The following is a 64,416-nucleotide window of genomic DNA, read 5'->3' as shown; positions in this document are numbered from 1 at the left end:
CCATGATATATAAAACATTTATACAATTCAACAATGGAAAACAAACAAATGGCCCAATTAACAAATGGGCAGCATATATGAATGGACAATTAACCAAAGACGATATCCAGAAGGCCAAAAGACATATGAAAAAAAGTTCATCATCACTCCTAGTAAGAGAGATACAGATTAAAACTACAATGAGATACCACCTCACACCCATGAGAATGGCACCTATCATAAAGATTCCCAGTAAGTGCGGGAGAGAACTGGAGAGGTTGTGGAGAGAAGAATTACACGATTGATTACACAATTGATGGGAATGTGAACTGGCGCAACCATTATAGAGAGCAAACTGGATTTACCTCAGAAAACCAAGACTGGAAATACTGTATAACCTGGTAAACCCTCCTTTGGGGACCTTCCTGGTGGTGCAAGGGTTTAAGATGCAGCACTCTGAGGCTATCCACAGCTGCTGCAGCCTGAGTTCAATCCCCGGCCAGGGAGCTACCCACATGGCGCAGCAGACCTCTCCTGTCTCACCCGCTGCTCCCCACAGCAATGTATTTCAGTCAGTGTGTCTGTTCTGCTCCCCACTCTGTCTCTGGTGAATCCTCTCACCCCCCCCCACACCTCTGGCCTGTACCCCAGTTCTTGCATGCATCAGTAAATACATCTTTGGGGGGGAAAAAACCCACCTTTGGGCATATATCCACAGAATATGAAACCATCAACAAAAAACACCATATGGCCCACAATGTTCATAGCAGTATTGTTTACAGTAGCTAGGAAGCAGCTAAATTCTCCTTCAGTGGACGAATAGATCAAGAAGATGTGGCACATGCACACCATGGAGTTTTATATAGCCATACGAAAGAATGAAATGCAGCCATTTTCACAAAATGGAGAAAATCAGAGAAAACTATGCGCAGCGAAGTAAGTCAGAACTATAAGAATATTGGACATTCACATAACAAACAATGTAAAATACCTTCAAGCAAATGTTACTAGACATCAACAAACACCCTGAGGTCTCTGCTGTTAAGAGGGAAGGAAGAGGAAAAGGAACAAGAGAACATAAGGGATGGTGGGGGGGCGAAAAACAGGAAAGAAATTCACTGATTACAAAAAATAATTCTACCTAAAATACTCTGTGAATTTTTTAAAAAGATTTATTTATTTATGCATACAAGAGCTGGGGTACAGGCCAGAGATGCAGGGGGTGGGGGGTGAGAGGATTCACCAAAGACAGAGTGGGGAGCAGAACAGGCAGATGTGCTGAAATACACTGCTGAGGGGAGCAGTGGGTGAGTCAGGAGAGGTCTGCTGTGCCATGTGGGTAGCTCCCTGGCCAGGGCTCGAACTCGTGCTGCAACAGCTGCAGATTGATTCATAGGCTGCGTCTTAACCCCTTGCGCCACAGGGAGGCCCTCTTTGTGAATTTTATGATCACAATAAATATGTCCTTTTACTTTCTGGTTGGTTTAATAAAAATAATAAAATAAAATATGCTTTCTAAAATATAAAATATAAAAACTTTAATGAAAAGAGACAGAAAACATCAGAGACGGCATAGAAAAAATTAAAACATTAAGCTATAAATAGAAACAAAAGCAAACATCACTTATCATAATAATGGTCTATGAGTCAGAGGCAAATAGTTGGGAAAGGTTCAAAGTATTTCAGTTATACACATATCCCCTCCTTCAGGAATTGATCCTTTACTTTTATTTGGAATTTGCATTAACTAAATGTTTTATAATTTATGATTTAATGTATTATTTAACAATGACATATTATAATCTAAAAAAAACAAGCATTAAGTGCTTAATAATTATTTCTTTGAATACATAAAGAATGGATCCTTTATTTTTACTTTGCATTTGTATTAATTGTATCTTCTCATCCAAGAGGTGAATTCTTCATAGATTTTTCTCAGTCCAGCTCCTCTATCTTATCAATAGTAGGAATTCCTTCCACTATTCACTGGGTCAGTCCCACAGGGAGGGTCTGTCCTGGACGGAAACTAAGAAGACGGTAGTGGACATTTGTTATCCTTTCAGTACATCTTGTTAATAATTATTTACCAACCCCTGCTGTTCACCAGTAAGTTCTCTCCATTTTTCATGTCCCTGTGGTGGTTTGAGTGGGCTGCTAGGACCAGCGACACCAAAGGCTGGTACAATCTAAAGAAAAAGGCTGGTGCCACATCCTGCTTGACATCCTCAGGGAGTGCCAGCTGGAGTCCTGCTCTCTTTCTCCCACTCTCAGGTCTTCCCTGGCACTACCACAGCCTCTGTGGGCTCAGGTTCATTCTGCCTGGACTTTCACTCTCCTTTTTGTTCCTGAGGCCCAGATCTGCGTCTCAGGCATACAACTGTGAACCTTATGGTCTCTACCACAAAGCAAGGTTTTAACAAATTAATCTCTGGGTGAGAAAAGACTTTACGGCGCAGTGGACAGAAACACAACTCAAACTGGTTCATATCACAATTTTACAAGGAGTGATCAGGCTTAAGGCAGAACTGGATCTGCAAGTTCAGATGATATCATCAAGACTTAATCTCGGGCCTCCCTGGTGGCACAAGGGGTTAAGACACAACCTATGAAGCTATCAGCAGCCACTACAGCACGAGTTCAATCCCCGGTCAGGGAGCTACACATGGCACAGCAGACCTCTCCTGTCTCACCTGCTGCTCCCCTCAGCAGTGTATTTCAGTCAATCCATCCGTTCTGTTCCCCACTCTGTCTCTGGTGACTCTTCTCACCCCCATACCTCTGGCTTGTACCCCAGTTCTTGTACGTATAAATAGCTTTTTTTAAAAAAATACTTAATCGCTCTGTAAGATAATCACAAAAAATAAATAAATATATATATAAGACTAAAAGTTAAAAAAGAAGAGACTTAGTCTCTCTCCATCTCTTAACAGTTCTTTCCTGTGTACTGATTCACTCTCCAACACCTCCCTCGTAGCGACAATATGCCGCCAACAACCTCAGCGCCCCAACAAAAACAGAATTTCTTTGCCCTCAAAATGCCAACAACAAAAATTAGTAACCAATTCTCATGGGACCGGCTTGGACCATAAGGTCATGGTTAAATCAAATACTGAGACCAGAAAGATGGAATGCGAATCAATAGGGCCTGTTGAGAGAGCACCCCGAAAAACAGGAAGGGAGTTGGTAAATAAATATTAACAAGAAGAACTGAAAGGATCATAAATGATCACCACCATCTTCTTAGTTTCCGTCCAGGAAGAACCCTCCCCTCCTCCCTGTGGGACTAACAGAAGCGAGAAGACCACCATGCCTCTGCTGCGTGCATCCGAGCTCACAGAACACTCTCACATCGTCCCGCTTCATTGTCACCACCAGTCACTAAATAGCATCACCCTTTGTACCCTTTGTACAGTTTAGGCAACAGAGATTTAGAGACTTAGAGACATTAGGGGCTTTGCTAAGTCACAAAGCAGGTAAGGTGGGGCCTCCCTGGTGGCGCAAGGGGTTAAGCATCACACTATGAAGCAATCCACAGCCTCAGCAGCACGAGTTCAATCCCCAGTCAGGGAGGTGACCCACATGGCGCAGCAGACCTCTCTCATCTCGCCCGCTGCTCCCCTCAGCAGTGTATTTTCGGTTCTGTCTCTGGTGAATCTTCTCTCCCTCCCTCCCCTGCATCTCTGGCCTGTACCCCAGCTCTTGTATGCATAAATAAATAAATCTTTAAAAAAAAAAAAGGCAGGGCCTCCCAGGTGGCGCAGTGGGTTGAGCACTGCGCTGTGAAGCTGTCCGCAGCCTCTGCAGCGCAGGTTCGATTCCCAGGTGGCCAGGGAGAAACCCACATGGTGCGGCAGACCTCTCCTGCCTCTCCCACTGCTCCCCTCAGCAGTGTCTTTGGTCCATCTGCCTGTTCTGATAAATTCTCTTACCCTCCTGTGCCTCTTACCTGTACCCCAGTTCTTGTATAAATAAATAAATCTTTTTTAAAAATTAAAGAAAAAAAAGCAGGTAAGGAGTCAGCAGAGGGCTATGGAGTGGTGCGCCTCTTACCTGTACCCCAGTTCTTGTATAAATAAATAAATCTTTAAAGAAATTAAAGAAAAAAAAGGCAGGTAAGGAGTCAGCAGAGGGCTATGGAGTGGTGCATGGGAGAAGAACACCACGACCCCAGACAGTTTCCTCTTTGCAGCTCCCCCACTTCTTCAACCACATCCTCCTCCACTTCGAGGGCAGCAGTCCTTCACCTCTCCCTCCCCCTTTGCCAGGGCCCCAGTCTCTCTCCCACATCTTCTTATCCTGCCAGTTTCTGCCACACCTCCTCCCCGACCTTTGCTCTGGCTCCTGGCTTGTTTTCCTCTGCACCCAGGAACCACTTTCACTCCCTGCCTGTCCTTCCCACCAGCCACAGCATGTGCACTGGCAAGTGTGCTCGCTTCCTGGGGCTCTGCCTCATCCCTCTGTCCCTGATCAGCATCATATCCAACGCCCTCCTGCTGGCGCCTAATGGGGAGACCACCTGGACAAATAATCTCAGCAAGCAAGTCTGGTACATGGCTGGCTTCATCGGCGGGGGCCTGATGGTGAGAAGGGAGTCCAGGGAGCATGGGCTGGGAGCTGGGCACTAATCTTTGGGCTTCTGAACAGGCGGGAAGAGAGAAAAGGATGGCTGCCCGGGAAGGGCTGGCAACATTGTGGTGGGGGTCCTTCTATCTGCTCCTCTTCTGTCTGTGCCCAAACACTGAGCACTCTGCAGTGGTCCTAGAGGAGCCTGAATCCTGAACTGTGTGACTGAGGGCCATGAAGAGGGGAGCCTCTACTCTAAACAGCTCCCCTTCTGAGAAGGCAGTATGTACCACTTCCCCCTCCCTGCCCCCACTTGGAGCAGAAGTTGGGAACACCTCACTACAAGGGTCAGGCAGGAGGAACAGCTGGCTGCGTAGGAAGTTATCAGGGCAGATAATAATGGGCATGGGAGTGGGAAGTAGAGTCAGGGAGCAAGATCACAGGTCAATCATTCTACTATTAGCTCAACCTTTCCACCCTGATGTCCATTCACTCTCAGCCCATATTTCTGGATGGATGCCCACTCTGCACCAGGCACAAAGGATAAACTCGGATGCTAGGCCAGTAAGGCAGAGAAGGTGCCCCCACTTGTCTGACTAGGATCTATCCAGAGAAGTGGGGAAGGGAAGGCACAGGTTTCCTGGACTTCTATTGGTGGTCACATCTCTTCCAACAATCCGCTCTTATTCTCTGGGGTCTTTTCTCGCTCTCTTTTTTTAAAGATTTATTTATTTATACATACAAGAACTGGGGTACAGGCCAGAGATGTGGGGGGTGAGAGGATTCACCAGAGACAGAGTGGGAAACAGAACAGCCAGATCAACTGAAATACACTGCTGAGGGGAGCAGCAGGAGAGTCAGGAGAGGTCTGCTGCGCCATGTGGGTAGCTCCCTAGCCAGGGATCGAACTCGGTCTGCAGTGGCTGCAGCAAGCTTCATAGGTTGTGTCTTAACCCCTTGCGCCACTAGGGAGGCCCTGGGGTCTTTTCTCTTAACCGTCCCCTTAACACCATGAATTCATGGCTGTGGGACCAGACTCTATCCCTCTGAGATCTCACACTCCTCCCAGGTTTACACAGTCACCCTATGCCACAAGGTACCTGTTCTCCAGCCTAAATGATCCTCATCTTTCCACAAATTTAACCAGCCTGCTGAAGGGAAAAAGCCCAAAGATGCCCTCCTAACATATTCATTGCCAGGTGCCTTCCTCCCCCAACTCCATGCCCTGCACGACTCTTAAGGCTTTTTCAAATATATTCACATAGCTACATGGGGGATCCAGGTGAGATCCCTGCTCTTGCTGAAGCTGTTATTCCTGCTAGGGAGACATACAGCCTCAAGGAAGCAAAGATGTAAACCCCACAAGAGCAAGGACAGTTTGCTGTGTTCCAGGCACTGAAATAATAGTCAGTGAATAAACAAAGTAAATGAATAAGCAAGATTATTCCAAATAGGAATAGGGTCCATCAAGTTAAGAAAGCAGGGTGTTGTCATAAAGAACTACCAGGGCAAGGTGGGGGGGCAATTTTTTGTAATGGTTTCAAAGAAGGCCTTGATGAGCTGACATATTTACTGAGATTCAATTGGCAAAAAGAAGGAATCAGCATTACAGATGGGGGATTGGCCAGAGCAGCTGAGGTTTAATGAGATGAGATCTGAGTAACTAATGGCCAGAGGCCCTTGAGAGGCCTCTAAATTTTGAGAGGAATCTAAATTTTATTATAAATACAACAAAAAACTATTGAAGGACTTTGTTACCTTTTTTCAGACCTCTCAAACTTTTTTTGAACTTTTTATTTAAATCATACAAATACCCAGATCCTTAGACTACAGTTCAGTGAATGTTTACAAAATGGATCCACCCATGCACGTAGAATTCAGTCTTGATGAGCAACTCTTTGAAAAGACACTAAGGGATTTCAGCAGAAAAAAAACCTGTTGAAAGTTAAATTTAATCCACAGGGCGCAATGTAGGATGGAATGAAGGATTTGTCCATAGAGCAAGAGATAAGAAAATCTAATAGGGAGGCTAACAACATCGTCCTCATGGGAGGTAATTAGGGACTGACTGTGGAATAAGAAAGGATTGACAAATTCAAAAACCACCAGAAGGAAAATCCCGAAGACTTGAGTTTTGACGGGGTATGGAGATTCAAGTTTTCCAGCCTGAATGACCTAGCTGGAAATTTCCACCTAGGGAGGTAAGAAAGTCAAAGTAAGAAATGTCAGTGAATAAAATGTGAGGACAGTATGAGGCTAACTGAATGTGAGCTAAAATCAAGATATTCAAGTGAACACATATTTCAGGCTGTTAGATTTCAATATGGAGGCATCAATTTAGGAAATGTCTATTGTTAGAGGGAGTAACTAATGGCCGGGAGGGAAAGGGCTCTTGAAGCACGCCACAGCAAGAAAGACAGATGAAGAGGACCAGGGCTGTCTCTTGGGGTTTTCTGATACTTCCCATCAGTTCATTTATTTACATTCTCCTTCCTGCACCATAATCCTCTCTCACCAGACATTCCAACACCATGATTCCTTCCTGCTGCTAAATAGATTTATACCGAGCATTTACTCTAACCAGTCTTGACACCAAGTCAACCTGCTATTTCATTAAATCCTGAGAACAGTCCTGCAGATCCATTTTAGGTCTTGCAGATCCATTTTACAGTGGACAAAAGTGAGACCCAGAGAGATAAATCAATTCATGGAATGTGGAGTGAGCATAGGGCGAGCTTTAAACCCACACCTCTGACTCGTGTTCAGGTGGGCACCTACTATGTGCCAAGATTTGTGAGGGATATAATGATAATGCGGCCCTACCCTTCTGGAGGCTATAATATGGTCAGAGATAAGTAGGCACATAAATAATGATGACTTAAAGTAGAGCAGGACAGCCCTCCAGGAAAGGTAGAGATAAGGCCTTCCTGTTGTCCAAAGGGCTGCGGGAATCCATGAAGGCAGGTTCCAGGCCGAGATAAGCACTGAAGCAAGTAAGGTCTTGAGAATGGGAGAGGCCTCCCTAGCTGTCTCACTGACCCTCCTTCCACAGGTATTCTGTCCAGGAATCGCAGCTGTTCGGGCAGGGGGCAAGGGATGTTGCGGTGCAGGCTGCTGTGGAAATCGCTGCAGGGTAAGACCCCAACTAAGAAGGGCACAGGGTTTGGTCTTTGAACCAGTTCTTCCAAGAGTCACACCTAGAAGCATGACCCCCTCTACATGAGCTACAAGAATTCCTCCGTGGAGGCCTTATTCTCTCAGCTCCACAAATCTGGCTTCAGTGGGTTTGGCCAAAAGGTACTAACCTCCAACAACTGCTGACTCTGAACATTACCCTAATTCCAAATCCCAGGGTTGTCAGGAAATGTATTTTCGCCAGGACTTGATTAGAGTTCGGTCATGGGGGTGCCACCGGGTGAGGGGAAACTAGGTGCGGTCTGCCCAAGAGTGGGGAAGGGGCGGCCCTACTCACCCGGCCTTCCACTCTGCATCCAGATGCTGCGCTCAGTCTTCTCCTCAGCATTTGGGATTCTTGGCGCGATCTACTGCCTCTCAGTGTCGGGAACAGCGCTCCGTATGGGACCACAATGCTTAACAGATGATGACAAATGGAAGTACCCCTTCGAAAACACTGAGTAAGGCTCAGTCTGTTTTCGCCCTGTCCACTTCCACTTCCCCTTCTCCCCTCCCACTCTCTACCTCTCCCACCAGTCTTTCCACCTGAACTGGAAAACCTGGGGGGATATGGGGGAGGGCTCTGCTTCCAGAGAGCTTCCTCCACGTGGGTCAAACCAAACCTGGCCAACCCTCCTCTGCGCATGCGCGTGGGGCAGAGCGGGCGGGCGCGGGTGAGGCCTCCGCTCACGTGATCCCGTCCCGTGCCCAGGGGCTCTTACTTGGTCAACCGTACTATGTGGAGTTGGTGCGTGAAGCCTCCCAATGTGGTCCATTGGAATGTGACGCTCTTCTCAATACTGGTGGCCGTCTCGTGCCTGGAGATCGTGCTTTGTGGCGTGCAGCTGGTGAACGCGGCCATCGGCGTCTTCTGTGGCGACTGCAGGAAGGAGGTAGGACGCCAAGAGCGGGAGTTGTGGAGGGGAGCTGCTTGCTCCTTGGCTGCGTCCTTACTTTGTCTTTTTTGCAGGACGCCCCTCATTGAGGCTGCACGGACCGCCCCCTCCTGGAAGCTCATTGCCCCCTCCCCCCCCTCCACTCTGGAATAAATTGGCTTGAGCTCTCTTCTGCTCTCACATGTGCTCTATGCGAAGAATGTCCCGAGGCCTCCAGGTACATCAGGCCTTAGGCCTTATGGGTTTGCCCGTCAACCCCCCCCCCCCCCGTTATTTTCTTAACAAAGAGTTTTTAGTGTGCGCTGGAGATACAGTGGTAAACAAGACAGGCAAGTTCTGTGCGCTCAAGGAATTTAACATTTCAGGTCACTTTTTAAAAGGAAAGTTCAATTGTTAAGTACTTTTAAAAAAAGTTGGTGAGGCCTCCCTGATGGCGCTGCGGTTGAGCGCTGGGCTGTGAAGCTGCCCGCAGCCTTTGCAGCGCCGGTTCGATCCCCGGCCACGGGCGAGGGTCCAACATGGCGCGCAGACCTCTCCTGCCGCACCCGCTGCTCCCCTGAGTAGTGTACTTTGACAGTCTGCCTGTTCTACTCTCCCCTCTGGCTCTGGTGAATTCTCTCACCCTCCCACGCTCTGACTGTACCCAATGCTTGTATAAATAAATAAATAAATCTTTCAGAAATAATAAAATTAAAAAATTAAAAACGTTGGTAAGGGGACAGATATTGACTGGTGGAGTGACATTTTAGAATAAGATAAAGAAAATCCGAGAAAGTGAACTTTGCACTGAAATCTGGTAAATGGGCTTACCATCTGGATACCTGGGTTGGGGGTGGGGGGTGGGGAGGAGAAACGTGTTGGTTCCTATCAGAGGGAGCAGCAAGGACAAAGATCCTAAAGGGGTATCCGTGTATAGAAAGCCACAGTTTGAGGTTTTGGGGTGAGGGAAGGGAGAGAAAACTGTAGCGAAGACACTTCAACTTCTTATAAGTCTAGAAAATAAAGCCTTAAGTGGTTTTTGCATTGTTACCTCCTAATTTGGTAGAAATTTGTTAATCTGAGGCCACTGGTGATTCAGAGAGGAAACAACCTGGGCTTTTTAAGGAGGCGCGCTCCATAAAGGAAGCCGGAACTTCCTTCACTTGTACGCAAAATCATGTTTTTCCAGACTATGGGTTCACGACTTTAAGTTGTCTGCGAGACCAACCTGAATTTGCTAGTTTAGGAGGAAGACAAGGAGACGCAGTTTCCCACCCCTGAAAGAACCGAGGCGAAAGTCAAGACGAGAAGCTTTAATAGCCGAAGGTGGACCAAGCGTGGGGTCAGGGAGCAGGGAGAGGTGTCAACTAGTGCAGCAGAATAAGCGCACGTCGTTAAGCGCGGTGTCGTCGCGGAGGCCTCTAGGCTGCTCGATTTTGGTCTGCAAGCCGCAAGCGCCTTTAGGGCACGGGTCACTCCACTCTCCAAAGTCTCCCCAGGTCTGGCCGGGTCCCTCCAGCTCCGTGCCGTCCGAGCAGCGGAAGCGCACATTGTTCGCTGCCGTGTTGTCTCCAGGGGTCACGGGTATCTCCACGCGGAGCGAGAAAGCCACAAGGAAACCGCCGCCAGGACACCACAGCGGCTCGCTCCACGCGCCCCACCTGCGAGGGAAGTGGAGACGCTCTGGCTCTGCTGGAGCCCCCTACCCTCCACCCACCCAATCCTTGGGTGCTACTTGACCCCCAGTGGGTTATCTCGTCACTGACTTCACTCCCCGGGAGCTAAACTGCCCCACAGCTGTGGAGCAACCTGCCTGCCAGGAAGAGGATTTGTGTAACATAGAGTATACGGCTTACCCCCACCCTAGGGGATCCTAGGTCCCTGCCCGCTACCTTCCAGATTCCGACTCCACCACGTGCGTGTTGCGCTCCGCGTTCCCCCGCGCGCAGTGCAGCCGGATCCCATTTAGCGCTGTGTCGTCACCAGGAATACCTTGGTTGGGCTCCACCTGGACCGCGAGGAAAGGCAGGGTGAGAACAAGTCGGAACACTGCCATCCTTGACTCGGTCCGCGGCATCTCCACCCGCTCCACAACCTAGTCCTGAGCCCCCACCTTGAGCGAGAACCCGCTGGCGAAGAATCCGTCAGGACACATCTCGGGCCAGGCCCAGTCGCCCCAAGGGCCCCCGTTGGTCACCTCGATGACCGACGTGTAGCCGCTTGGGCCACCTCTTGCAGATCCGCAGCATATCCACAGTAGCAGCAACAATTTAGCTCCTGCACGCGCCTCCATCCCGCAGCAGTCTGTGAGCTGGGTCCCTAACACAAGTTTATAACACCCCTGCCCCTTCGAGGGCTCCGATTACGGAAGGGCAACCTGGATTTAATGCAACCCAATACTAATCCGTTCCAGAAACCCCACAGACTCAATTCTTTGCTCAGGGAATCGGAGGCTCCCAGCGCCAGAAGAGGAGGGGCAGCTAGAGCAGAGAAAATAACCACCACCTACTGAAGTTTACTCGAGGCCAAGAATTGTGGTTAGGGCTATGCAAGCGTGTATTTAATCCTGACAACTTTAGAGGTGGGAATTGCCCTTTCTATTTTGCAGATGAGGGAACTAGGGCTTAGAAATGGCAAGCAACTTTGTCTAAAGTTTACAGTCAGCAATCCAGGAAACATTCCAACACTGTTGGGGTGGGGGGGGCGCTAGGAATGAAAGAGTTGATTCTGGGATCCTACTAGGGACAGGATTGGTCAGGTCATCCACAGGGATCACCAGGGTGTGAAAGAGACCAACGTGACAGAAAGGACAAGAATCCATTAAGTGTGGAAGTTAGGGTCTTCTTAGCTATGGGGGCCCTGACTCCTTGAGACTCTGTGGCATTCTTCCCTACCCAGAACCAAATGTAAACAGAGACAGGGACAATTGTAAGAGGTTTGGTTGACAAGGGACTGAGAACCAGAGATGCTGTTTTTTCCATTGCTTCCTGTATCCTTCCCTGGAATGTCTTTCCCACCTTGACCACCAGGTGGACTCCTAATTTGCAAAGAAAACAAAACAAAACTGGCTCAAACCTGTCAAGAGGCACCACCCCTAACTTGCCTGCCCCTCCTATACATTCCTTTTTTTTTTTAATTCAATGCATATCTATCCAGCAATAACATATTTTTATCCAGACAATATTCTAAGTGTTGTAAATAGAGGCGTAACCAAGAAAAATTAGGCCCTTGTCTTCGTCAGAGCTTACATTCCAGTGGGAGAGACAGATAAATTTTCCAATGGACTTGGAACTCTGTAAAGGCACTTTGGTCTTCTTGAGATCAGTATAGGGCTTGGCATGCGGAAGTAGTTAATAAAGGTTGGTTTGAACAACAAATGGGGAACCAATCTGGAGCTGAAAAAAATGAAACCACAAAAATGTAAAAGGAAAATCCTAATGATATAGTCAAGAGGTCATGCATCCATATCAAGACAAGGTCCCCTGGGGTTAGGATAGAGCATTTAGAAGCAAGTGTTCCTAGATCCCAGGTGCCCCACGCTTGAACTTAATGAAGATTTATGGAGCAATTGTGGTAAGCTTTTCCATTTAGTCTTTGCACATACATTATCATTTAATCCTCACTTGAGGCTTGCAAAGCACCTATTATTAGTCTCAATTTACAGTGGAGGCAACTCAAGTACACAGCTAACTTAGGGCTCACACAATTGCTCAGTGGGGGAGCTGGTTCTGACCCCAGCTTCTCTTTCCAATAACCTGGCCTTCTCTTACTACAACCTGGCCCAACCAGGAAGGAGAAATGCAGACATGTCATTCCCACCCAATCCCCCGAGTCCCCTTCATTCTGTCCCGCAGCACTGGGATGCTGCCTTCAGGGGCAAAGGGCACAGAGGAAGGGGCATTAATCAGTTAATTATTAACCCTTTGCGCTGGACACCGAGGACACCGCGAACTTCTCTCCCCTCCAGGAACCGGAGGGAAAAGGACTGGCTAGGGGCTGGTGAGGGGGCGGTGGTCCCTGCAGCAGCATGGGGGTCCCGCACCCTCCCTCCGTCCTGCGGCGCTGGTTCTGCCGTGCAATTCCTCTCGCTATCTTCGCGCTGCTGCTTCTTTATCTCAGTGCTGGGAGTCTCCGTGAGTGGCCCCTTCCCTCACCCACGCTGGTGGGAGCCCAAGGAGTCTAGACCTTTGGGACCAAAGCCCCTTGCTCGAGTTCTCACCACACCACTCACCCCTCCTCAGGTCCCTCCAGTTGCAGAACCGGGGAGCAGTACTGCCTCCCCGAGGAACTGCCATCTTTCCAGGTATGCGGGGGGGGGGGGGGGGGGGGACAGGGCTGGAACTCGGGGCTCCAAGTGGGACCCTGGAGAGGTGGGAGTGGAGCCAGGCTGAGGAACTAGTGAAGGGCAGGCACTTCTCTCCCCGCTAGCATTAGAAGCTGAAAGTACAGCAGAAGGCACACTAGCTATTGATAGATCGTAGAAACAATTTCTTTTTTTTTTTTTTAAAGATACACTTTTTTTTTCCAATTTTTTTTTAAGATTTATTTATTTATTTATTTATTTATTCATACAAGCACTGGGTACAGTCAGAAGCGCGGGAGGGTGAGAGAATTCACCAGAGTCAGAGCAGGATGCAGAACAGGCAGAAGGACCGAAGTACACTGCTGAGGGGAGCAGCGGGCGGGAGGAGAGGTCTGCGCGCCATGTGGGACCCTCCTCTGGTGGCCGGGGAGCAGCCGGGGATCGAACCGGCACTGCAGAGGCTGCGGGCAGCTTCGCAACCCAGCGCTCAACCGCTGCGCCACCGGGTAGGCCCAGAAACAATTTCTTGAGGCCCCTATTAGGTTGCTTAGCTAAGAAGACGAGGGATCCTGCTCCCTCTTTCCCCCTTATATTCCCAGGTTCAGCAACAGTCGGGTCCCCAGGATGCCCCGGGGCGGGAAAAGCCTCAGTGTCTGGGCCCCCAGGGAATGCTGGGGCGCATGATGAGGCCATTCCGTGCCAGTCTGAACCCTGAAGGGGATGTGGAGCTGTCGCAGTACTTGGCAGGATGGAGAGAGCTAATCAAGTGAGTGGTAGTCCTTCCCCCAATGCAGTCCCCACCTCCTTGTGACTCTACTGCCCTTTCAAATCGTCCCACTTTCCCACTACCAAACACACAGATTCCTAAATCCTCTCGGCTCCATCTTCACCTTCGCCACCAGCGAGGCCTTCTCCAAAGTGTCAGCCCTTGAGGCTCGGGTACACGGCCCGGACGCCTCCCACTACACATCGCTGGCGGCCATGGCGGAGTGGGAGCGGCGGGTGGGACTGCTGGAGCTGCCCGGGGTCGCCTCTCCACACCCGCCCAGGCCCTCGGGCTCACAAACGTTGCTCTTGCTGCACCGTGCTCTACGCTGGTCCCAGCTCTGCCTCCAGCGGGTGGCGACCGGGGCGCGCCGAGGCCCGGAAGCCGGCGTCCAGTGCAGCGACGCCTACGGCACGGCCCTGGCTCCGCACCACCCCTGGCTCGTGCGCCAGGCGGCGCGCGTGGCGTTCCTCGCCTTCCCGGGTCGCGCCCGCCTGCTCGAGCTGGCGTGTCCGGGAACCCGGGAGGCGGAGGCGCGGGCCGCGCTGGCGCGGGGTGCCGGCACCCTGGAAGAAGTGTACAACCGCACCCAGGGCTTGTTGGCTGCTCGCGGCCTGCTCCACCTGGCCTGAGCCAGGGCCGCCCCCGGACTCCAGGGAGCCCAGAAAGGGAGCGCCTGGGGGCGGGGCGGCTCCGCACCCGGGCCGGCCCTGGTCCCCGCCCCTTTCGTGACGTCACTGCCGTAGAGTCCCGCCCCGGCGCGAGCCCGGGTTTGAGACCCTCTCTCCACCCGCTGTTTTCATGAGGGGAGCTGTGAGGAATAAGGAGTGATTTTTTGGTCGTCGTCGACTTAGGCCGTTTCGCGAGATGACGGCAAGCGTTGGAGGGAAACAAAAAAAATGAATGTAGGAACATGTGTCATCCCTGTTCCTGGCAGCAAAGAGACTCACGCTTCCCCCGGCATCTCTCAGCCGCTCCTGTGGCTTCCTCTGCCGACTACATGCGAGTCTCCAGCCCAAACTTAAGCTCCAGTCCCCATAAAGCCAACTCTTTCTTGGACACCGCCGCAGACATCGGAAATATAACACATCCAGGGCCTCCCTGGTGGCGCAAGGGGTTAAGCACACTATGAAGCAATCTGCAGCCTCTGCAGTTCTATCCCCGGGCCGGCCAGGCAGCTACCCACATGGCGCAGCAGACCTCTCCTGACTCGCCTGCTGCTCCCCTCAGCAATGTACTTCAGTTAATCTGCCTGTTCTGTTCCCCACTCTGTCTCTGGTGAATCCTCGCACCACCACCCACTCTCTGCCCCACCCCGCATCTCTGGCCTGTACCCCAACTCTTGTATGCATAAATAAATAAATATTTTTTTAAAAAATAGAAAGCATAGACGTAAATCTTTGTGGTCTGGGATCAGGCATGATTTCCTGAATGACACTAAAATGGCTTCTTGAATATGACACAATCCAAGGAAAAACAGATAAATTAGATTCAATCAAAATTTAAAACTTTTTTGCTTGAAAGTAAAAAATGAAGTGAGAAAAACAATCCAGATAATGGGAGAAAATACTTGCAAATCACACCTCTGATAAAAGTCTAGTATCTAGAACCTAAAAAAAAATTATTATTATAATTCAACAAAAGAAAACCCAGTTTCAAAATGGGCAAAAGACTTGAATAAATATTTCTCCAAAGCAGATACACTAACAGTCATTAAGTATATCTATTTGTACATCAAATTAGTACATTAAATTTTTGCTCATTATTACTAATCATTAGGAAAATGCAAATCAAAACCACCGAATATCACTTCATATTCATTAGGATGACTAAAATAAAAAAGATGCACAGTAACAATTAATGAGGCTGTGGAGAAACTGGAATCCTCATACAAGCCTGGTGGGTATGTTAAATGCGACAGCTGCTGTGCAAACAGTTTTCAATTCCTCAAAATGTTAAATACAGAATTTCTGTATGACCCAGTAATCGCGTTCCCAGTATACACTCCCACGTATACAACTAAGAGAAATGAAAACAAAGTTTACACACGCTAATTCAGAGACTGTCGAGTTTATCTTCAAGGTTCCCTAAATTGCAACTCCGATCAAATATATCAGTCCTGCATAGTCCGACAGGAAACGTAGTCCTTGAAGACTTGCTTTTTTGGGTTGTTGACTTACTGATCTTACCTGCCTCGCTTCCATAAAGCCTTCCCGTCGCAAAGGATCCCTCCCACATTTTTCCTTCTGCCGTCAACCACGCCGTAGCACGACTAAAGAGAGTGACGGCGCACTTTACGACAATTGCTTTGCGGCAGCTGCGGCGGAGGAAGATGGCGGCCACCTTAGTAGCTGCTCGAGGAGCGGGGCCGGCACCAGCCTGGGGGCCGGAGGCCTTTTCCCCGGACTGGGAAAACCAGGAAGTCTCCACAGGGGTGAGGAAGGACTAAAGGTTCGGGAAATGTGCCGTCGGCTTGAGGCATTGGAAGGATGTGGCCTGAGTGGGCTTGGAGAACTGGCGGGGTGGGGGAGTGGGTGGTCGGGGCTGTGCTCCAGGCAGGGAGAGAGGTATCCTGGGGATGCTCAAGTGGTGCGATACTTTGGTATTGGGAGTCGGGAGGTAGGCTGAAGCGAGCACGTCTGGATTCTTGCGGGAGGAGGACTTAATGGGCAGGATGGACTGTTGGGGATTTGCAGATCGGATTCTGGTATCCTGCTGGGCGTTGAGGCCCTCATGACATTTGATAATGGTTCGTTGGTGCACGACTTTCGCATTTTAGGGATAGAGGGATCATTGATGTTTGTGTATGTTGGGAAATGTGGGAAGTCCCAGACTCCCCCCTCTCTTCTGTTTCTTAGACCACTATAATGGCCGTGCAGTTTGACGGGGGCGTGGTTCTAGGAGCCGACTCCAGAACAACCACTGGGTGAGCCAGAACAGATACGTGAAAGGTTTTCCCATCTTTCTCTTCCTTTCTCACCTGCCAGCCCTTCCTTACTCTCCACGGACCGCTTTGAGAAGGTGATTTCTCCCCTCCCTAGAGATAAGGATTTGCTGCAATTGCTAGCACTTCCCAGTCTCTAACCCTTTTTCTTGGAAGTTTGTTCCCCAGCCTCCTTTAGTGTGGATATGAACTGATACAAAATGCTGGCATTCCTATTCTTGAATCATGAGAAAGTGGATAGTTATGGGATGGGAGTGGGGGACAGATAGGGTGCTTTCCTCACTATTCTGTCATTCTGCAGGTCCTACATTGCCAATCGAGTGACTGACAAGCTGACCCCTATTCATGACCGTATTTTCTGCTGCCGCTCAGGCTCAGCAGCTGATACCCAGGCAGTAGCTGATGCAGTCACCTATCAGCTTGGTTTCCACAGGTGCTTGTGGGCAGGGGAGAAGCAAATATCAAGGGAATTGGGACCTGAGGAGCTAAATTACCTGACCACCTCATTCTAACACTGCCTTCCCCTTCACTCCCCTCATTCTTTAGCATTGAGCTGAATGAGCCTCCTCTGGTGCACACAGCAGCTAGCCTCTTTAAGGAGATGTGTTACCGATACCGGGAAGACTTGATGGCAGGAATCATCATTGCGGGCTGGGACCCCCAAGAAGGAGGGCAGGTCTGCTATACCTCAACCCCTATCCCCAGAGCACTGGAGCTGAGTCTTTGATCTTCTCCCCATCTCAGCCATTTTCTTTTTCTTTTATGTAGTCTTTACCTTACTCTTACTGTTAACTCTACCAGACCCATTTCCACAATGGATGATTGAATATACATGTGTTGCGTGGAAGGTACAACTGATGACTCTCTTCTTCCATCTTGCAGGTATACTCAGTACCCATGGGGGGCATGATGGTAAGGCAGTCTTTTGCCATTGGGGGCTCCGGGAGCTCCTATATCTATGGCTATGTCGATGCTACTTACCGGGAAGGTATGACCAAGGAAGAGTGTCTGCAATTCACTGCCAATGGTGAGAACTCAGGCTTCTGGGCCTGTGCACTTCAACTCCCAGACCCAAGCCAGGCCAACACTCTTTGTATCTCACACTGATTCCAGCATCTGACTCTGACCTCAACTTTATTCTTTATCCACAGCTCTTGCTTTGGCCATGGAGCGGGACGGCTCCAGTGGAGGTGTGATCCGCCTGGCAGCCATTGCAGAGTCAGGGGTAGAGCGGCAAGTACTTTTAGGAGACCAGATCCCCAAATTCACAATTGCCACTTTACCACCTCCCTGAATCCTGGTATTCTAGGATACAATAAGAGACACCCCAGACAGACCCAAAATTCAAATAAACATTTTGTCAAAGAGAAGCTGTGTACTTCAGAGTTTTTTTCTTGACCTCAAGCCTAAACTTCTTTGACCCACACCTATTTGCTCTGAGCTCCAAGGGAGTGGGAGAGAAGCCTTTGCCGAGATAGTGTGATAGCTTTCAAATCTTTCTCCTGACAACATTCCCCATGCACTTCCTTTCTTCTACTACATGTCCAACACCTTGTGACACCAGAGTGTGGTTGTTATGGGAACTACCAACAACAACCCATTCCCCTCCCTGTGTGAGCCTCAGGAATCCTCACTGAGACTAGGGTCACCTCCCTTCAGTCTGCCTTCTACCTGTTATGTGTGGCTATTGCCCTAAGTCTCCAAGGACCATTCTTTCAGACTCATGGCTCCCCACTCATGGTTTTCTTTTTAATTTTACTGATTTACAAAATGAAATTTTAGGGGTGTATCTTTACTTCCATATGTGTATAAGTCTCCCCCACGCACAACTAAAGTTCTAGTGCCCTTCCTGCTATCAGGTTGATACCTGATAGCCTTCCTTCTCGCTCCCCCTTCCCTCCTCTGGTCATCACTATATTTTTCAGAGTAAGATTTGTTTTGTGATTTGTTTGTTTGCTTTGATTATATTATACATATGAGAGAAATTATTCTTATTTCTGCTTAGTATAATCAAGTTCCATCCATGTTGTCACAGAAGGCAAGATTTTTTATTTTATTTTTTAAAGATATATTCACTTACACATACAAGAACTGGTGTACAGGCCAGAAGTGTGGGGGGTGAGAGGATCCACCAGAGACAAGCAGATTGGGGAACAGAAAGGCAGATCAACTGAAATAGACTGCTGAGGGGAGCAGCAGGCAAGACAGGAGAGGGCTGCTGCACCATGTGGGTATTTCCCTGGCCAGGGATCGAATTTGTGCTGCAGAGGCTGCAGATAGCTTCACAGTGCTGCGACATAACCCCTTCTGCCACCAGGGAGGCCCTCTTTTTTTTCTTTTTTAAAAGCTGAGGAATAAGTAGTCTACTGAGTGTGTGTGTGTGTCTACCTCAACTTTATGCAGTCATCCATCAATGGATATATTCACTTAGCTATGTGAATAATGCTGCTATGAGTATAAGGGTGTATAATTAAAAATTGTTTTCATATTCTTGGTGTAAATACCCAGGAGAGTTATTGATGGGTTATATGATATTTCCATTTTTAGATATTTAAGGAATCCTCATTCCTTTTTCCATAGAGGTTACCCCAATTTACATTCTGACCAACAGTGAAGTAAAATTTCTTTTTTGCTACACCCTCACCAGTACCTATTGTTTCTAATCTTTTTCATACATTCCTCACAAGTGTGAGATGATACTTCATTGTGGTTTTGATTTGCATTTCTCTGATAATAAGCAAATTTGAGCTTTTTTTTTAAAAATTATTTATTTATTTATACAAGCACTGGGTACAGTCAGAAGCGTGGGAGGGTGAGAGAATTCACCAGAGTCAAGTGGGGAACAGAACAGGCAGACTGAGGAAATACACTGCTGAGGGGAGCAGCGGGCGTGGCCGGAGACGTCTGTCGCGCCATGTGGGACCCTCGCCAGTGGCTGGGGATTGAACCGGCGCTGCAGAGGCTGTGGGCAGCTTCGCAGCCCAGTGCTCAACCGCTGCACCACCAGGGGAGGCCCAAATTTGAGCTTTTTTTATGTACCTTTTAGCCATCTGTATATCTTTTTCATCTCATCTTGTCAGGGACAACTGTGACTTCCATGGCTTTTGGGAGAAAGTTGGACATTTGTTTGCAAAAGAGTTTAAGATCCTTGTTGAGTGGGAGAGGGCAGCTGTTGCATGTACTGTAGGCCAGATCGAGAAGTCACCATTCCCCTGGGGTAAGTCTTTAGCCCTGTGGATGGGAGCCTGAGAGCAGACTTCAGTGTCTCTGGTGGGAAGGTCCTGGGTTGAGAAGAGCAAAGAGGTATCTCTCCTCCCAAACATATGTACCTCAAACTTAAAATATCCAAAGCAGAACTTTTGATTTTCCTGTAAAACTTGCTCTCCCTGTCCTCCCTATCTCCAGGCATCTCTGATTTCTCTGTCCCTTCAACTCCACATTCAATCTAACTTATTGTTCCTGAAAACTCTACAGAAATTTATCTAGAATCCTGCTTCTTGTCTTCTCCACACCCACTGACTTGATGCAAGCCACCATGTCCTCTTGCCTGGAGGACGCAACAACCCCTGGTGGTGCAGGCGGTTGAGTTCAGCACTGTGAAGCTTCCGCAGCCTCTGCAGCACAAGCTCAATCCAGCCCGCCAGGGAGAAACCCAAATGGCCAGCAGACCTCTCCTGTCTCACCCGCCGCTTCCTTCAGCAATGTATTTCAGTTGGTCTGCCTGTTCTGTTCCCCCACTCTCTCTATGGTGAATCCTCTCACCCTCCCGCACATCTGGCCTGTACCCCCGGTTCTTATATAAAAATAAATATTTTTTAAAAAAAAGAATTGGGGTACAGGCCAGAGGTTTGGGGGGGTGAGAGGATTCACCAGAGACAGAGAGGGGAGCACAACAGGCAGACTGACTGAAATACACTGCTGAGAGGAGCAGTGGGCAAGACAGGAGAGGTCTGCCACGCCATGTGGGTCACCTCCCTGGCTGGGGATTGAAATCGTGCTGTAGTGGCTGCTGATAGCTTCATAGTGCTGTGACTCAATCCCTTGTGCCACCAGGGAGGCCCTTTTGTGACTTTTTTAGAGAAACTTTAAGAGCAGTTTTGTTTTTTGTTTTTTGTGGTTTTTTTACATAGAAGAACTGGGATACAGGCCAGAAGTGCAGGGGGAGTGAGAGGATTTACCAGAGACAGAGTGGGGAGCAGAACCAGTGGATTGACTGAAAAACACTGTTGAGGGGAGCAGTGGGTAAGACAGGAGAGGTCTGCTGAGCCATGTGGGTTAGCTCCCTTGGCTGGGGATAGCACTGAGACTTAACCCCTAGGCGGCCAGGGAGGTCCTAAGAGCAATTTTAAGTTCACAATAAAATTAAGTGGAAGATAAGAGGTGTCCTCTATGCTCCCTGCCCACACATATGCACAGATTCCCATATTATCAACAGCCTGCACCAACGTGATACCTTTATCACAACCAGAGAACTTGAACCTATTTTGGCACACCATTCTCCAATTTTCACAGTTACTCCTTGTTCAGATCTCAGCTCAAATGTCACCTCATCGGATAGTCCTTTCCTGACCACCTGAAATTTAAGAAACGGCATCCTTCCCCACCCTGACCTCATTTTTCCCTCGTTTAATTTTACTTTCTTCATAGCAACACTTAGCACTCTCTGGTATTGTGCTTATTTGTTTATTATCTACCTCCTCCTACTGGAAAATGAGAGCAGGGAGAGAGCTCTTTCTGCTTGGTTCACAGATAAACCCTAGGTGCCAGGCAGGGCGTGGCCACTGGAAATGTATTGACTACATGTGCTCTCTAGCCCCCTCTGCTGTCCTGCCTAGCCCCTGGCCTCTCAAAACTGCTCTCAGCACACTCAACTCTGAAGGTGGATTTCAGCAGTCTCACCTCCTTCTAGCCAATCTGTGCTCTGCATTAGGTCAGCTGGCTCATAGTCAGCACTCCTGTCCCCACTCCCACCTGAGTTCCATGACCCTGCCCTAGTGCCCTCACTCCTACCTTCTACCCCACACCCCCCCCCATGCAACACACACACCTGCCAACTCTGAATCGATTTAATGAGAAAGTCATGAGGGATTTGGGAGAGCAGGACACTGGGGTCACTAAGAAGGGGGGGGAGGAAATTTGCCAAAGTTTCCTGGAAGTTCAGCCCTGGTTGTTCCTTTCAAATGGTGGAGTCATTGGCTGATGCTATGTCATGCAGCTGGTGGCGGAAGGAGAGTCGAGCTTTTCTGCTGAAGTAGGCACCAGTCTCTAAGGAGGATATCCCTCCTTCAGCCACAGTGGGGGATGTAGGTGGCCTGGGATCTGGATCTGGAGGGGCAGCTGGATCCAGACCTACAAGGAAGATTGGAGGAGACAGAGGGAGCTGTGGGTCAGGGCATCCCAGTGTTCCCAACTCACATTTGCCACCCCTCTCCCACCAGTGAGTGGAAAGAGGCCAGGGAAGAAGCCTGGGGACTGGGGTGTGGGGATGAGTGTCGATGGCACCAGCTGGGATTGAAAGATATGTTGAGAGAGCAGGGCTGACCTCAGGGGCACTCCATCTGTGCAGGTGCACAGGACTCCACACTCATACTTGTAACGCTCTGCTGTCACTATCTTGAAATTCTTAATAATTTTTGAACAAGAGAGTCCCACTTCTTCATTTTGCAATGAGCCCTGAAAGTATTTCCCCAGACTGGTGGGGGAAGTGATGGACCCATCTCCCACCCAGGGAGACAGATTATCTTTTTCCTTTCACTATTTTGAGTATATACCTTTCTTCCCAATGCAGTTTGTCTGTCTGGCCGCCCCCACTTTTTCCTCATTTGCCCCCCATACCTGCTCTTCTTCCAGTCCCCCGCTGTCTCCGGCACCCACACCATGGAAAACACCATGCCCCCTTCAGACCCATGTCAACAGTGGAGGAGACCAGGATGCTGCAAATGACCAGGAGGGCCCCTGGAGGAGGGGTGTGGTTTCCAAGCCCCTCCACTGTGGGCAAAACTACCACTTAGCCTCAGACCGCCTGGTGATTATAGGCGCCAGGGGATGGAAGGGGAAGAAGAGGGAGGAGGGGAGAGGTGGAAGGGATACCACATTCAAACACCTATCCCTTTGTGGCCCCTCAATTTTGGGGTTCTCTCTGAGCCCCATGGACAAGTGGGAGAAGACTGGGAAGAGTGGCAGAGGTCCTGGGACAGACAGATGCAGTGAAAATCATTATAGCAATACTGGACAACTCAGTGCCAGGTTGGACACTGCTGGAGATTCATTCAGTTTTTTTTTTAGAACAGAAATTTTAGTTGCAATTAATTATGGCATGCCACATAGATGCTAGGGACTTTTCCATGTTATCTCATTTAATCATGTCAGTGATCTTTTGAGTTAAGTGTTATTATCATTCAATTTTATAAGTGAGGAATCAGAGGAATTGAGATATGAGGTTACTTGCCCAAGGTCATACAGACAGTTATCAGCAGACCAGGAACTCTCCACCATCAGTCTGACCCAAGTCCACTCTGTTAGCCCTCACACTCAGCTTCCCAAACACATCCTTGACCAGGAATGGGGCTTGGAGTCCAGGCTCGGAACTTCAGGTCCAGAACAACCTAGCCGAACACTAAAAGTGCCCTGGAGTAAAGCTGTGCCAATGCTGTATCATTATCCCCTAAGGGTGCCATGACAAGGGAAAGGCTGGGAAGCATTGCTGACTATACTATACAGCTTGACTGAGATGTATTTGTTTTTTTAATTCACTTTATTGAAGTTGAAATTTACTTACAGTCTAATGCCTACATCTTAGTGCACAACTCCATGAGTTTTGACAAGTATATACATGATGTAATCAGCACCCCAGTTAAGCCATAGGACATTTCCAACTCTTGACTTCCTTTGTGTACCCCTTTACGATAGTTCCCCACCTCCTGCCACAGGCAAGTGCTGATCTGATTTCCATCATTAGAGACTGGTTTTGCCTGCTTTGGACTCTATATAAATAGAATCATATATTACTCTCTTTTGTCTGATGTCTTTCACTATAATGGCTTTAAAATTCACCCATGCTGTATGTATTTATAGTTTACTGGTTTTGTCTTTTATAAGTACAATAGATTTACTGAGATATAATTCACATATCATACAATCTACCCTTTAAGTATAAAATTCAGTGGCTTTTACTATATATTCACAACAATGTATAACCATCACAACTAATTTTACATTTCAGTCATCCTCAAAATAAACTCTATACCCATTAGCAGTTACTCCCCCTGCCCTCCTGTCCTCCTCTCCAATTACTGGCAACCACCAATCTACTTTCTGTCTCTATGCACATTTCATATAAATGGAATCATATAATACGTGGGTATTTGTGTCTGGCTTCTTTCACTTACTTAGTATAATGTTTTCAAGGTTCATGTTGCAGCATGATCAGTATTTCATTCCTTTTTATGGCTGAATAATAGTCTATTGTAAGGATACACCACATATTTTTATTCGTTCATGGATATTAAGGTTGATCTACTTTTTGGGCTCTTTGAATACTATTACAATGGACATTCATGAACACATTTTTTTGTGGATACATATATTTTCATTTCTCTTGGTTACATACCTAGGAATGGAATTGCTGGTGATAAAGTTACTCTACACTTAACGTTTTGAAGAGTTGTTTTCCAAGGTGGTATAACATTTTACTTTTTTTTAAAGATTTATTTACTTATGCATACAAGAGCTGGGGCACAGGCCAGAGACGCAGGGAGGGGGGGTGAGAGGATTCGCCAGAGACAGAGTGGGGAGCAGAACAGGCAGACTGACTGAAACACACTGCTGAGGGGAGCAGTGGCCGAGACAGGAGAGGTGTGCTGCGCCATGTGGGTTGCTCCCTGGCCAGCTGGGGGATAAAACTGCAGTGGCTGTGGTATGCTTCATAGTGCGGTGCTTAGCCCCTTGTGCCAGCAGGGAGGCCCCTCATTTTACGCTTTTATTACTAATGATTTATGTACCAACTATTTAAAATAAAAAACTTCAGTTTTCAAGAGGCACCATTATTTTAAAAATATATGTCAAATTCTGGGAGAAAATAATTTGCAGTAGACTCCTTTCCTCCACCATGGGGTTTTGTGTGCTTGCTTCTTCCTGGCCATTTCTTCTCACAAGACTTTTAGGATCAAGCAATTCCTGGTAAGAAACAAAAATAGAATCATCTCATTCCCAAATGAATTCAGATGAAAACTGGTAATAAAATCAGGTATAATTCCAAGAAGAGACCAAGCTGGGTCCCTAAGGAATCACACATAAGGTTGCACACATGTTTATACTGCATCAAGCTCAGTAGCATCTACCATATCACACTGAAAACATCACTGCTTTGGTGACATGTTTTCTCTTGGTACCTGTACCTCTACCTGGCTCGGTAATAAATATGTGAGTTCTTTGGGGGAAAAAAAATTGCAATATACATAGCTGATCAAAGATTTGCATTCAAAATATATAAAGAACTACTAAAATTTGACAATAAGACAAACAACATGATTATTTTTTCATTAGCAAAACACTAAGTCACTTTACAAAAGAAGATATAGAAATGGTCAATGAACACGTGAAACACATCAATACCATAAATCACCAGAGAAATGCAAATAAAAGCCACAATAAAGTGACTATTTTACAATTACTAGAATGGCTACTCTAAAAAAAAAAAATTGTTAACGTCAAATGTCGACGATGCTGTGGAACATCTAGACCTACACCATACACTGATTTTGGAAATACAAAATGGAACAATATCAGAAAACAGTTCGACAGTTCCCTATAAAGTTAATATGCACTTGGGCCTCCCCGGTGGCGCATCGGTTGAGAGTTGTGTTGCGAAGCTGCCCACAGCCTCTGCAGCACCAGTTCGATTCCCGACCGCCGGGCGAGGGTCCCACATGGCGCGCAGACCTCTCCTACCGCCCGCTGCTCCTCTCAGCAGTGTACTTCGGTCCTTCTGCCTGCTCTGCTCCCCGCTCTGGCTCTGGTGAATTCTCTCACCCTCCCGCGCTTCTGACTGTACCCAGTGCTTGTATAAATAAATAAATAAATCTTTAAAAAAAAAAGAATATTTCTTTCCTATTAAAAAAAGTTAATATGCACTTCTTATATGATCCACTCCTAGGTATTCACCCAAGCAAAATGAAAACATATATCCACACAAAGATATAGGAAAGTTCACAGGAGCTTTATTCACAACAAACAAAAACTATAAACAACCCGAAGGTCCATCCAACGAAGAGATAAAGAAATCTGCTTTTTAAAAAAAAAAAAAAAAGATTTATTTATTTATTTATTTATTTATTTATTTATTTATTTATTTATACAAGCCCTGGGTACAGTCAGAAGCGCGGGAGGGTGAGAGAATTCACCAGAGCCAGAGCGGGGAGCAGAACAGGTAGACTGACGAAATACACTGCTGAGGGGAGCAGCGGGTGCGGCAGAAGAGATCTGTCGCGCCATGTGGGACCCTCGCTGGTGGCCGGGAATCGAACCGGCGCTACAGAAGCTGCAGGCAGCTTCGCAGCCCAGCGCTCAACCGCTGCGCCACCAGGGGAGGCCCGAAATCTGCTTTTCTTTAAAAAAAAAAAAAAAGGGGGGGGTGTATATTTTGTCTTTTAGAACCTGAAATGCTCCCTGTTTGCTTAGGCTGCAAGTTCCAGGCGCGCACAGCCCGAGACGGTCTTGCTCACTACTGCAAACTCGCGTCTGACAGCGAGCAAATACGCAGTAAATGGTGAATGAATGAAAGAATGTAAACTTGCGCACACTGATGAATGTGTGGCCACCATTGCTCAGGGCTTTTACTCCCTCAGCCCTTCCCTTGACAGACGCTAGGCCAGGGCCAATGCAGTTCGCAGCCGGCCAGGAAAGGGGACACCAGCAGGTCCCTGGCGCAGAGGCGTGTCCCGCCAGGGGGACCGGGCAGCGCCGGCCGGAGATGGGCGGGGGCCCGCGCCCCAGCAGGGGACCGTGCGCAGGGTCTAGCGTCCGCAGGGCAAACTGGAACCGACGGTGCGGCATAGACGGACAGACCCGCGGGGAGCTCCAGCCAGACGTAGGGCAGGGCCCTCCCCTTCCCGCAGGCCAAGGGGTGCGCGCTGGGCGGCGGGGCGGGCCGAGGGCGGCGGGGGCGGGACAGGGCGGACGAGAATCCCGTGGAGATGAGGCTGGGGGGCCGTCCCGCTCGCAAGGGCAGGCCCTGACTGCGTGCCCCGCCCCGGCTCGGGCGTGGGCTCCCACTCCGGTTCTGCTCAGGTCCATCGGCTTGCGAGCCCGCAGCGGCGCCGGCTCCGGCCGCCCGGGTGAGGAGATAGGGGAGGGGGCCCCGCGGAGGTCCCGGGCCCAGGAAATCGGGCGGGGACCGGAGCGCGCCCGGGCTGCGGAGCCTCCTGACCCCGCCGCACGCTCAGATTTCGGGTTTCCCTCGCGGGTGGGACGCGCGTAACTTCCTCAATCCCGCCTGGAACCCTTTCCCCGCCGGCCCGGCTTGGCCCGACCCCGGCTGCTCCAGGCCACTTGCGACACCCCTAGGCCCATTCCGCGACTAGTTCTGCCCCAGTTCGGGGTCATCCGGGCATGTCTGGGTGTTCCTCGGCGCTCTGGTTACGGGCCGGGAGGCGGGGCTGAGGGATTTTGGATGAAGGACCAAAGCTGGAGATGGAGGTTAGAGGCAGTGGGCAGTGGGGTGGGCTGGAGGGTTGTCTGTGTCTGGTGGGGTTTTGCAGAGGACTTGGGAATCAGCGCAAGGGAGGTGGGTGGGGAAGTGAGGGACCTATGGGAGGTGGAGTTGTTGGGGTGGGGTAGGGGAAGAAAAATTTGCAAGGTAGATCACCTCCCTGAGTCCTCCCCATATTCCTAGGATGATGGCAACCCCTGGGAGCCTCTTCCCCTCTGGGGACGACCTGGATTCCAGTCAGTTACACATGGAGCCCGATGAGGTGGACACTCTGAGGGAGGGAGAGGACCCAGGTACACAGGGAGGACAGTCCTCAGGGAGAGGAAGATGAGGGGTCTGAGACCTCCTGGAGAGATCTAACCTCTTCCACTTTCTCTCTTCCCAGCTGACCGGATGCACCCGTTCCTGGCTATCTACAGCCTTCAGCCTCTAAAAATGCACCCCTTGGTGTTTGCCCCTGGGGTCCCTGTCACAGCCCAGGTGGTGGGCACTGAGAGATATACCAGTGGATCCAAGGTGGTTGGGCTGGCACACCACCAGGGAGGGAGAGCTGGCCAGAGGGGGGTGGGGGTTGGAGCCCAGGAGACATCCATTCAGTTCCTCACACCCCCAGGTAGGAACGTGCACGCTGTATTCTGTCCGCTTGACTCACGGGGACTTTACCTGGACAACCAAGAAGAAGTTCCGTCATTTTCAGGAGTTGCACCGGGACCTTCTAAGACACAAAGTCTTGATGAGTCTGCTCCCTTTGGCTCGGTGAGGGAGAACACTGCTTCCTGTGAAAGGAGCTTGCCCTCGCCCTGCGGCAGCATGGGCCCAGCCACCAAGGCTGCTTTCTGCCTGTCTCTCTCTCTCGGGTCACAACCTTTCCTCCCTTGGGTACATTCCTTCCCCAGCTCTGACCACTGGGCCCCCTCCCTTAACCTGGTTACCGGGAAATATTCCCAGCTCAGCTCTCCCTGTCCATGGTTCTATGCCAATATTTTAACTGGGCTGGATGCCCAAAATGCCCTTGGCAGCCTCCCCCTTTCTTGTCTCCATTCTTGGGGTGGGAGGACTGCCTTCTGCCAGCCTTTGGGACTCCTCCCTGTCTCCAGGTTCCCATCTCCAGTGCTTCAGAAACCCAGGCAGCCGGCCTCCCAGCTCTTACTTCCCCCTCACCCCATCCCTTCCACAGCTTTGCTGTTGCCTATTCTCCAGACCGGGAGGCAGCCAACAGAGAGATCCCCTCTCTTCCGAGAGCAGGTCCTGAGAGCTCCACCAGACATGCATCCAGCAAACAGGTACGACCAGACTCCAGGTTCTCTGGGAAGGCATCTGGTGTGCAAATGACTCTGGTCCCATCTCTCTGTCTCCCATCCCTATTTCAGAAATACCTGGAGAATTACCTCAATCGTCTCCTGACAATGTCTTTCTACCGAAACTATCATGCCATGGTAAGGTCCTGAATGCCTGTTTGTTTTTGTTTTTGTTTTGAGGTGGAGCATAATTAGACCCCCCAGGGTACAGAGGACATGGGTTAGTAGGATCTGAGAAGCTTTAAGCTAGAGCCTTCCTCTGAGTTTTTGTCTCCCTTTTGCAGACAGAGTTCCTGGAAGTCAGTCAGCTGTCCTTTATCCCAGACCTCGGCTCCAAAGGATTGTAAGTGTCTGACGCCCCTTACCTGGGCGCCTGCAGACATCAGGATCTCTCCTTGTCTGAGAATGGGGAAAGCAGTGCAGGCTGGGATAGACATCTAGATTCTCATCCAGCATCTGTTCCTGGTTTGCCCCACAGGGAGGGGGTGATCCGGAAGCGCTCAGGTGGACACCATGTTCCTGGACTAACCTGCTGCGGCAGGGACCAAGTTTGTTATCGCTGGTCCAAGAGGTGAGGCTCGGAGTAGAGCCACAGTCAGGTAATGGGTGTAGGTGAAGAGGGAGATCCCCAAGCCGGGGAGAACAGACGAAGCCCTTCCACTCCAGGTGGCTGGTGGTGAAGGAGTCCTTCTTGTTGTACATGCGCCTGGAGACCGGTGCCATCTCATTTGTTCAGCTTTTCGACCCTGGCTTTGATGTACAGGTGGGGAAAAAGAGCACAGAGGCCCGGTATGGGGTCCGAATTGATACCTCCCACAGGTAAGTCCCCCTGGCGTAGACAGACACCTAGTGAGTGAAGAATAAAGGGCGCTTTTGGGAAGTTGAGTGGAAAAGACCATGGGAAAAAGGCAGGCATTTCCACCTCCCTGGATCTGGTAATGATTTGGAACCAAATGCTTGGGACTGCTCTTGGAGTCTGGGCCCAGAAAAATGGGGTTGAGTATAAACTTGGGGGAGCGACTCTTGATGTAAGGAAAAAAAATGCTCTCCATTCATTAAGTAAGTCAATAAACCAAGAGCCTGGCACAATCCTAGGTGCCAGGGCTCCAGCTGTGCATAAGGTAGCTATATCCCCATGTCTCTATGGAGTTTGTGCAATCAGGGACTGAAGGAGGAAGTGGGAAAGAAGTGATAGCTAAAGGGGAGTTGTTTCTGGGCAAGGCCAGAAGTCTGGAGGGTGAGGTTTATGGTCCATCTCATTGTTCCTGTCCAGGTCCCTGATTATCAAGTGCAGCAGCTACCGGCAGGCACGGTGGTGGGGCCAGGAGATCACTGAACTGGCCCAGAGCTCAGGCAGAGACTTCTTACAGCTACACCAGCATGACAGCTATGCACCACCCCGGCCTGGGACATTGGCTCGGTGGTGAGATGCGCATCCCTTCTAAGCTTGACTCTGACCCTCTCGACCCCTATGTGTTATCTGAGTTCTTGATCCTGCTTTATCTCCTCTGACTACTTCTGACCACAGTGAGCTACCCACTGGACTCCTCAGATCTCTCTGGCTCCCTCACCTCTTTAACTGCAGTGAGTCCCTTCTGAACTTTCTAACCCCAAAACTCGGCAATCTCCTCTGACCCTGACTTCTCTGACTCCCTGTCTCCTTGGTAACCCTTCTTACTACACTGACCCTCTCTGTTCTCTGTGATTTTCTCAAATCTCTCTGATTTATTCATTCATTTAATAAACATCTTCTAAGCACCTACTAGTGTCAGGCTCAGTGGCCGGTGTAAGCAGTCCAGTAGGTGATTCAATTATGAAACCATGGGCGCTTGCCCATGATGGTAGATACAGGCAGTAAGCGTAGAGTAAGCACCCAAATTGGGGCGATGTCAGGACCAGCTTCCAGCAGGCAGTAACCCTAAGGTTTACCTTAGCAAGATAAAGAAAATGGAGAAGGGCAGTCTGTACCAAGAAGGTAGAAATAGCCTGACATGTTTGGGAGCCACGAGGACTGATTGTTGTTGCAGCGTGAGGAGGAGCAGACTCCTGGGAGTCAGCAGGGCTGATTGGTGCCACAGTGCTAAGCTGAGGAGACTGAACTTTATCATAGGCAGAGAGGAGTCATGCATGGAATTATTTCCTTGGAGGTGGTATTGAGGTGATGTTTGTGTTAACATAAGAACTAATAACAGCTGCTCTGTTTGCCGCACTTACTGTGTGCAAGGACTGGTCTCAGTGATGTGCATGTGTTCATGTATAGAATACTCACATTACCCCTCTGGGACAGGTACACTTGTAGCTCCACTTTACAGATGAGAAAGCAGCTGAGACAAGGGGAAATTAGGGCGCTTGCTCAAGTTCACACACCTTCTAAACAGTGGAAACAGGATTCCAATTCAGGCATTCTGGATCAAGACCCTGCTCTTGACCACCATACTAGACGGTTAGGTGTTAAAAAGGCAAACGACACAGAAATACAGTAAGTACAATATTAAAGTTTCCACTCACTGCACAACCCTTCACCCCCCAGCCCTTCCATCTCCCTATATGCCTTCCCATAATCCCATTTCTTTCCCCAGAAGTAACCCTGGCAACAGTTTGATAGGTCTCCTCCCAGATCTTTTCCTGAATATTTTCATATGCTTATGCATAGATGTTACTTTTTTTAATGTAAATGAGGTCATGTATTTTCTTCTGTGACTTATTTTTCACTTAACACACACATTAGAGAATGGAATCTTTGCCTAAGCATCCAGTAGGATGTATTCCTAGAAATAGACTTACTTTGTGCCTTTATGGTATTAAGGGGTATGTGTGTTTTATATTTCCATATATACTGCAAAATTGTCTTATGTAAATTACCATAGTGTACGAGAATACCGACTTTCTTATATGCTAATATTGAATGTTACTGGTGATTTTAATTTTTGCCAGTCAGGTAAATTTTAAAAATGTTATTTCATTTTATATCAATTTCCTTCTTTACTAGTGAAATCGAACATCTTTTCCTACAATTGACCACTTTTATTTCCTCTGCAAACTGTTAGTTGTTCTTATTCTATGCTTATTTTCATTTGACTTATATGTCTTTTTCTTATGATTTGTGGAAGCTTTATAAATGATATACTAATCCTCCCAACCTCTAGTCATTTTCTTTAGTTCATTGTGTGTTTTGTAATTTTTGACTTTATTTAGTTCAAACTGGCAAATTTATTCCACTTTAATATATCTGATACTACCTGACTTCTGTGATCACTCTGGATCTTTGACCCTGCTGTCACCTCTGACCCATGACTGTCCTCCGGTCTTCACTCTCCAGAACTTTCTGACTTCTGACTCCTCTGACCTACTTGGCTTGGCCTCCCCCCAGGTTTGTGAATGGGGCAGGTTACTTTGCTGCTGTGGCAGATGCCATCCTGCGAGCTCGAGAGGAGATTTTCATCACAGACTGGTGGTGAGCAGGGGAAAGTTCAAACAAGAAGGGGCAGGGTAGGACCTGCAGGAGACCAGCTCTGGGCGAGAGGAGGGAGTAGTAGTCTATTGACTGGGGCTTAACTTTCCACTCACCCCCTGTCCCGAATCCCAGGTTGAGTCCTGAGGTTTACCTGAAACGTCCTGCCCATTCAGATGACTGGAGACTGGACATTATGCTCAAGAAGAAGGCGGTGAGGAAAGTGGTCAGACTGGAAGGAAATTATGGCAGGGATTGCCTGTGGGTAAATGTTGGTTAGAAGGAACTTCAGCAAGGGGGAAGGTAGCGAATCTGAGACTTCAGGGGAGAAATGTGCCCATCCTGTCTCAGTGTCTGGCAAACATCACCTCCTCTTTCCTGAGGAGAACCCACAACTCCTTCTTCATGTGCTTCTTTTATCTGGTGTAGTAGATTCCTCTGCCAGTATCCATCACACTTTACTGTGCTACCTGGGTGTACATATCTGTCTCTGTCACCGGACTGATTAATATCACTAGTTCTAGCACAGGGCACAATGTCTGCCATGTGGGGGGGCATTCATAGATGTTGATGAACAGGAGAGAGATACATGGATGGTGAAGGGTGAGTGGACGAGTGAATGAACAGATAAAACACAGGGAGATAGAAGAAAAGATATTCGGTTGGAAAGGCAGATCAATACAAGGGTGGGTGTGTAGATGAATGAATGGTAGATAAGAGGGTGAGTATATGGTCGGGAAGATGGATGGAAAGAGAATGATAGGTAAGAGGGTAGATGTGTGAATATGTGAGTTGGTGGGAAGATACATGACATTCAGCCTGAGTTTGCACTCTGCATCAAAACAGTGTGTGTGGCAAGACGTGGAAGGTCTCTGGTCTGGGTGGAAGGGGCATACAGGAATCCCCAGCATGGGAGCTATTCTGGAATCTGATTCCCTCACTCAACATCAGGAGGAGGGTGTCCGTGTGTCCGTACTGCTGTTTAAGGAAGTGGAGTTGGCCTTGGGCATCAACAGTGGCTATAGCAAGAGGACGCTGATGCTGCTGCACCCCAACATAAAGGTGTCTCTAAGGCTTCACACCCCTCCTACACTACAGCCCTCTTTACCAAGCTTCCCCAAGCTTTCAACCCCCCTTCACCTTGAATGTCTTTGCCCCTTCATCTTTCCTTTCTCCCTCCCAATGCCTCTGCTGTCTTCACTCACCTAAGCCTGCCACCATGAACAACTTTGTACCTGCTGCAGGTGATGCGCCACCCAGACCAGGTAACATTATGGGCCCATCATGAGAAGCTCCTGGTGGTGGACCAAGTAGTGGCCTTCTTAGGGGGGCTGGACCTCGCCTATGGCCGCTGGGATGACCTGCACTACCGACTGACTGATCTTAGGGAGTCCTCTGAATCAGCTGCTCCACAGGTAACACCCCAAGACCTTCCTACCCCAAATTCAGCTAATCTAAACTCACACCCCTTCCTAATCCAGCCTTCCCCCTCCCGTCACTTTAAGCTCTTCCCACTCTCAGATTTCCTCCACCTTTCTGGAATCCCAAGAACCCACCTTGAAGATACTGTGACCCTTTCCATTTCTATTAACACTCTGCTCCCCCAGATCCTATAGGGACATCACATGTAGCTGAAGGGGAAGACCAGGGAATTGAACTCTCTGCGTCTCGTTCTTCCTCTCTGTGTGTGTCCCTGTGTCCCCATCACACACTCTTTCAATGCTCCTATCTTCTCTTTGACCCTGGCTCTGTATGGTGCCCATGACCACTCCTTGTCCCTGCCTTGGGTATGTTCCTCCTACAGCCTCCCATCTCGTGCTCAGACTCTCAAGGTACCTCAGACCTCTCTAACAACCAACTCTTCTGGCTGGGCAAGGACTACAGCAATCTTATCACTAAGGACTGGGTGCAACTGGACCGACCTTTTGAGGGTGAGGGTCCTCCGTCTCCAAAGCCCCCAAGAGCGGGGAGCAGGGGTCAATGTTGGGGCTGGGACTGAGAATGGGATGAGCTGGGTCAGGGATAATTGTTTTCCCTCTAGTAGGGTCCACCTCCTCCCTGCCCCATGTGTCCCCAACAGATCATCCCTGATCTCGTCCCTGACTCTTCTGGACCCCTAGATTTCATTGACAGGAAGACCATGCACCGGATGCCATGGCGGGACGTTGGGGTTGTTGTTCATGGCTCAGCAGCCCGGGACCTTGCCCGGCACTTCATCCAGCGCTGGAATTTCACCAAGGTGCTCACTCCCTCTTGAGGGATCTGAAGTTGGGAGGGAGCCAAAGCCAGCTCATCACCTCCTAATGACCCTTTCATCCTTCCACCTCAGACTACCAAAGCCAAGTACAAGACACCCATGTACCCCTACATGCTGCCTAAGTCCATCAACACTGCAAACCAGCTCCCCTTCGTCCTCCCTGGGGGGCAGTGTGCCACTGTGCAGGTGAGCCTTGCAACTTGAGCCTGCTCCTCTGCCCCCTTATAGCCCAGTGCCCCAGCCTATTCTCCCTATTCTGAGAACCCTACTGATGCCTCTCCTGGTATCAGGAACCACCATTTTCACCATCTCCCCAGGTCTTGAGGTCAGTGGACCGCTGGTCAGCAGGCACTTTGGAGAGCTCCATCCTCAATGCTTACCTGCACACCATCAGGGAGAGCCAGCACTTCCTCTACATTGAGGTCTGCTGGGGTGGATCTGGGGGCAGAGAGTGGAGGGGATGTCCCAGGAGAGACTTAGGATGTCAGTGGGATCAGTCACTGAGGGCTGGTGAAGCTGGGCCTGGAGGAGAATGGAAGCCTGGGGCCAGGACCTGGAGCCCCAGGCAGGGTTGGCTGCTAGGAGCTGAGGGCAGGAGAAAGGCGGGGCTGCTGATGTCTTATCTCTGGTCCATACCCCAGAATCAGTTCTTCATCAGCTGCTCAGATGGGCGGACGGTTCTGAATAAGGTGGGCGATGAGATTGTGGACAGAATCCTGAAGGCCCACAAGTAAGGTGGTCTGGTAGGAGGGTGGGGAGTGTGGGCATGGCTTAAACCCAGCTGGAGGGGTTGGAGTTTGGAGACAGGTCACACCTCTGACTCCACCCCCTCCTCAGACAGGGTCAGTGCTTCCGAGTCTATGTGCTTTTGCCCCTGCTCCCCGGTTTTGAGGGTGACATCTCCACAGGCGGTGGCAATGCTATCCAGGCCATTCTGCACTTCACTTACAGGTGACCCCCCCAGCCAGACACTGTTCAATGGTCCCATCCCACTCATGCGCCCTCCTGACTGTCCTGATCCCGACCTGCTGGTCATTTGAGGTCCACTTCTCTCTGACTTCTCCCACCTCCTCCCCCAGCCTCCATCTCTCTCACCTGTTCTTTTCCCTCAGGACCCTGTGTCGTGGGGAGTATTCAATCTTACATCGCCTCAAAGCAGCCAGTGAGTACTGGGACTGGGGGTCCAAGCCCTAGTTTCCTGAGGAAGGGGAGATTGGGGAGCTGGAGGTCCCTTGGGGGTGCAAGGAAGGAGGCTATTATTCTTGCATTCCTCTGAAGCCCTTTCCCTGAGACCATCCGTGGTTTTTCATGGCAGGGAGAGCATGTAAACAGGGCTGTACAGAGCTTCTGAAGTGAGGAGGTAGTTGGGACCCAGGTGCATAAGGAGGGTACCTCACCATACTCCCCCCATGCCCATCTCTTGTGCGCAGTGGGAACAGCGTGGCGGGACTACATATCCATCTGTGGTCTCCGCACACACGGAGAACTGGACAGCCACCCGATCTCTGAACTCATCTATATCCACAGCAAGATGCTCATTGCAGATGACCGGACAGTCATCATTGGTCAGTGCTGGGCCTGAGCCTCCAGCAGCAAGAGGGGGGTTGGGAGGTGTGGAACGGCCCAGCCAGGGGCAACGGAATGAATAGGGACCATGGAGGCCAAGGAAAGTGTATTGCCCCCAGGGACTGGTGGTCTGTTGGGGTGGGGCATCCCCTAGGGCCCAGGCAGATGCAGTGTGTTCTGCACCTACCCCAGGCTCCGCAAATATCAATGATCGGAGCTTGCTGGGGAAGCGGGACAGTGAGCTGGCTGTGCTGATTGAGGACACAGAGATGGAGCCATCCCTCATGGACGGTGTGGAATATCAGGCGGGCAGGTTTGCCTTGAGTTTGCGGAAACATTGCTTCAGGTAGAGCTGAAGTGGGGAGGGAAGAGAGGGTTCTGCCTTTTGAGCAGGTGTTAAGGTTGCTTAGGGGCTGTACTGGATATCCCAATAGGCAGACTAACCCCATTTAGGATACCAGCAAAGTGAGGACACCCCCCAAAATGAGAAAACATCGAAACAATAATTTAATGTATATATATATATATGTGTGTATATAGATGCATATGTACATATATTGAATATATACTTTGTATCTATACATATTTAGTGTATATGTATATATACACTGTATATATTTAGTTAATATATGTACACTATATATTTTTTTTAAAAATTTATTTATTTATGCATACAAGAACTGGGGTACAGGCCAGAAGTGTGGGGGGATTCACCAGAGACAGAGTGGGGAACAGAACAGGCAGATTGACTGAAGTACACTGCTGAGGGGAGCAGTGGACTAGACAGGAGAGGTCTTCTGCGCCATATGGATTGCTCCCTGGCCAGCCGGGGATCAAACTCGTGCTGCAGAGGCTGCAGACAGGCTCATAGGTTGCCTCTTAACCTCTTGCACCACCAGGGAGGCCCCACACTATATATGTTTAAAGCATTAGACTAGTCACCAAAATAGAGACAAATTAAAGTTCTGTTACTCATTTACACTTCCTATACTATTTAATCTGCATCTGTTTTGAACAACCTGGATAGCACAATGTAACTTTTATGGTGTTCGGGTTCTCTGAGAATCTTAACCTGGCCCTGATGGAACCCTTTTCTCCCGTAGCGTGATTCTTGGGGCTGATGCCCGGCCAGACCTGGATCTCCGAGACCCTGTCTGCGATGACTTCTTCCAGTTGTGGCAAGACACAGCTGAGAGCAATGCCAATATCTATGAGCAGGTGCGTGCTGACTGGGGCTGGGCTGAGGGGAATTCATAAATATTCCTGTTCAGAGCAGGATGGAAAAAAGCCCTACACAGAGGCTCTTCTCAGAAGGGGGTGTAATTCTGGGGGGCATATCAAAGAGTCAGTGTTGGGGGAGAGAATGTGGAGACTGGGAATGTCTAGCTGCACTGAGACTCTTGAGAATGTCACCCCAAGCATTGTTGGTGTCCATGACCCCCCCCCCCAACAGATCTTCCGCTGTCTGCCATCCAATGCCACACGCTCTCTGCGGGCGCTCCGGGAGTATGTGGCCGTGGAACCGCTCGCCACAGTCAGCCCTTCCATGGCTCGGTCTGAGCTCAACCAGGTCCAGGGCCACCTGGTCCACTTCCCCCTCAAGTTCCTGGAAGATGAGTCTTTGCTGCCCCCACTGGGTAGCAAAGAGGGCGTGATGCCCCTGGAAGTGTGGACATAGCTGTGGTGCCAGTCCAGGCGAGGTCACCAGCCAGTGGGATCCATCAGGTCTGACTCCCTGCCTCTAACCCTGAGGATTGAGGGCAGTGCCTTTGAGACCCAAGGGAGGCAGGCATCCCTGATAGGGATGAGAGAAGTCACAGAGGACCCTTTCTTGAGATATAGCCAAAGATGGCACCCAACTTTGGGCTGGGGAGGCAGGAGGGTCCCAGAGAAGTTCATCCCCTGCTGCTCAGTTCAAACCACTGCTAACAGAAGACGCATAGCTCCTGCCTGGATGCCTGGGGTCAAGGATCTGATTCAGGAAGAGTGAGTTCTGCCCTGTGCCTTCCCCTCTCCCTTCCTTTTCCTGCCTTTGAGCCCTGTTCTGCCCCCAGAGCCTCTCCCAGGCCATTACTGCGAAGGTGGAAGGAAGGATGAAGCCACCCCTGGCTTGAGCTCCTACAGTGAGGAGGCTAATAGTGGTGAATACACACTAACTCCCTCCACCAGCCTGCTGACAAACACTAACTTTGTATCAGTTCAAGAAACATTTCATAAATAAAAGTTTAGAAAAGATCCCTGCCTCTTCCTTCACTGAACTGAGTGCTGGTCTCACCCACCCTCCATGCTACACGTGGCACCAGGCCCCTCACCTTCTCTCTCTACCACTCCTTTCTTCTTTCTGCTGTTTCCATCTTGCTTAACTTGGTATGTAACTGAGGTATGTAAAGCACTTGGCATACATTAGGTCCTCAATAAATGTACAAGTGGATAATAAGAGCTTGGTCACCCAGCTGCTGGGAGGAGAAGGTGTTCACGTGGTGTAGCTGGGTAGAAAGAAGGGCAGGGCCAAACCAAGATACTTGGAGAACTGTGTCACTGCTGTTGCAGCTGCAGGTGAGAGAGGTGTACCAAGAAGGGCCTAGAGGGGCTGCCCTTTGTTTCCCAAGTGACAGCATGGGAGAAGTTTAGGGAAGCCCCTGTGGGAGTGGTTAAGTGTATGTTAGAGGTCCAGAAGAGCAGGACCCAGATCCGGGACTTGTCGCATTACGTAAGTGACCTTTTCAAGTCACCTCATCTCTGTGAACCTTGGTCGTCCCAACTGGGAAATGGGCGTAATGCCTCTATAACTGACTTGCTGTGAGATTCAGTTATTGACTTAAATATTTTATTGAGCACCTACTATTTGCTAGACACTGTTCTAGAGTAAATACAATAAGTCTCCACCCCTGTGGGGCACTTAGGCTTTAGGCACATTTGTCCTAAAGTTTCACTGTCCAATACAGCAGCCACTAGCCCTATTTGACAATTTGCATTTAAATTAAAGTCAGGAAGAATTCAACATTTAGTTCATCAAACATTCGTTAGCCACATTTCAAGTCCTCAGCCACCACTGGTTGCAGATACAGACCATTTCTGTCTTTGCAGAACGTTCTACCAGATGGCACCGCTCCAGAGGGAAGAGACAATAAAGGCACAATCTAGGGGACAGCACAGCACACATGGGTTGAGGGTAGTTAGCTCCCAGGTTGAATGGAGAAAAAGGAGATCATGGGTGTACTGAGAGCTCTTTGAGTGAATTTAAGACTTATTTCTTGAGGGGTGGCTATATGAATTTTTATCTTACATATTATATTTTCATATAAAAGATAAATTTATTCTTTTTCTATATCAAAATATTTTGCAATTAGGAATAAGCAATTAGCACAGGTCCTGGCTCTTGCCCCTCACTCCCTCCCCAAGTCTTACTCCTCACTTTCAGAGAGTCCACAGGAACAGGAAGACTTCCTGGAATAGGGGATGGGCTGGAGCATGAGAGAGTGTGCTGGAGGATGATGACATGGAAAAAGGGGAAGCTGTTGCCTTGCCCCTATCCTCCATTCCTCTGAAGAAGGTACTTCTGCCTAAGAAATCCCCCCTTCCTTATAGCGGACCCTTGGTACTAATTGGCATTCTGCTAATTAGCCTCATTGTCAGCACTAAGTGCCTCTTTCCCTAGGGCACCATTACCTCATTAAGTGTGGAGTGGGGTGGAGACAGCAAGTGCCTGGGCCAGGGTTTAGATGGGTTTCTGCTTCACACTATTTTTTTTAAAAGATTTATTTATTTATGCATAGAAGAACTGGGGTGTAGGCCAGAGGTGTGGGGAGGGGTCTAGGGTAATAGGATTTACCAGAGACACAGTAGGGAACAGAACAGGCAGAGCTACTGAAATACACTGCTGAGAGGAGCAGCAGGCGAGTCAGGAGAGGTCTGCTGTGCCATGTGGGTAGCTCCCTGGCCGGGGATCGAACTCATTCTGCAGTGGCTGCAGATAGCTTCACAGGTTGCGTCTTAACCCCTGAGCCATCAGGGAGGCCTTGTTTCACACTATTTTGTGCAAAGACCTATCTGCCCTCCCCTCACTAGTCTTGCAGTTTCCTGAATGGAGGGTAGAAAGCAGTGGACTTAGAGTGAGAAGAGTTGGTTGTAGACACAGAAGAAGGAAAATGAGTCTAGCCTCCCAAGGTGGGTGGGAAACCTGGGGGCAACTGGGTTCATTCATTCCCCACAGCTCCTACAATTTGTCTTATTTTAACTTTGGGGGGATGCAATATCCAGGGCTGCATCGGTCATATTGTCCATTTTTCAATTTTTGTTATGGACAAGTTTATATAAAAACAGAGAATAGGATGGTGAATCCTCATGTATCCATACATCCATAGTCCAGCTTTATTAATTATCAGCATGGGGCCATTCTAATTTCTCTACCCTCTCCTCCACCTCCTCAGATTACTGATTCTTGAGACTCAAGGTGGTATTATCCTATCTCTGTAGTCATAATTTATTCATTCACTGATCAGTATCTCTTTATTAAACACACTGTGAGTCAGGCACTTGTACATTTATTGAGGACCTAATGTATGCCAAGTGCTTTACATACCTAATTTTATTTTATCCTAACCTCTGTTATTATCCTAATTTACAGGTGATAGAGTTGAGCCTCACTCAGAGAGGTTAATGACTTGCCCAAAGCACTAACTTGAAATTATTGTTTTATTCCTACTCTCCGTGGTCTTAACCTTGAACGATTATATATCACAGTGCCTACTCAGACAACGGATGCCTTCACTCACTTCCATGTTATTGAACCTCCAGTGGGTGCCATTCCCAGTGCTAAACAAGATTGACATTCCTGTCTTAAGGAAATTCAACAGACATGTTTAGTTCTGGGAACTGTGAGTAGAGTATTTCAGTATGGCTAGAACATATGAAGTTGAATGTGGAATACTGAAAAATAAGGCAGGAGAAGCAGGCAGAATCTTGAAGAGTTTTTGAAGCCACATTTGACCCTACTGAGAAGACAGAGGGGGGCTGAAGGGTATTGAATAGGAGAATGGCATCAGATTTGAGTTTTAGGAAAAACATTCTGGGTATGGAGAATTGATGTATGGGAGTCAGGCAGAGAAGCAAAGTAGGAGGCTAATAAAGGATGGAGGTGAGTGGGGATAGAGGCTTGGACGAAGACAATAGCAAGGTAAATAGGAGGAAGAGTGGAAGCAAGACTGGGTGTGCATTCAAATGAGAAGGTTCCAGAAAGGAGGGCATTAGCCCTTTTCCCAAGGGCTTTTCACACACACTCTCCTAAATGAGTGTTTATATTAAGGTCGGTGTGAGGGGTCTTTTAAAAGTAGTGTTGTTGCTAGAAGTGACCTTGGGAATCACACAGCCTTCCCTCTCAACTTGTGTGAAAGAAAAGCCCAGAAAAGCAAAGCAACTTGTTCAAGGTCACACAGCAAGTCAGCGGCAGTCATCTAACCCCCAGTGAGCTAATGGTTGGAGCTCAGACATGTGCCAACACGCCTAAGGTGACCTAAGCAAGATTTGGAGGGCCTGAGCATAGATTCTGTCTCTTCCCCTCCACCTCTCCCTGCCACCCCTTCCCCACACACAGCACCAGCGATCAGTCCATGAATAATGGTTGAAACAGTTCCTTTGTGCAGAACCCTATGTTAACAGAGGTGCAGAGATAGAGGTCTGCAGCAGATCTGCTCAATATCCCTCCTCAATACCACCCACAACTGCCACAGAAGGGGTTAAAGGGTATTCCTGTGGCAGTCAGAACCGCCCCTCCACCTCCTAATTCCCTTGTGGTTTCTCCAGCCAAGTTCTCACCGAGAGGCCCCACCCTCAGCGGCTCCACTGTTGCCATAGCAATTAGGTGGGTGGACAGCCCATCCTATCTAGAGGCCACCCAGCCCTCGCGTGGGGAGTTACCATAACAACCCCCCTAGTAATAGAGGGGGTTGGGTCCCGCCCCCCTTCCCCCGCAAAAAGAGAGGTGGGTGACTTGATTGGCAGCTGGGCACACGAAAGAGGAGGGGAAGGGAAGGATAGGCGTCAAAGGACAGCTGAGAAGGAAACTGGGGAGAAAAAGGGCAGAAAAGAAGGAAAAGGCGAGGAAACGCTCGTGCGCACGCGCGCCGGCTGGTGGGCGCGCTCCGGGGCCGCCTCGGCCACCGCCCACTTCTCTCATGCCAGGCTCGCGCGGTCGCTCGGTCCTCGCGCGCGCCTTTCGCGCTCTCGCGCGCGCATGCGCGCAGGTGTCGGTGCCCAGGGGGAGGGGGAAGCCTGCGCGCTCGCGTCACGTTCCCTCTGCCACCCTCCCCGGGCACAGCCAGTCCGCGCCTGCGCAGGAGAGGCGGACGGCTCGGGTTGCAGGCTCCGGGGCGAGAGCGCCTGTCAGTCGGTGGGTCGGTCCTCCCGCCGGCCCTCCCCCTCCCCGTTCTCCGGGGGAGGCGCGGTGGAGTCCGCCCCCGAGATCCCCCGATGGGGGAGAAGCGGCGACGGCGGCAGTGGAATAACCGAGCCGGAGCGTGAGCGGCCCCGGGGCCCCGTTCCCGGCGGAGGCCATGGGCGACCCAGCCCCCGCCCGCAGCCTGGACGACATCGACCTGTCCGCCCTGCGGGTGAGCGAGCCGCCCCCCAGCCTCACCCCGGCTCCCGTCCTCGCCACGCGGGAGCGGGGAGATTGCACACCTCACGTGCTCCCCGGGCGCCCCTCCGCCGGCCCCGCGCCCCTCGCCGACCCCCGCCTCATCCCCGGGGCCCCCACCCTGTGGTCCCTTCTCTGCGAGCTGCGGATTCCTGGGGCCAGTTCGGTCCCCACCCAGCGGTGCCCCGCCCCCACACTTCCCTGCCGTCTGGACCCTCACTCGGGTTCCGGACCCCCTTCCTCAAGGTGTAGGAGGGTCACGTGCTGATTCCCCTTCACTTAGGCCCCCTTCACCTGCGGGATGTCGATTGTGGTTCCTCCCCTGCCCCTTACCTCCTCTGGGCCCTCTTGCCACCCTTGCCTTAAGATTTACTTAAATCTTCATCCCTCTCCTCTTTTCGGCTTCTCGAATTTTGACTTTGCAAGTCTTGACAGCCTCCCCCTCATCACCCTTTCTCCTCCTCGCCCACCCCTGTATTGTATCTCTTCCCTCGTCGGGGTTTCAGCCTCCCGTCTCTACCCCACACTGCCTGCCGTCCCCGCATCCCCACGCTCGGCTCTCCCTGGCCCTTCTCGCTCGTGTTTCAAGTGCAGCAGTCCAGAACCAGGCATTTCCGGTCTCAGGGTCCCTGAATATTACATTACCAACTCTGCAGCAGTGTGGGGCTGGGAGGAGAGACAAGTGCACTGGGGGAGGAAGGGAAGCATTTATTCTGTTCAGAAACTCTAGCATGGGCTGGGAAGAGGATGTTTATATGTCTGTACACACACCAAACACATGCTGCATGTGATCAATCAGGAGGTTCGGGAAAGCAGTGGGATTTCTGTTTTCTGGAGGGAGGGGAAGATAATGGCCATCTCTCTGGGGAAGGGCTAATTAGAAAGCCCATAGAGGGGATGGTGGCAGCAGGAATTTCTTGGAGAAATACCTACTTATTGTCCCTCCTGGGGTGCTTGCTCACCCCCACTTGGGAGCTTTCGGTAGCATTTATGTGGTTTTCTTCAGCCAGCAAGGAGCTCTGGCTTAACAGGCGACTTAGTGATTTCAAGGTGAACACTCTAGACTGCCAGCCCAGGTTATGTTTTTGCCCTGTGTCCTTTGGGCTTTCTCAGCAGGCCAAGGTGTGAAAAGAGCAGGATTCCCCATGTCTGGTTATCTTCTCTGGCACTCATGTTTAAATTACCTTCTGGCTTTTGAGTCAGCCAGAGGGAACATGGCCAGTAGCGGGAAAAGGCGGTCAACCACACAGGTGCCCCGGATATGACTGGAAGAGAATTGAAGAGAGCAGAGTCATGTCGTTAATTGGGTTTCTCTAGGTGACACAGTTTTTCTTGCCATTCAGGTCATAATTTGTTTGGTGCAGTGTTAGGCTAGGAGACCTGACTTGCTGAAGATAAGGTGATAAGTTGCTGAGAAGGGAAACTGAGCATTGAATCTCTCTCTCTCTCTCTCTCTCTCTCTCTCTCTCTGTGTGTGTGTGTGTGTGTGTGTGTGTGTGTTTGGGGATGGGGATGGGGTCTGAAGTCTTTAGAAGGGATATTCTCCAACCAGTTGGCTTATAAGACAAAAAAACAGGCTCCATTCTAGAATGAACCCCCACCTTCCCTTCCCACCTTGGTTGTTGATTAACTCTGGTTACAGGTTCCTGTGGCTGTGGTGACTGAAATACAATAAAAAATGGGTGGGTCCAAACGATGACCTTTGGCTTAAACCTTGTGGGATTTTGCTTGTAGTTCTCTATTCCTTTATCCTCTTTTGGTAGTGTGGGCTGGACCCTCAACCTGGAATTTCCAGCAATTCTGCAAATCCCCTCTGACCTTGGATGTGGTAATTCCCTTCTGGACTGCTCTGCTTGAAGCAGTGATAGCCTTCTTCCTCAATTGCCTCCTGCCTTATTCTCCTTAGACCTGTGACTTTCTTAGTGCTTCTGTGTTCCCTGCCTCAGGCTTCTTAAGAAAGTCTTCTTCTTCCCCCAATACTTATACCTGGGTGGTAACCCTAGTACTCCAGCACTTGAGGGAGAGCTGTGCTTTCTTTGAAATGGGACTAGAGAGCCTGCTTTCTCCTTGCTGCTGACCTTTTCTCAGTGCCTGTCCCCTCCACTGCACCTCAGAGCTGCTGTGGCACAGTGGAGCAGCTGGCTCAGTCACTTCTTGTTCTGTTCCTGTCTGTTTTCCAGTGAGAAATGGTAACCTGGAGAATTAGCAGAGAGGGTGTTTCCCTTGTTTGGAGACCTGGGGAGGGAGATGGGAGAGGAACATACTCAGCATTTATTAGCTGGCCTTAATGAGTTCAGGTTGTCTTTCTATTGGTGTTTCAAAATGAGCCTTGGTCTTCATCTAGTGATAAGAATAATAGTCTGATATTAGAGAAGACTGACTGGCACTAATCTCTTAGCCACCTGTGGGGAGACTTGCTACTTTGTGATAACAGGCACACTTGACCTCTTTGAGACTACATTTCTGTACCAGCTCCATAACACAGGGTTTAAGTCCTGGCTTTCTCACTGTGTCACCTTGGCCTTGCACTTCCCTTTTCCCCCTTACTGCAGATTCTGCATAGAGCCATACCTCCTCTCTAAGGCTCCATTTTCTCATCCTTCTGCTGAGGAAAGTGATAGCCCTGAACTCAGAGTTGTTGAGGATTAAATGAAATACTTTTATGTTAAGTACTTAGTCCAGTTTCTGACACATAGTAACCATATGGTAGCACTTACTGTTGTTACTGTTATCAAATGGCAATCAGAGAAACCATCCAGCACAACTGTATCGAAAATAACACTCTCTCCCCTGCTCTATTTTTATATACAATTTTATATAGCATTCCCTTAGTCTGCTTTATTTTACTTGGTAGTATTTATCACCAACTGACATATATATTTTTATCAACTCCAACTAAAATATGAGTTCAGGAAAAGCCTGGGTTTTGGCTTTTTGTTCATTTTTGCATCCCCAGTGCCTATAACAGTGTTTTCCACATTGTGGGGGCTCAAACATTTATTCAAATGTTTTTTGAGTAAATGCATGTTATAACAAGTAGTAAAATGCTTGCTTAGAGAAAGCATTCAATAAATGCCATGCTTATTAGATTTCCTTCCCTTCCCACCTTGGTTGCCCTTCTTATATACACACAATTAAGAATATATCTCTTCTGAGGTTTTTTTGTTTGTTTGTTTTTGTTTTTTTTTTTTTAATCAAACCTATTTGGTGGTAAACAGAGTTCTGGAAACTTCCATGTGAGTGATGCCCTTGAAGTAGTTAACATCATTGAAGGGAAATTTTGGTCATCTTGTTTCAAACCTTCTCTATGTCCCACAATTGGTTATATTCCAGAAGAATCTTCTGACTTGAAACTCTTGGCTTCTCACACAAGATAAATATCAGTGGAAGTGGACGGGACAAGGACAAGGAGCATACCTTAGACTGACTTCTTTCCTTTTGCATTGCTTCTTTTGGTTGACCCACTTCATAAATCAAACTGCTTCTCTTTACTGTTCAACCAGCTGGAAATTTTAGACTGCAGTGTCCTTGAAACTATGGAACTGTGCATAGTGTTGCTGTATTAAAGTAATGTGGAGCACAGTCAAGAGGGACTTGTTGCTAGATAGTAGCCTTGACAGAGATGTTCTTTTTCAAACGATTGTGTATTGTGTCTGTTCTTTGGAGAAGCCTCTTCCCCTGCCTTCTCTCTTCTTAAGTCTGTAGAACCAGAACCACTTGGAAAGCTGGCAGTTACATGCATGTATTTCTAGGCTGCTCAGCAACATGGGGCTGCTACTGTGTTCTGATGTGCTGGCTGTCCAAATGTTAATGACAGATGCCTCAGGCAAGGGGAATAGGAAGACTGACCTCCTGCAACAGAAGTAATGACACTAAGTAGTTACATTTTCCCTTCGAGAACTACAAATTGGGTGTAGGGCTGTTTGGGGAACTAGTGGCATTTGGAGTGAATTGAAATGCTGCTTTGGGAAAATGATGGAAGGAAGAGTGCAGAGAATTTTGCTGGAACTAGGTGCTCAGCCATTCCCCAAATGATGGCTTAGCACTACCACCCTTTATGTGGTAGAATAGGCCAGTTGCCATAGATCTCAGTGAGGTGTGGAAGGGAGGTTCTCTGTAACAGTCAGAGGGTCACTAAGAGAACCAGCTGGTTTACACCCCCTCACACATGCCCCAAGAGCTCAGTTAGGCACTGTGCCTGACTGATCTGATCTCTATTTCCTTCAACTTTGAACTGTGTGCCTAACACAGGTAACTCACATGGCTTGGGATCTATAGTGTCTTTGATTGTCATCTTGTGGACAAGATGGTAGGAAGTATACAGCTGCCTTTTATAAACTTGCATTCTAGCACAGGTCTGTAATATAAGGATCTCAACCCAGAAACAAAACAATTCTGGAATTGGAGGGCATCTCCAGAAGCCATCAGAGAGTCTGCATGACTAATCTTTCTGTCCCCAGACAAAGTTGTATCAGAGAAAACTATCAATAATATCCTTTCCCCACATCAGTCAGTAATCAGTTAATTATCAGTCAGTTGCTGTCTTGGGAATCAGATTCTAGATACCACGGGAAGGGTGTAATATTGTGCTTGGTACTAAGGTATTTAATCAGAACTCTGGGAGCATTCACCTGAGAAATAACCTTTGCAAGCTCAGGTTTTCTTGTCATTACTTTCCTCAATATCTTAGAACCTTCAAGATGGAGACTTTTTGTTAGATCTGATTGCCATACATTATACTCATTTTCTGTTGTCTTGTCATAGTCATCTTGAAATATGGTATTCATTGTTTTCCTCTCTTCCTCTCCACCCCCCCACAGCATCTACTTTATACCCCCAACTCCCTCAGTCTTTCTTTTCTTCCCTAAGTTGAATAAAATAAAAAGTAAGTGAACTCTCAAAGCATTTCTTGAATGTCCATGGAATATGGGAAGATACAAAAACATTTCTTGGTAAAAGACTTGGACCCTTTCCACAGCCCACATTCATGCTGGCCTTTCTCCTATTCTTTCTGCCACTTTCCTCTGAACCACCCAGTCCCTGACTTGAATCTGAGGTTCTCCCATCTATAGGAAGCTCCTCCAGAGGGTAATTGAGAAGGTAATTGATGCTCTTTGTTCTTAATAAGGGTAGGGAATAGTAGAGGGAGGAGAGAAGAAAGGGATGGAATTATAGTGGCCCAGAGAATCCCTGGGGGTTTTGTCCTGTGGCCAGGCAGCCTGAGGATGTATTTTCTAACTGTGAGTAGAATTTTCCTGTTTGTTTACAGAAAGATGGAAAAGGAGGTGCAGAAGATACAGTGATGAACAAGATGGACATGGTTTTCTTATAGTCTAGTTAGTGGGGAAAGATAGTAATAAAAATAATAGCAGATATATAATTGTGTATATATAATTGCAAACCATGATAAGGATTAGCAGAAAACTTTAACATGCTATAAGAGCACAGAACAAGATTTGATTTTACTTTTTACTGGTTGGTTGATAGAGAAATAAATTATATATAGAAGACCTACGTGTTAATGCCACAGAATGAGTTGTTAGAGGTGAACCAGCAGGTAAAATTTGATGATGGCCAGAACCGGGAGACTGGAATGGGGTCATTCTTAGGGTGGAGCTCTTGGTTAACAGCCATTGCCAGGAACCTGAGGATGGGTAGAAATTCCAGGCTCAATTTCCAAAAGAATTTCTTCTGAACATTCTGATGTGTGTGGGGGGAGGGGGGATAGTTTGTTTATCTGTTTCAAGGAGTAAGGATATGTTATGTTCTTTCTTTTTTTTTTAAAGCTTTGTTTATTTTTATACAAGAACCGGGGTACAGGCCAGATGCATGGGAGGGTGAGAGGATTCACCAGAGACAGCTGGGAACAGAACAAGCAGACTGACTGAAATACACTGCTGAGGGGAGCAGCGGGCAAGACAGGAGAGGTCTGCTTTGCTGTGTGGGATTCTTGCCGGCCAGCCGGATCAAACCGGCACTGCAGAGGCTGGGGACAGCGTCACAGTGGGGCGCTCAACCTCCTGTGCCACCAGGGAAGCCCTGGATATGTTATGTTCTTTACAAAGGAAAGAGCGTTTTACTCATGACCCTCATTTTTATTTGGTATATCCTTCAAGTATAGGGTCTGTGGACTCATATGTTGTTCTGCAGAGGGTGGGGGATTGTGCTTGTTGTTTAGAGTGAGTATATGAGGGAGAAGGGTGTATCACTAAAAGTTTTACTTTTTTAAAAAAAGATTTATTAATTAATTAATTTATTTATGCCTAGTAGGATTGGGGTATAGGCCAGAGGTGCAGGGGGTGAGAGGATTCACCAGAGACAGAGTGGGGAGCAGAACAGTTGGATCTCCAGAAATACACTGCTGTGGGGAGCAGCGGGTGAGGCAGAAGAGATCTGCTGTGCCATATGTGGGTTAGCTCTCTGGCCAGGGATGAAACTTAGGCCACAGTGGTGATAGCATGATAGTGCCACCAGGGAGCCCCCCTACTTTTATTTTTTAATTAAACTGTATATATTTAAGGTGTATAACATGATGTTTTGATATGTGTAGTGAAATGATTACTACAAACTGATATCTCCATCATATGTGTGTGTGTGCGCGCACATGTGTGTGTGTGTGTGTGTGTGTGTGTTTGTAGATGTTAATATAAGCCTGAGTGGTGGCTTAGGGTTTGGAAGGTAGATACGTCTCACAGAAATAAGCACAAGTAGGCCCAGCCTAACACTAGACGGGCACAGTATATAAATAGATGAGACTCTCAATTTACATTATGTACAAGGATGAGTGGGGTGTGTAGGGGGAGTGTTACTGATTTTGCATGTTTAAAATGAAATAGAGTTGGGGAAGCCACAGTCTTGGACTTCTTGGAGGAGCCAGACTCCAGAAACAGCTTAAATGTCAGGAGGGTGGCAGCATAGAAGACGGTAGGATGGGCTGTGAGAAGTGCTTAGTGGCGCAGCCTGTGGGAAGAGCCTTTAGTGACTGGAGAGGGATGAATGGAGGAAATGGAGACTCTGTGCTTGAGAAAAATGGTGATAGTTGGTGGGTGAGGTGTCAAGAAGACCTTTGACAGAGGAGGTCATTAGGACCTCAGACTCCTCTGGGAAGTACATGTTCCCACAGAATCTTAACGGGCCAGAGGTGACAGGTGAGATGGAGTTTCTAGGACCCTGGAACCCCCACCACTCAGAGTCTGCGACTAAGCACATGTGTGCAGCAGTGAATGCACCTTGTCTTTAAGGCCTCCATAAAGCCTACCTGACTTTAGTTGGTCTTCTGAGGAACAATGCAAAAGACCTCATACCCTTTTCCACCAGGAACCACTTGAGGGTAGGAATTGAGGGTTTGGATTGCTGAATTGCTCCTGGAACCATGGGCTTAGAGGAGTTTTCTGTGCGCTCAGAGACAGACTGGGAATTAGCAGGATTAAGTGAAGAAAATTTCATGACTTTCAAGCCACCTCAACTTCTCCTTTTTCCATAAAACTTTCTCACTGTTCACCTTCTTCACCCTCTCACACATCTGGCAGCTTGACATTGATTATATATTGCCTGGTATTGAATATTGTTTTATGATCTTATTTTTCCTATCACCTTCTTACAAATAGGGATCATGATCTGTAGTTCCAGTTGATCACTCACAGTGCCTACAAAAACATTGAGAACTTAGAAGGGGTTCAGTCATTTCTTGTTTAGTAAATGATAAGGATTAAATGTTCTTGTGATTCGCCCTCTCCCATTAGATTTGATCCATTAGCAACAAAGCATGCCTTGTGTGGTTGAATAGTGCGGGACATAAAACAACACAGGTTTTTACCCAGTAGTTCTCAACTAGGGTGGTACTGCCATCCAGAAATGTTTGGGAGGAAGATTTAACTGTCATTATGTCTGGGGAGCACTAACAACATATAGTTTGTGGGTAACAGGGATGTTAACCATCCTGCAGTGTCTGGTACAGCACATTGGAAAGTTATTTTTCCCAAATTGCCCAAGTGCCTCCTGTGACATGGATATGGACACGGGAAAGCTCAGGTGAAGGCTAGACTGATTTCTTCTCTGAAGTTGGAATTTCTAAGTCTCCTCCTTTACTTCTTTCTGGGCATTGAGAAGAATGCAGGCTCTGAATTACTTTACTGCAAGACACATATCTCTTCTAACAGCTTTTATTTGTCTGCCAGCGCACCTCTGAAGGTAAAATGGGCAGACACCAAGCCAGATTGCAAGGAAAAAGATTTTCATTTTCTCTCTTCACTGTCCACCCACTCTTTCTTTCAAGGCACATTTGTAAGAAATCAGAAAGTGGCTGAAAGCATGTAGTACTTGGTCTTTAATTCAGGAAAGAGTTAACAAGGGTGGCAGGGGTGCCCCCAAAATCTTAGCAGTATGAGACAAAATTATAGGTACATAGTGTTTAAGAGAGAAGGCCAGCACATTTGTCTCTTTGGTCTTTTTATGCCGTGGTGGTCTCCTTGAAGATATGTATGATGAGCAATTGTCATTCTTCAGACTTAGGGTAGAAGGCAAATTGTCTGGTATGTCCTTGGGAGAAAGAACAGCTTTGTGGGTGGACAAGTGGCTGGGAGTAAAGCCACGTATAGGTACAAGCTGATGAAGCCACACAGCAGAGCTGCCAACAGCTCTCTGATCTAACTTAGGAGCGCACAACTGGAAGGGCTCTGTCTAGCTAAGGTTTGGAGAAGCTGGAGAAAGCCCTTTGAACCTTAACAAGGTCATTTTTCACAGGAAACTACCTTAGACCCACATGTCAGTGTTGCAGGGGGGACAGGCAGCATGTGGCTCAGAACCTTGTCTGTTACCTTATCCCTGTAGGCCTCTAGTAAGCTCTCTTTTCTTCACTCTCTTAGCTTTCTCCAGAACAAAGATTGCTCTCATACAAGTTATTTATATTTTAACGTGGATTCATTTCAGAAGGGATTCTGGGGTTGACATAAGAATAAGGGTGAACACCTGCTATGCAGTAGCTTCTTTTCTAATGTAATCTCATCATCCTTCACAATAACCCTTTGAGGTGAAAGATAGTATCTTCATTTCAAGAAACCAAGATTCACAGTACTTGGAAATTAAATCACTTGCCTCAGGTTGGTCAGCCAGCAAGTAACAGCACCCCTTTCAGACCCCAGTCTGACTGTAGAACCTGAACCTGTTCACTCCTGTGCTGTTGGAGGCCTGCTCCAAGATGGTAGGATTTATATGTGAGCACATGTTGAGGGTAGAACAGTATATATTGGACTGTGCTTTGAGCTGTCTGTTTCCTACTTGATTTTTTTGTAAACATGTCACCTGTGGCAAGCTGACTTTGTGGACCTGCTTAGAGACCCCACACCATCCATAATGTCTCTGTGAGAAGTCCTCACTGCCCTCCAGGAGCACATTGTTTAGACCTGTGTTTTGGTAAAGGACAGGTTTTATTCATATATCTGGGATTATTTTGGGGGGATGGGGAATGGAGAGGGAGTAAGGGACTGCCTTTAGGAACTGCTAAGGGGTTGGCATTGGTGAGCACAAGCTGGGAACACAGCTCCATGGGGCATGTGCCCAGAACTGAGAGAGATTTTTGGGTGTTGGGCTACCAGGCAGAACACTTTAATGACAGGAAGGCAAACATGCAAAAGAATCCAGAAGGAGGGCCTCCCTGGTGGCACAGGGGTTGACATTTCAGCACTACCAAGCTATTGCCAGTTACTGTGGCCTGAGGCCTGCGTTCCATCCCCGGCCAGGGAGGTGACCCACAGGGCACAGCAGACCTCTCCTATCTCGCCCGCTGCTCCCCTCGGCCGTGTATTTCAGTAGATCTGCCTGTTCTGCTCCCCGCTCTGTCTCTGGTGTATCATCTCACCTCACCGCATCTCTGGCCTAGACCCCAGTTCTTGTATGCATAAATAAATAAAATAAATCTTTAAAAAAAAAGAATTCAGAAGAAAGTCTGTTCTTTAAAGAAAATTTTTTATTGTGGTTAAATACACATAACATAAACTTTACCACTGGAACTGTTTTCACATGTATAGTTCTGTGACATTAAGTGCATTCAAAGTGTGGTACAGTCATATCCACCATCCATTGCCAGAGCTCTCTCATCATCCCAAACTGAAACTGTGGCCATTACACACGAACTCCCCATGCCCGCTCCCCCAGCCCTGGCAGTCATCATTCTCTGGCTCTTTCCTGTGTCTGCAGTTGGGCAGGGGGCCTGACATAACAGATGCTTAATATTTGTTGCGTCAGGTGAGGTGACCTTTCTCAGAAGTCCATGTGTCATCCAGCCCACCCAGAACACGTCCCTCTCTGCTGGCTCCTGTGCAAGTTGATAGATCTCTGAGAGGGATTTTATATGCAATGGCTGCGTGAGATCACAAGAGGGTTAGGGAGTAGAAAGAAAGCTAAGGATTTCTCGTCCATGTTCATCTCCTTTGCCCTCTCCCACCTACGGTTTGTTTCTGGTTCTGTTGTAGTACTTATATTCGTCATTTTGTTTATTCTGAGCTCTTATTTCTCATCCTGGGAGCCTGCTGGGTAGGCTCTGGAAGAAGATGGAAAGAAGGTCATTTAGGAGATGAAGATAATAAAATGTAACAGCATTTCTGCCTTTATGTATGGGGGGTGTATGTGTTAACAGGGAGTCTCCCAGGAAACCACCCTCAGACAAGTACCTTGAATGGTCAGTGATCCCCCCTTCCCTAAGGGTGGCCTGTGGTACATCTCTGGCTGGAAGCTTTATTCAACCAGTAAGTATTCATGTGTGTTAGGAACTGTTCTAAGTGCTCCAAGAGCTCATACGTGGGTAACATCGAATCAAACAAAAGGACAGTAGGGTTTTATATCAGGTCATATGAGCTGGGAAGCTTCTCTCCCATGGATGATACGCCACAGGAAAAGCCAACATTCTTAGCAGTGGGAGGAAATGGTGAATTGCTAAAGATGTTTTGGGGAAACTGGGCAGCCTTTGAGGCAACTCTGATGTCATCCTGGGCCTCCATATTTGGATTGTTTGGAGCTCAGTCAGGTCTGTATCCCTCTGTGGTGTCTACACCCCTGGACAGCTCCAAAGCATGACCTAGAATTCACTTGGATTTTTCAGGATTGAGGAGACCAATTTGATGGCCGACCAACCTCCTCCTCACGTTCCTTTGTCCATACCATTTACAATTTCTTTATTGATCTTTGTGGTTATTAAAAGCCAAAAAGGAAGGAGAGACAGACTTGGTACTCAAGTCACTCAGGAGAGGAGAACAAGAGAACCCCGTGTCTTAGAGAAGCCTGTCTTACAGGTAAAATCCAGACCACAGAGGACTCTAGCCGGTAGGCTGGGGATAATAACTTAGGGCTTACTGATCACCAGACAAAGCACATGAGACCTCTGCATTTCCTCAAAGGAGTGTTGGAACCCAGAGACTGAGTGAAAACTTGAGGACTTACATGGTCATTTTCTCTGTTTTCTGTGTATAACCTGAGGGGAAGCTGCACATATTTACTATTGTCTTCCAGGGTCTGCCCAATAACTGAATGGCCCTTCTCTCCACAGTCCCTCTTGCTGAAGTTTGAAACTTACTTTTTTCTTAGATTGAGCTGCATATGAATTTGGTTTGTTTTCCTGGGGTTGGGAGCCTAGTTCACCCCAACCCTGGTTCTCAGAGTTTGAGTGAAGAAGGCATGTTCCACTCACTCACCCAGGAAATGCTGCCTGCCTTGGGTGCTTTCCTCAAGTGCCATTAAGCACATCCTGGAGATGGTTTTTACCTTCCCTAATAAAAGTAAAAGATGATTTAAATGCTTGCGTTGAAGGTGGGGTATTCATGGGCTAGCTTACATTTTAAAAGGTGCCAGCAGTAGTGATAGACTTGTGATAGTCAAGTGCTTAACCACTCTACTGTTCTGCCCAGTCCCCACCAGAATCATGTATTTGGTCAGCCTGGGATTCAAGGTGCACTGCTGAGAACTTGTGTTTCATAGATCAGTGATGAGTGCCTCTGCTCCTGCCCAGATCCCTGGCCTGGCCTGGCCACCCCCTCAGATTGGATAAAATTGGCTGTTTCCAGAGAGCTCCCAGTTGGAGGCCTGGAGATAGAGGGGCTGGTGAAGCTTAAGCAACGTGATACATAGAGTGAGCATGGCACTAGGAGCTGGGAGACCCGGCTCTAGTTTCAGCTCCATCTCTAATTTACAGGATGAGTGTCATTTCTCTGGGTCTTGGTTTCCTCACTTGCCAAATGAGGGTATGAGAACAGTGGCTTTAATCAGAGGCTCCATCAGAATTGCCCAGGTAGCTTTACATATACCCAGACCCTACTCCCAGAGGTAATTCAGTGATCCAAGGTGGGCCCTGCGTGTGTGTGTGTGTTTTCCCAGGGGATCTGATGTGGCCTTTCTCTGAGAACTATGGGACCAGATGATCCCTGAGGTCCCCGTTGACCCAGAAGACCCCCACTGCCTTCTTTCCTCCTTCCCTCCCTAAAAATCTTTGGGTGCCTGCTATGTGGTGTGCTCTGTTTGCTCTCAACGGTGATTTAAACATACAACTAAATCAGATGTGTGATTTGCAGTGTAGTCTATCACCACTTATTGGGTAGTGATTGTGTGTTGCCGGGGGCCACTGAGGACGCTGTATCAGCCAGTCTGGGAAAAACACCAGCACCTACTGTGGAGAGTCTTAGGGTGAAGGTGATGTTGTGGTTTATGCTCAGAGTTGGACACCTGAGAAAGACACAAAATAAAGGGAAAGTTCAGGAAAAATTCTGAAGCACTGAAGTATGAATTTCATATACATGCACTGCAGAGACGGTTTCTGTTTTAGTTTGTTAGTGCTGAGGGGGAAGCACTCAGGCCAGTGAGGACTGACCTGAAAAGACAGGGAATTTTTGCTTGGGTTTTGAAGATAGAGTGGTGTCTGGCATAGTGGGGTGGGTGAGTCACTGAGCCCCCGGGTGTGGGCACGCAAGCCTGACTTCCCTCTGGTCACTCAGTCCCAACCGCATGGGCATTGGAGACAGACTTGAATTCGGATCCCAGTTCTGTCACCCACTGTGTGCCTTTAGCAAGGTCATTACTACTCCTGTGCCTAATTTTCATAATTTATAAAGTGAGAATAACAAGACCCACCTATTAGGACTGTTGGTAGGAATTAAATAAAAGTGTAGGTAAATACCTAGCCTGATTTCTCTTATTAAAGGAAATGCCCAGAAAGAGTGACTCCTGGGTTTCTATTAACATTCTCCTCTTGACTTGAGTTCTGTTTGGGAAAGAGAAAACCACCTAGTCTATTGAGTTCAAGTTAATGGTTGTGGGTGGGTGAGTCACAGCCCCCAGGTGTGGGCTTGCAATTCTGTGAGCCTGGCTTCCCTTTCCCTGCCCTAGAGACTTCTACCATCTCCTGAAAGTCTTCCAGCTTTCCTGCAAGAAAGAGCAACTTCAAAATCTAATTTCTGAACTTGAAACTCCTGTTTGTCCTGCCCCCTGAGTCAGGAATTCCGGCAGGCACTGGGCAGTCACTCTGGCCCTACATGCCCTTTTGTTTAGAAGTTCTGGGCCCACCCAGAGGAAGCACTCAGCCTGAGGGGGAAGACATTCTGATGGGGAAACGTGGCTTTGTTCAAATGTGAGAGACTAGACAGGATGTTTCTACAAAAAGTGTAAAGTGCTTGATAGAAAGGCACAGATTCTGGGTTAGTCTGCTGGGGCCTTGGCGCCTCTACCACCTTGCCTGAAGATTTAAGGCTGTCTCAGAGCCTGTAGGCCTTCCTCACCCACTGACTTTTGCTTGCTAACTCTTACTTGTCATTTTGGTCTCAGCTTAAATATCACTTCCTAACAGCCTGTCCTGGCCTCCCTCTGTTTAATCTTTACAATCGTGCTCTGCACTTTTTCTTATAGTCTATCACAGGTGATTTTATGTAGTTGTTATGTCTTTAATGTCTATTTCCATGACTAGACTATTTAGACTGTTAGCTTCATGAAGAAAGAACATTTCCGCTTTGTTCATTGCCACTTTCTGGTATCTTACCTGGAACATGTTTATTGAATAAATGTGTGAACTATTCATCAGGCCCTAGATTTGGCATGGAGGCAGCCAGGGGCAGTTTCTTAGGAGAAAGAGGAGAGACAGGCCCGGATGGAGCATGTTTGCTCCATCCTGTTGGTCAGGAAGTTCTTCCTTCTGTCTATACCTATATCCCTTGGCCTTAATTTATTCTGAATTGGTCTTTGGTGGGGCCAGAGAGGATCTGGTCTCCACCCTTTGGAGAATAACCCTGGTCTTCCTTTCTAAGTTTGTGATTCAGACTATCTTTCCTCCCACTCCCTTCTGGCCCCACCCTCCACCTGCTCTTCTCCCAACTGACTCAGCTCTGTGCCCTCTCCCCTTCCTGTTTTTCTTTCCATAGTCCCCTCGCCTTTCATAGCATTCTTTCCTAAGTTCTCTTTCAAGGGATCTAATTGACATAGGGGCAAGACAAGTCACCGGTTTTCTTGATCATGAAGCTTTCCCAATCTCTTGCCTTGGATTTGTGGACACCTGACTCCCACGGGAGGAGGTTGGCAATGAGGTATAATGATTTGTTTGTGCTACAGATGAAAACCAGCAGTGAGAAGCCTTATTATTACCCAGCCCCTGATTATTATTGTCCTCCTCCGTGAGCTTGGTATCTGCCAGCTTGAATGGGCTTGGCTACTCCCTCCCTGCCTGCCTGCTCCTAGTTCCTGTTCTGTCCTTTCTTGCTCTCCCTAGTGTCAGCTTCCCAGGGACTAACCCACCTCTCTGCCCCATATAGCCCAACCTCCAAGATCGTAGATCTTATTTTTCATGTGTTCTCCTCTCAGTTCTGCTTTTTAAATCTTGTTTCTTTTCTCCTGAGTTGCCTCTTTTCACACTAAATCCAGTAACACCAACAGTCTTAGTAAATCACCTTTTGGCACAGTTTTTTCTTGCTCCATGGCAGGCAGCCTTTTCACTGTGACTCCATGCAAATTTGTAGCACTTTATGGGTTTCAAAATGGTTTACATCCCTGAATTCTGTGAGATGAGATTGGGTAGCTAAGGAAAAGGGGCTTTGAGAGGGTACATGATTTGATGATTTGCCAAAATTATATGAACGAATCAGAACCAGTGGCCAGGCCTTCTGATTCTCAGTGAAGTATGAACATTCACCGTTCCCTGTTATTCCACCTTATTTGCAGTCCTGGCTTCCTTTCTGCTACACCTAAGAAAACCTGTCCCTGAGTTATCCTCTCACACTTTTGAACTTTCTGTAAGTTGTCCTTTTGAGTGCAACTTTCTTTGCCTTTCTCACCTAACCTAGTTTTTCCTCATTTCTTTCTCCTTTCCAAAATGCTTGGCTCCTCCTCCAAGAAGCCTGCCCTTTATCTTTTCTTGCCCTCTTGCTTCCAACAGTCTTTGGTTCCTTACAGTGTTTCCACTTGGTTTTTGCCAACTGTATAGGAGTTCCCTGCTTTAAGAAAGTAATAGATATTTACAAAGCACAAAAATTACAGGGTGCTTATTCACATGACAAGAAAAGATTCACTTTTAGCAGCTGCCAAGTGTATGCATTTTAAGTGGATCCATATTCATGGATTATTTTGGAAGAATGGGGATAAACTCAAAACTAGCGTTGGAAACCTCTTCACTAAGGAGAGGGGAAGGTTTTCCTAGATTATACCAACTTCCATTTTTGTATTTATTCACTCAACAGACAGGTATTGAATGTGGCCCTGACCTCCAAGAACTCAGTGTAGCAGAGGAGACAAACAGTTAAAAAAACAGTCATAAAAATGTAATTGGTGTCATGAAAGGGGCAGCACAGAGTAGTATGGGGGCAGAAGGGTGGCTGTGGAAACTTCCTGGAGGAGCTGATGTCTGAAAGGATGGGCATGGGATATCCAGATAAAGAGGAAGGGGTTGATGTGCTTGCAAGAGTGAGTAGCCATGCCTAGATCCAGGGGTGAGAAGGGCATGGTGCACTAGAAGAGCTGAGAGATCCTTTAAAGTGCAGGGCACCTGCCCTTCCGCCTTATCCCCACACCAGCAAGAAACATGACTGCAGGATGGGAACTGGGAAGGGTCCAGGTAAAGCAACCCTCGGGGAGTCAGCCATGAGGCAGTCAGATCTAAGCCAGAGGAAGCCACAGATGGCAAAGGGAAACTGGTGGACAGAGAGGGGAGAGGCACCAAGGAAACCTCCTTGGATTTGTCTTCAGAAGAGTTTTATTTTTTATTTTTTTTACTGTTTGACATTTTATTGGTACATCCTTTTTTTTTGTTTGTTTATTTTTATATTCCCCATACAATTGCAACCCCCTTATTTTGACCCCAATTCCTCCTTTCCCCGTACCCCTGCCCCATAGTATATCTCTGGTTCATAGTTGTTCAGAAGAGTTTTAACTTCCTCCTTAACACACATTTCACTTCTTGGAACCTTGGTTTTTTCACCTGTTAAATGGTGTGATAATCCCTACCTGGCTTCTCTGTAGGTCTGAGGCACAAATGAGATAATGACTGTGAAAGCCCCTTGCAGATTATGAAGTGTTGGGGCATCGGGCAGTGGCAGCAACCATGAGGTGATATTATTGATTCTGCTGGCCTAGGACAGAAACTATTTCTTGTGGCAGAGCCAAGGTCAAAATGCCAGGACAATCTGTAGTCTTTCCTTCTTTTTTTTTTTTTTAGATTTATTTATTTCTTTGTTTATTTATTTATTTATGCAAGCAGTGGGTACAGTCAGAAGCATGAGAGGATGAGAGAATTCACCAGAGCCAGAGCAGGGAGCAGAACAGGCAGACTGACAAGGTGCACTGCTGAGGGGAGCAGCGGGCGGCAGGAGAGGTGGGACCCTCACTGGTGGCCGGGGATCGAACTGGCGCTGCAGAGGCTGCAGGCAGCTTCACAGCCCAGCGCTCAACCGCTGCGCCACCGGGGAGGCCCCAATCTGTAGTCTTTCAAAAGCAAAGATTAATACTTTAAAAAGTTGAGACTTGGGGGCCTCCCCCAGTGACACAGCAGGTTGAGCACCACCCTGTGAAGCTGTCCCCAGCCTCTAGCGCGGGTTCGATTCCCAGCAGGCCAGGGAGAAACCCACATGGCATGGCAGACCTCTCCTGCCTCTCCCGCTGCTCCCCTCAGCAGTGTCTTTGGTCCGTCTGCTTGTTCTGCTCCCCAGTGTCTCTGGTGAATCCTCTCACCCTCCCGCACCTCTGGTCTGTACCCCAGTTCTTGTATAAATAAATAAATCTTAAAAAAAAAAAAGTTGAGACTTGGGATGTGCGATGTGCACATTGGTGAAGTAAAGAGACAATACCACCTCCACCGCCTAGCAGGCTTTGGGCTTGGGGAGCGCTAGCATGACCTCCAGCTGCTTTCAGACCTGAGGCTAGGAGGGGTTGTCCTCTCAAGCCTGCAGTTCTCTATTTTCCCTTGGAAGGCTCTGGAGGCTGGCGGAACCTCAGAAGCAAACTGTTTATCTTTTAGGTTTTTTGGTTTATTTTTAAATTTCTGACTGTGATGGTATTTATTTTTTCCTTTTCCCTTCCCCTACTTCTCCAATTCAGCATCAGAAAGGGACCATCTGTCCCCTGCCTTGCCTGTGGCCATTTTAGAACCAGCAAAAGGCTGCTTGAATTCTGCTCCCCTCTTCTCCTCCCTTCCCTTCCCAATGACTGACTCTCCTCTGCCCTGCTCCAGAAAACTCTCTCATCTAGCTCCCTTCATGTGTCAGCTCCCCACCTCCTGTGGGCCTCTATCTTTGCAGACCTCTGGTCTGAATAAAGCCACCAGTCCTGGACCTCTGTAAGGCAGCTAACTCTGTGGGGAACCTGGGCACTGATGCCTGGTGGGAAACCATTTCCATCCTCCTTACTCAGCCAGGGCCCCCTCAGCTGGTTTCTGATTAGAATGGTATTTGTGTTCATATATATGTCATGCCTGAACTTGTTTCTGCCTCTACGTGTATCTGCAGGCATGGCTGTGGTATATGTTTCTGTTCATGTGCATTCTTCTGGCATAGAGACCCCCTCCCCCAGCACATAAATATTATTTCCCTCCCCTCTATTCCCAAAGCCTACTTGATATCCTCTCCTGCTCTCCAGTCCCATAAAAGCACTCCAAAACATGTTTAGCAGTTGATAAACAAAGGACTACTACTTCACAGTGTGGAACCACAATAAAAAGATCCGATTCAGTCCCACAATGTGGGAGACAGGGTTAGCCCAGAGCACAGCAGAGAGTCCATTTCACAAAGTAATGAAAGCTGGGAAGGGGATTTTTTAAAAAAGCTTCATTAGAGTCCAGTTTATTATTGATTGTGATGGATAATAGGGAATCAAGGAGGATTTTGACCTTTCATTTTCTCTTCCAGTTTGTTCCTCAGTGAAGAGGTGTTCTGATGATACCTTCTCTTCCATCTACTTTTTTCTCACCATATTTCATATCTCATGCTTTGGCTTTGGGCCTGCTTTCCACATTGAGTCCTTTGGAGGGTAGTAATGGGGACAATGCCACACATCCCTGGGTTGACTGGGAGGTAAATGGAGATGACTCAGGTCTGGAGGGTCCTTGTGTCTGGTTTCTCTGAGTAGGAATAGGTGACCTAATAGATCTCTTCCTGACATTTCCCTACCCTCAGCCTATACCACCACTCCCATTTTCCTCATATATATACATATACATATATATATACACACACACACACACCCTCTGTCTTACACATAAACACACACACGCATTCTGACCTATATATTTTTAAGATTTATTTTTATTTATTTATGCATACAAGAACTGGGTGTAGACCAGAGGTGTGGGGGTGAGAGGATTCACCAGAGACAGAGTGGCTAGCAGAACAGGCAGATCTACTAAAATACACTGCTGAGGGGAACAGCGGCCCACACAGGAGAAGTCTGCTGCACCATGTGGGTTAGCTCCCTAGCCAGGGATCAAACTGAGGCCCACAGGGGCCGCTGATAGCTTGATAGTGCTGACTTTAACCCCTGTGCCACCAGGGAGGTCTCTGACGTGTATATTTTATTTTTTTTCCAAAGATTTATTATTTATAAAAGAGCCAGGGTACAGGCCAGATGGGTGAGAGGGTGAGAGGATTCACCAGAGACAGAGTGGGGAACAGAACAGGCAGACTGGTGAAATACACTGCTGAGGGGAGCAGCGGGCAAGACAGGAGAGGTCTGCCCAGCCAGGGGAGGCCCTGACCTATAATTTTTAATCATGTGCATATACACACACATCCTGTAGCTACTCGTAGCTGACCGGAGGATGTCTAAGTCTCTACTTCCTATACCAGAATACCACCCATTTACATGTCTCTGCCACTACTTAGTATGGCCTGTGTCTCTCTGGACTTAAACTACTGGGGAAACCCCATTTTCCTGCCCCTAGTGTCTCAGGACCCTTTGGCCCTCCCCTGGTAGTGACTTTAGAACATCTCCCATAGAAGGAATTTAGAGTGACTAATCTGTTGTGAGATTAAGGGGCAGATAGAGTTAAAGCTGCATTTGCATAGCAATCACTGTCATGCCACTTAGATTATTGGGTTTTGGATGTGGCTTTAAGGCTGATGAGTTTATGGGAGGGTGAAGGCCCCTCCCCGATGCTGTGCCCTGGTACAACACTGCTTTTGCCCTCCTCTTCCTCTTTGTGTGGGTCTTCTAGGTTACAGGAAGAGCACAGGAAAACAGGCCTATTGTTTTCTTCTGGGAGGGAGGGCAGGAGGGCCTCTCAGCTCAGTCCAGCCTCCCTTTTTCAAAATGGTGCCAGATGAATAGAGGCTCCACAGACCCTGCTTTTCCAGAGCCAGAGTTGTTAGGTTTGGGACTCTATTGTGCCAGCTCTTCTTGGTTCCCTCTTTAGATCACAAGTTCCCATCTCTTTCCCTAGCGACCTAGAGGTTCTTTTCTTCCCCTCCCCCACCAGCTTGTCTCTATCACAGACTACTGAGCCTCTCTCTAGAATCCTGGTGTGCTTGGCAATGAGAGTGAGCCTGTCTCCAGTAAATGGAAGGAATGGGGCTGTAGCCCCCTCTGTCAATCCTTGTTCTTCTGTTCCCCTCACACCCTGTGGCAGCCCCACCTCCTGGCACTGCTCCTCTGTCAGGGGTAGGATGGCACCTTGCCTGGGTTTGGGAAAGGCACTGGTTGCAGTAGCAGGACCTGCCAGGGCATATCCGAGTGAATAGTCATTGCTGGGCCTGAAGTTCGGGAGAGACCAGTCCCTCCCTCTCTGTGTCTTTCCCAATCTTCCAGCTCTCCCCAAGGCTTTATGGTTCTGGTTTTTTCTACCATTCTAACAACCTCCTAGAATCTCCTAGAATTTTTAAGGATACTTCCAGTTCTGAAATTCTGTAATTATAAGACTCGGGTCAACAAAAGAAATGGGGAATACATTTTCCTATCCTACCGGTTTCTACTGCAGCTGCTTCACAAGGAATCTCACCCCTTACATGTTAGCATATGTATTTCTTTGCAACATGTTAATTTTCTCTGAAGGTAGAGTCAGGGTATAATTTCCTAGAAGGTAGATTCAGGGTATAAGAAGGCACTCTTTGACAGTCACATTTAAAAAATGGAAGCATAAGTTAATATTGGTAATATTAGTTTGTGTTTGTTAAAGTATTTAAAAAAAAAAAAAACTTTACGCCTTGCAAAGCAGGCAGTGGGCAATCTGAAGTACCCTGGGAAGAGGCATGCTATTAGCAGAGCAGGACTGGAGGCCATGGACCTAATCTGCTGGCTCTGGGCCACTTCCAAAAAATACAACCCCCAACCTAAGGTTCATGCCTCCTTTTGCTCATACTGCCACCCACCCCTTTCACCCTGGATTCCTCTATGACTCCACATGTCTCCTGTATAATTCTACTTAATTGTAGGGAGTATTTGGAGTGTTCTCCTTTTCTCCTTTCCCTGTCCTAAAGTCTTGGCTCTCTGAGCTTCAGTTAGCAGCCCCACCCCACCCGCCCCACCTCTGATTGGACTGTGATTTGCAAGTCCTGAAACAATTGATGCATAAACTCTTTTTTTTTTTTTTTTTATAGAGGCATGCTTTATTTATTTGTTTGCTGGTTTCTTTGTTTGTTTTGTTTATACATGCACTGGGTACAGTCAGAAGCGCGGGAGGGCGAGAGAATTCACCAGAGCCAGAGCGGGGAGCAGAGCAGGCAGAAGGACCGAAGTACACTGCTGAGGGGAGCAGCGGGCGGCAGGAGAGGTCTGCGCGCCATGTGGGACCCTCCTCCGGTGGCCGGGGAGCAGCCGGGGATCGAACCGGCGCCGCAGAGGCCGCGCGCAGCTTCGCAACCCAGCGCTCAACCGCTGCGCCACCGGGGAGGCCCGATGCATAAACTCTTTTGCAGTTTTTCTTGGGAAATAGTCACTACCTTCACTTGTACCTAATCCCAATCTGTCTCATAACCCCATTAAAATAGACTTCTTGGTTTCAGGGAAGGGAGAGGAAAATGTCAGTTAATGCAGGGCTAAAGCATCAGACTAACTGCCTTGCTGTTTGTCAGAGCTGTGCCAATATTTCCTCCTTATCCTTCACCCAGATTGGAGCCGTGGAAGGAGCCCAGGGGCTGAGGGTCAGCAGAACAAGGAGGAAAGAGTATAAGGGCGGTTTGTGCCTGGTCACTTCTAGTGAGCAGAGTCCATGATGAAGGTTTAAGTCAGCGGGAAGCTGGGAAGGATCAAGACTATGTGCCGAATAGTCGTTCAGACTGGATTTAAGCACAGAGCTTATGCCAAATGTTGGGGAGATTCTGAAACATAAGGCAGAGCCATCAGAAAGTCATTAGGTTATAGTTGGGAAGACTAACTGTTGAAATCATTAAAGGCGGATTTAAGACAGAGAAGAAGAGTACGATAAGACAACTTGTTCCTTTCTGTCCCCACCTGC

At 48.2% G+C, this 64,416-nt stretch overlaps 7 protein-coding genes across 18 annotated transcripts in view; 5 read left to right on the top strand and 2 right to left on the bottom strand.

The window, feature by feature from the left end:
- The first annotated feature begins 4,262 nt into the window (after positions 1 to 4,262).
- Positions 4,263 to 8,867, top strand: TM4SF5 (transmembrane 4 L six family member 5). Its single transcript, XM_037493073.2, has 5 exons — positions 4,263 to 4,559; positions 7,595 to 7,675; positions 8,038 to 8,177; positions 8,429 to 8,609; positions 8,687 to 8,867. The coding sequence occupies exons 1-5, from the start codon at positions 4,389 to 4,391 to the stop codon at positions 8,699 to 8,701; spliced, it is 588 nt and encodes a 195-aa protein (XP_037348970.1). The 5' UTR covers positions 4,263 to 4,388; the 3' UTR covers positions 8,702 to 8,867.
- Positions 8,868 to 9,870: 1,003 nt separating this feature from the next.
- VMO1 (vitelline membrane outer layer 1 homolog) lies at positions 9,871 to 15,922 on the bottom strand. 2 transcript variants are annotated; one of them, XM_037493711.2, is made up of 5 exons: positions 15,850 to 15,922; positions 11,840 to 11,986; positions 10,705 to 11,628; positions 10,484 to 10,599; positions 9,871 to 10,252 (listed from the first exon to the last, which is right to left on the bottom strand). In XM_037493711.2, the coding sequence occupies exons 3-5, from the start codon at positions 10,882 to 10,884 to the stop codon at positions 9,955 to 9,957; spliced, it is 594 nt and encodes a 197-aa protein (XP_037349608.1). In that variant the 5' UTR covers positions 10,885 to 11,628; positions 11,840 to 11,986; positions 15,850 to 15,922; the 3' UTR covers positions 9,871 to 9,954. The 2 variants fall into 2 exon arrangements, with proteins under 2 accessions (XP_037349608.1, XP_054545165.1); XM_054689190.1 differs by having other exon boundaries at positions 10,705 to 10,910.
- GLTPD2 (glycolipid transfer protein domain containing 2) lies at positions 12,583 to 14,292 on the top strand. Its single transcript, XM_037493707.1, has 4 exons — positions 12,583 to 12,724; positions 12,833 to 12,894; positions 13,494 to 13,660; positions 13,755 to 14,292. The coding sequence occupies exons 1-4, from the start codon at positions 12,619 to 12,621 to the stop codon at positions 14,290 to 14,292; spliced, it is 873 nt and encodes a 290-aa protein (XP_037349604.1). The 5' UTR covers positions 12,583 to 12,618.
- Positions 15,923 to 15,953: 31 nt separating the features above from the next.
- PSMB6 (proteasome 20S subunit beta 6) lies at positions 15,954 to 17,974 on the top strand. Its single transcript, XM_037493708.2, has 6 exons — positions 15,954 to 16,094; positions 16,519 to 16,586; positions 16,906 to 17,037; positions 17,151 to 17,280; positions 17,487 to 17,631; positions 17,756 to 17,974. Exons 1-6 carry the CDS (start codon positions 15,993 to 15,995, stop codon positions 17,896 to 17,898), a joined length of 720 nt encoding a protein of 239 aa, XP_037349605.1. The 5' UTR covers positions 15,954 to 15,992; the 3' UTR covers positions 17,899 to 17,974.
- Positions 17,975 to 21,780: 3,806 nt separating this feature from the next.
- Positions 21,781 to 22,512, bottom strand: CUNH17orf114 (chromosome unknown C17orf114 homolog). Its single transcript, XM_054689124.1, has 2 exons — positions 22,440 to 22,512; positions 21,781 to 21,953 (listed from the first exon to the last, which is right to left on the bottom strand). Exons 1-2 carry the CDS (start codon positions 22,510 to 22,512, stop codon positions 21,781 to 21,783), a joined length of 246 nt encoding a protein of 81 aa, XP_054545099.1.
- A 4,104-nt stretch (positions 22,513 to 26,616) lies between these two features.
- On the top strand, positions 26,617 to 38,118 carry PLD2 (phospholipase D2). Of its 6 annotated transcripts, none has more exons than XM_037492746.2 (25): positions 26,617 to 26,691; positions 27,496 to 27,605; positions 27,698 to 27,828; positions 27,926 to 28,068; positions 28,490 to 28,595; positions 28,683 to 28,748; positions 28,895 to 28,953; positions 29,089 to 29,181; positions 29,277 to 29,429; positions 29,884 to 30,033; positions 31,981 to 32,064; positions 32,197 to 32,275; positions 33,013 to 33,123; positions 33,306 to 33,476; positions 33,866 to 33,992; positions 34,182 to 34,300; positions 34,391 to 34,504; positions 34,636 to 34,740; positions 34,960 to 35,048; positions 35,156 to 35,269; positions 35,431 to 35,480; positions 35,749 to 35,883; positions 36,077 to 36,230; positions 36,988 to 37,102; positions 37,338 to 38,118. In XM_037492746.2, exons 2-25 carry the CDS (start codon positions 27,497 to 27,499, stop codon positions 37,560 to 37,562), a joined length of 2,802 nt encoding a protein of 933 aa, XP_037348643.1. In that variant the 5' UTR covers positions 26,617 to 26,691; position 27,496; the 3' UTR covers positions 37,563 to 38,118. The 6 variants fall into 6 exon arrangements, with proteins under 6 accessions (XP_037348643.1, XP_054545061.1, XP_037348646.1 ...); XM_054689086.1 differs by lacking the exon at positions 26,617 to 26,691 and adding an exon at positions 26,711 to 26,727; XM_037492749.2 differs by lacking the exon at positions 26,617 to 26,691 and adding an exon at positions 26,843 to 26,938 and having other exon boundaries at positions 36,077 to 36,197.
- A 4,086-nt stretch (positions 38,119 to 42,204) lies between these two features.
- MINK1 (misshapen like kinase 1) overlaps positions 42,205 to 64,416 on the top strand; it is a 48,977-nt gene continuing 26,765 nt past the window's right edge. For 4 of the 6 annotated variants that reach the window (XM_037494854.1, XM_037494856.1, XM_037494855.1 and 1 more), the window contains exon 1: positions 42,205 to 42,492. In XM_037494854.1, the coding sequence (XP_037350751.1) occupies positions 42,436 to 42,492 (57 nt within the window). In that variant the 5' untranslated portion in view covers positions 42,205 to 42,435. The remainder of the gene's footprint in view (positions 42,493 to 64,416) is intronic. The other 2 variants (XM_037494852.1, XM_054689783.1) reach the window with 1 other exon arrangement.

Source organism: Talpa occidentalis, unplaced genomic scaffold (assembly GCF_014898055.3).
Source record: "Talpa occidentalis isolate TD23 unplaced genomic scaffold, MPIMG_talOcc4v2.1 talOcc4.7, whole genome shotgun sequence".
Lineage (NCBI taxonomy): Eukaryota > Metazoa > Chordata > Mammalia > Eulipotyphla > Talpidae > Talpa > Talpa occidentalis.
This window is presented reverse-complemented; position numbering and strand designations above follow the sequence as displayed.

Excerpts from the sequence above, each read along its gene's own strand:
- TM4SF5 (XM_037493073.2), top strand. The coding sequence starts at position 4,389 with ATGTGCACTGGCAAGTGTGCTCGCTTCCTGGGGCTCTGCCTCATCCCT. Across the intron at positions 4,560-7,594 it reads TCATCGGCGGGGGCCTGATG|GTATTCTGTCCAGGAATCGC; the intron begins GTGAGAAGGGAG and ends CTCCTTCCACAG. Across the intron at positions 8,178-8,428 it reads TACCCCTTCGAAAACACTGA|GGGCTCTTACTTGGTCAACC; the intron begins GTAAGGCTCAGT and ends TCCCGTGCCCAG.
- VMO1 (XM_037493711.2), bottom strand. The coding sequence starts at position 10,884 with ATGGAGGCGCGTGCAGGAGCTAAATTGTTGCTGCTACTGTGGATATGC. Across the intron at positions 10,600-10,704 it reads CCAGCGGGTTCTCGCTCAAG|GTGGAGCCCAACCAAGGTAT; the intron begins GTGGGGGCTCAG and ends CTCGCGGTCCAG. Across the intron at positions 10,253-10,483 it reads GTGGAGTCGGAATCTGGAAG|GTGGGGCGCGTGGAGCGAGC; the intron begins GTAGCGGGCAGG and ends CTTCCCTCGCAG.
- GLTPD2 (XM_037493707.1), top strand. The coding sequence starts at position 12,619 with ATGGGGGTCCCGCACCCTCCCTCCGTCCTGCGGCGCTGGTTCTGCCGT. Across the intron at positions 12,895-13,493 it reads AGGAACTGCCATCTTTCCAG|GTTCAGCAACAGTCGGGTCC; the intron begins GTATGCGGGGGG and ends TTATATTCCCAG. Across the intron at positions 13,661-13,754 it reads GGATGGAGAGAGCTAATCAA|ATTCCTAAATCCTCTCGGCT; the intron begins GTGAGTGGTAGT and ends CCAAACACACAG.
- PSMB6 (XM_037493708.2), top strand. The coding sequence starts at position 15,993 with ATGGCGGCCACCTTAGTAGCTGCTCGAGGAGCGGGGCCGGCACCAGCC. Across the intron at positions 17,038-17,150 it reads TATCAGCTTGGTTTCCACAG|CATTGAGCTGAATGAGCCTC; the intron begins GTGCTTGTGGGC and ends CTCATTCTTTAG. Across the intron at positions 17,632-17,755 it reads TCTGCAATTCACTGCCAATG|CTCTTGCTTTGGCCATGGAG; the intron begins GTGAGAACTCAG and ends CTTTATCCACAG.
- CUNH17orf114 (XM_054689124.1), bottom strand. The coding sequence starts at position 22,512 with ATGGGTCTGAAGGGGGCATGGTGTTTTCCATGGTGTGGGTGCCGGAGA. Across the intron at positions 21,954-22,439 it reads GGGGACTGGAAGAAGAGCAG|GTCTGGATCCAGCTGCCCCT; the intron begins GTATGGGGGGCA and ends TCTTCCTTGTAG.
- PLD2 (XM_037492744.2), top strand. The coding sequence starts at position 27,274 with ATGAAGGACCAAAGCTGGAGATGGAG. Across the intron at positions 33,993-34,181 it reads ACTGGACCGACCTTTTGAGG|ATTTCATTGACAGGAAGACC; the intron begins GTGAGGGTCCTC and ends CTGGACCCCTAG. Across the intron at positions 37,103-37,337 it reads ATGCCAATATCTATGAGCAG|ATCTTCCGCTGTCTGCCATC; the intron begins GTGCGTGCTGAC and ends CCCCCCCAACAG.